General features: G+C 44.9%; 3 protein-coding genes across 4 annotated transcripts; 2 read left to right on the top strand and 1 right to left on the bottom strand.

The window, feature by feature from the left end:
* The first annotated feature begins 45,008 nt into the window (after window positions 1–45,008).
* LOC121594785 (ras-like GTP-binding protein RhoL) lies at window positions 45,009–49,326 on the top strand. Its single transcript, XM_041918428.1, has 4 exons — window positions 45,009–45,558; window positions 45,726–45,840; window positions 48,048–48,162; window positions 48,260–49,326. Exons 1-4 carry the CDS (start codon window positions 45,446–45,448, stop codon window positions 48,487–48,489), a joined length of 573 nt encoding a protein of 190 aa, XP_041774362.1. The 5' UTR covers window positions 45,009–45,445; the 3' UTR covers window positions 48,490–49,326.
* On the bottom strand, window positions 48,814–67,316 carry LOC121594781 (nuclear pore membrane glycoprotein 210). The gene is made up of 8 exons (XM_041918422.1): window positions 66,901–67,316; window positions 65,516–66,638; window positions 62,093–64,247; window positions 60,083–62,016; window positions 59,864–60,002; window positions 59,136–59,186; window positions 58,704–58,862; window positions 48,814–49,588 (listed from the first exon to the last, which is right to left on the bottom strand). The coding sequence occupies exons 1-8, from the start codon at window positions 67,071–67,073 to the stop codon at window positions 49,479–49,481; spliced, it is 5,844 nt and encodes a 1,947-aa protein (XP_041774356.1). The 5' UTR covers window positions 67,074–67,316; the 3' UTR covers window positions 48,814–49,478.
* Window positions 67,317–67,763: 447 nt separating this feature from the next.
* On the top strand, window positions 67,764–70,612 carry LOC121594783 (angiogenic factor with G patch and FHA domains 1). 2 transcript variants are annotated; one of them, XM_041918426.1, is made up of 6 exons: window positions 67,764–68,055; window positions 68,120–68,353; window positions 68,429–68,560; window positions 68,842–68,941; window positions 69,561–70,067; window positions 70,146–70,612. In XM_041918426.1, the coding sequence occupies exons 1-6, from the start codon at window positions 67,897–67,899 to the stop codon at window positions 70,565–70,567; spliced, it is 1,554 nt and encodes a 517-aa protein (XP_041774360.1). In that variant the 5' UTR covers window positions 67,764–67,896; the 3' UTR covers window positions 70,568–70,612. The 2 variants fall into 2 exon arrangements, with proteins under 2 accessions (XP_041774360.1, XP_041774359.1); XM_041918425.1 differs by lacking the exon at window positions 68,842–68,941 and adding an exon at window positions 69,037–69,442 and having other exon boundaries at window positions 67,769–68,055.
* Window positions 70,613–72,089: the final 1,477 nt, after the last annotated feature.

The following is a 72,089-nucleotide window of genomic DNA, read 5'->3' as shown; positions in this document are numbered from 1 at the left end:
ACGCTTTTGAGTGTTCGAATTCTGCACAATTCCACTTGACACTGCACAATACATAATAAATAACAATGGCAGAAAATAAAATAAAATAAATAAAAAGTTTTTTTCAGTTTAAATTGAATACAGTTATAGAAAATAGTTAAAGTCGATTAACACTTCCATTCATTTTATTCGCTTGTTTTGAAATAGACTAGTTAATTTGGCCCGGTTGCAGAGTTTCGCAACAGAACCTAAGACGTGTATACTGACTGCACGGCTCGTTTAAATGTTTTCATCCAAACATGTAGATAAGCAATTCTGCTCTCTTTTGATGTCTTTTTATTGATACTTTTTATGACCGTGTTGCTACCTTGGCACAGGTTTCCATCAAATTCTTATCCCTGTATATAGCCCTTCCATATTTTTGTCTTATTTACAAATGTTAGTGTTTCCATTACATTAGCAATCGTGGTCCACTTTCTTTTTCAGTATGTTTGACTATCGGCTGGACTCGTGGTACAGTCGTCAACTCGTACGACTTAACATGCCAATCGTGGGTTCAGTTTCTAGTATGACTGACTATTATCCTGCTATGGGTTATCAAAAAATCACTAAAAGAACCGGTGTGGCGCAGGCAGGCCTTGGCCGACAACGGTTTTTATGGCAAAGAAGAAGATGTTCGACTATTCCGCTATCATTGCTCATTTTTACAACCATATAGGACATACGAAATTTTAATTTAGTCATTCTGAACTTATGGAATAGCTACTATTACATGTCATGACATGTGCCCTATCTTCTGGAAGACTATTTGTGTACCAAGCAGCCATGGATATCCAGGGGTGCTAAATGCAAATAAAATCTATTACACTAACTTCATTTAACTTTGTTGCTTCATCATGTGCTCATATAAAAAAACCCATAGCCCAGGAATGTCCTTATTCCGTGTATATTACTATTGTATATTATTCCGTGGGAAATATAAACCCGATATATGCATGTTTTAAAGTTATTCACTTAGTCCTAGTTATGCAGCTCCGATGGTTCCACTATTTTGCATGGTACCCAGCATTTTTGGGTTAATGTGCAATGAAAAATTGCAATTGTTAAACGTTCATAGCGTACGATTTGGCAATCCTTTCAAGCAAGCATTTGACTGCATTTGGATGATGGTACAGGAAGCAAGTACATGATAGTTCGATGCAAGTTTTTTTATTTAAACTTTTTGAACTACACAAAAAACACTACTACGCATGATAAAACGGATGGAGCGAGGTAGAATCTCTACCACAGAATTATTTAGAATCACTGGGAATATTTTGATAATTATTGATACAGCGTTTGTATGTAAAACCGGTTTTTGAAAAATTCACAAAAATCTCATGGCCTGCCGAGAAAAATTTCAGATTTTTTTGTATGGAAAAACGTGCCAACTAAAAGCACATATTCAATAGTTGGCAGGGAATCGAAGTTCAACCAGTGAGTTCTGACTGTACACTTTTAACACGTGTGCAGAAAAAAAACAATGATGTCTTTTGCTTTGAAAGCCTCAATGATTCAATCACTCTACCATTGCTTGATGCCTCGGAGAATGGAAACACCGCAAAGAAATAAAAATCATCCAAGCACCCATAGTTGGTTAGCAAAACCGTTCTATAGTGAGTAACTTTTTCGTTCAGGAAGATCCTATAGTGAGCAAGCGTCACCTATGAGCGTGACGTGAGCGTAACGTGAGCGTCACCTCTTACTTCGTTTTGTATAGGGAGATGACACAGTTTCTGTATAGCTCTCTATTTCTAGATTTGCATTAAGGCCGGGCTACATTGATCGTACTCCGTAGTGTAATTTTTATATTCACTAGCGCATCTGGCGACGACCAGCGCAAGCTGGATGTCGGTATAATTTAAGTGCCAAAATTATTCATGCTTGGCGTCTCATCAAGTTTTGAACAGCCTACCTGTTTGCCGTAGGAAATGTTGATAAACGTCCATAAATTGCAACAAAGTAGGCCGTTAATTGTTGTTGTTGCACAAATCGTCATTCATACAAAGCGTTGGGCAACATTTTTCCCCATCTTCCAATCTCTATCCATCATTGGGTAAAATTATAGCCTCCTCGACCCAAAACGTTTTTTGACAGATAAATTATGCCAGCATCTAGCTTCAACCCGCCGCCGCTAGATGGCGTACGCGTTCACAAAAATTACACTACGGAGTACGATCGATGTAGCCCGGCCTTTAGGTGCATAACACCCTGGATACATTAAAATCATCTCATTCAATTCGTTGATCGTGCATGATCTAAGAAAATTTAATAAGATTTTCAACAATTATTTCACATTTAATAAAAGGATAACTATTATTTATTAATAAGTTTCTGTAGTCTAGAATAATCTATATCACTATTTTCAATTCAACTATTTCAAAGCACTGCCGAAGATTGGACCTAACTGAAATTGAATTTATCATAAAAAATGTAGTGAGAACGAATAACAAACAGCTATTTGTGCCCAAAAATAAATAAATTAATAAAAATTCACCAAAAACAAATGAAAGATAAAAAATAAATAAATAAATAAATAAATAAATAAATAAATATAGAAATAAATAAATAAATAAATAAACAAATAAATAAATTAGTAAATAAATAAATAAATAAATAAATAAATAAATAAATAAATAAATAAATACATAAATATATACATAAATAAATAAATAAATAAATAAATAAGCAAAAACATGAACAAATAAATAAATAAATACATAAAAAATATTTATTTCTGTTAACAAATAAAAAATAAATTGATAAATAAATAATGTAAAGCTCGTCTTTATGTGTTGTAGAATCATGTTAAAATTTTCGACATTAACGTTGTGATCGAGAATGTTTTTTAGAGAGCTATATGGAGTTATAACGTGATATTAAATGTAAAAGAAAGGTAAATGCGAAATAAAATCATTTACAATATACACATTGGTGTCTCACATCATTGTCTCAAAAATAGAGAGCAAAATATTTTTGAAAACGCATTTGTAATCAATTCATAGGATACGTTAGACAATGGATGACGTCACAAGTGCATGAGTTATATGATTAGCAAACATTTGCCGATGAGCTAACACCAAAACTATATAGAATAAATATATCAATCAATCGTACTCACATTAGTAATATAGAGCAGGAAAAATGCGCACTTACTCGTAAAATTCTTGCTAAATTAGGTCTAATGAGTAATATTGAATGTTCCTTTATCCAAATATTTCCAACATTCCTGCGTTCATTTTCTATTATTCACAACAATCGGTCAGACCTTATGGCAAGCTCCTACGATCATTTATATGAACCAAACTAGCGTTACTATGCTTAAAAAAACTCCACATGAATGCTTTATGACTACATTTTCCTAATCAAACTGTTTTCCATAATTTCTTCCCATCGGAAATGATTTACAAATTCCTAAGTGGCTTCACCATTCACACAAGCCAACCAGGCATGCACTTTGCGCACAAACTTTGCGTGCGATGAAAATTAAACAATTAGCACGTGTAAGGCTTGCCGAGACGCGGCACGAAGGGGCATGCGGGCTGCTCCATTAGCAATCGCATCAATGCAGGAAAAGTAGCCCGTAAGGTTGATGCAACACCATTACGCGCGTTGGAAAGCAGACGGCATGTTGACATCGTTCCTGGAGCTTCCATCCATACTCCAGGCGCGAACGGCGGAGGGTTTGAGGGTGGCACGATTTTACATGGCAGCAGACAGCGCTTTTCGCTTTTGAGCGCACACCGCAGCACACCGAACGGTGCGGGTGGATGGGATGTTGAATAAATGAAATGAAAATGGCATCATTGGGGCGGGAAAAGAAGCTTACCTCCTGTGGCGAGGAGGCTTACCCATATCAGCAGGAGCAGGAGTGCGAAAAAAGAAGCACAAGTTTGGGCCGCAAGTTTCCGCAAACTTTACCTTCCACACACTACACGGAATGCTATTTATTTGCTGGGAAGGGCCTCAGCCGGTTCGAAGAAACCGGAATGAAAGTAACGACCAGCGCTTTAGTCACTCTGGGGAGAAGGAGTTTTTCCAAGATGACACCGCGGTGGAGTGAAACTGTACCAAAGCAGCGTACAGCAGTGTATGGTTCCGATGTGGTGTAACCGAAAAGGGACGCTACAAACAAGATAAGCAAGTATGTTACCGCAGCTTTTGCTTCCATTTTGGAGCATCGCATTTTTTCAACAATCACAACCACCACCACCAAAGCGAACGCTATTGGATCAGCGAGATTGAGAGCAAAACAGACAACAAAAGCTCTCCCCACGGGGAGAACGCAACACCGCACCAAAGGGAAAGTCTTTGTCTCCCGCGGGAAACGCTTGTTTGCGAAAGAATGTCCTGTAAAGGATGCTAACCACAGAAAATAGTGAAGCACCAACAACAAGACGAAGTCTTGCGTCTTTTCGAACGGTGGTTACGCTTCAACCCGCTATGGTACCGGATGTGGCGCGGACCGTTCGGGAGTACTTCATGCTAGTTCACCACGGTCACCACCAGACATCACGTCTGCAGCAGCATCCCCGGGCGAGTATTATTGGATCTTGACGCTTGCCTACGCTCGGAGCCAGGACGCAGGACTAACGCAAAAATCTCGGTGCAATGCAGTTGTGCCCGAAAGTCGCTACTGGCAAGGTCGGTGTGCATCGCACAGTTCGCTTACTTTCGCACCAATGTCAATGTCGTTCTTTGATGCTGCAGCAATGCTGAACAAAACAGTGTGTGTAAGTGTAAGCAACACGATGGGGCACGGTGAAGCAGATTCAATTTGGTAAGAATTTTGAGCGACTACCAGTGCAAACATGATATCGTTGGATGGACGAAAAAGGAATCGTGAACGAATGGACTGGGAGTTGTTTACTCCTCCTTTTCTTTTTTTTTTTGCTGTTGTAAGGATAATAAAATGCAGTAACCACCACCGATAGAGGTGGTTTCTTGTTTGTAGGGAGAGCAGAACCACTGTTTGCTGTCCTAGCAGACACGTAGCTTAATGGTATTACAATTGTCGTGCAGTGTGTTGGCGTCGAATCAAGGGGCTTTTCTTTGAAGATGGAGCTTCAAAAATGGTATAAAATATTCATTCTCAATCACACACGGATTGTTATTCGGAGAAGCAAAGTGTGTTCTAGTGTACCGGATTTAATTTCACTTGATTCTATTGCGGTCGGCTGAATGTTTGTGCAGCTGAACCAAACGCTTCACTGTATAAAATGATTCTACGAATTCCATGGATCCCGTTTGCATCAGGCACATCTGATATGTGCAAAATTGGACATAAACAACAATGATTGCTCTTGCACAATGTACAAGAGCATGAGAGCACTCGTTCAGATGTTACCTTAGTGATGAAAAACAAGGTAACACATTGTAATGCCATTTCACAACCGTCTTCTATAGCAACTATGTGAACTAACTACGAACTCGAATCCCAAACGAATGTTGATGGTCAGCATGCTGGATATTTGAGTAACAAATTGTCATCTTCAAGAACTCAAGACTGTCCTAAAACAAGGGTAAAATATTATTCCCGACCGAATAATTACATCGATGTGATTTTCAAACTGCAAGTAGGATTTCAACTTAACCAGATGACTGTTTGTAAAGGTTAAACGTTGAAGCGTTTTTTTTTCTGAAAAAGAAATTCAACAAACATGCTCCATTTGTCAACGTGGGCTAAAGGTTTCAGCTGTTACTTTCCCCAGCTAGTGCTCTAACCTTTCTAAGGCAAGGCAAATATTGACTTTCCAATTACGTGGGAATACAACAAAGTATTAAGCAAAAGTTATAAGTAGGCAGGTTGGTAAAGCCAGATATTATGAATTACCCATAAATCCCATAAATAGTCCCAGGAGAGATTTTGATTACTGGTGAACTATTTTTGAATTGCCAATGTAAGCCTTCTAAGAATGTTACTGAAATTTCTGTACGAAAAATAAAAAGCTTTGACACAAAAAATAAATAGGAAAGTGTATTGTTCATTTGTAGGTTTCAGAAAATAATGCTTTTTTCAAAAGCATTAATCAACCAGTTTCTTCTTCTAAAACTCAAAATTGTTAACTAGACCTAAGAATTACCAGAAACTGTAACTCTAAACTATTATTTAATGTAAATAATGTAACTCCAATGTCAGAATGGCTGGATGCTCTTAAAAACATAACTCAGTTGTCAAATATGATGTAACAGATAAAAAAGAGTTAAAAAGTCAAACAGATAAGAAAAAACAATAACAAATAACCTAAGTTGTTTACTACAATTACGAAAATTCAGTCACTACATAGGATCGAAACCACTATTTTACCTTCAATGAATCGAACATTCCATGTGCAGGACTAATTATAAACCTATGAGTAACTCGGAAGAGTTATATATAGTCAAGTTCATTAGTAGCTTTTGGAACTCCTAGATGAACTACGATAGTTGCTTTATATATCATTATATATCAGTATTATTGGTAAAGAATATTTAAATATTAAACAGTATATTAAAGCTAGTGTATAGAGTTATGTAAAATTTATATATTCTACCACAAAAAGAAATGCTCTAAACATAAAAATATAACAGCAACATTCAGTGACTTTCAGTACACTGAACTTCGAAGCTCTTTGGATAAACATATTGTGAAGCCATGCACCCTAAGGCAAACCCATCAGCCCCAAACTAAAACCAGTAATCGAGTTGCAGAGAACCAATAAATTAAAATCAAATTTCATGCTTGTATGCGCACCATCCCCGTACAAACACACAAGCAGCACCATTGGATGCTTTCGTTCCATCTCTGTGGCTGCTAAAATAACAATCAGTTTGAAAAGATACACTTATCTCTTCCCTGTTTTGTTTTTTTTTATTCCTTTCCTGCGCTATCCTATCCCACTCCTGATTAGACCACGGCCAAGTAACTGCTCGGCAAACTACGGGAGCAACACCCGCTTCGCTCGACCCACCGAGCAGCGAGCGAGGGATTGCTGGAGTAAAAGGGTAATGTTTTTCTTTGATTTACCCTCAAGGCTGTGAATGGATTGGAGAAGCATCGTTGACCATCGGACACCCTTAACGCTAGCCACTTTCCCTTCCGGGCAGGAGGACAGGCAAAGCAATCGAGAACCCGCACAGTAGAAAGGGACTTCCAATCATATCGCATGCTGCCCGTTCTTTTTGTTTTCCTTTCACCGTTTTCCTGTCCCCCATGTGCCGCGACCGAACAGCTTGATCCGCTGGATAAATACATCCAGCATCGGTCGGGTGCATCGGCGTACACGTGGCAGTGTTGCAGCCAGGCACTAGCGTTTCGGAACACTTGAAGCATTTCCAATTCACCTCGGGCACATTTTCTCGCTTCTACTCAATCGTACGGCTGTGATCGGTAGTGTCCGGCTAGAAAGAGAGGGGAAAAAACTGTCCATTGCGGTAGGAAATACCCCAATACTCCAGGCTGCCTTTTTTCCTTCTCGTTCATGGACACACACACACACTATTGCAGGAGAAGTGGTAAGGGAGAACGAATTCAGTATTTTCTTGGAACATCCAGATTCTTGCTGCCAGCTCTCGGAAAAGAAGGGAAACGGCAAGTCTCCAAACAAGTCCAGTCGTCTCGGCAGACGATATTATTGCATTGGATCCGCATCCGGAATTGAATCGTGTCCATGGAAGGACGATGAACGAACGCCGGGTAAACCGGGGGAAGAAATGAAGCAAAAGTTGTCTTTCAATGGTACATGTTGCTCATAATGTAAGTGTATAATAGAAAAATAAGCACTCCCAGGACAGTGTTGCCAGCGATCGCGCGCGCGCGAGCCCCAAGCACTCTGCTGCACTCGGATAAGCCCCTGCTAGTGTGCCGGCACATTGGCGCTTCCACCGTGTCCACACCAATGTCACTCGGCACCAAGAGGAAGGACAAAACCCCCACACACTCATACACAGAAAACGTGCAGCCCAATGATGCTTGTCGTTCCGACGTTTCGCAACGCGCTGTCTCTACTGTCTGCTCTGTCGGTGGAGAAGTAAGATAAGCATTCATTTCTCAATGGGTCTGCGCCGCACCAATGGGCGCTGGGGTGCGATGGTACGGATAATGTGACCCCGAGGCGGCGACTTCGACTCCAACCAGGCCAGCTGGAGCAGAGAGCGGGAAATGTACCGTAGTAGTGTTTATCTACTGCACCACCGGAACTCCGCCGGCCCCCGGGTAGGACCACACTTGAGTCAACCGCAGCACATCATTGCGCTGCCTGTGTGTTGCTGTGTGTGTACGTATGTTTTTGAAGCTCGATAGCAGACCCAAGGACGATGGCAAGGAAGCTTATTAACGAGCTCCAGACGAGGGATGGGTCCATTCATTCTTTCAAATCCCACACCCACACGCGTACGGAACGTGTGCGAGAGTCAACTTTTCTTGCACGGCTAGAAGCTTCACCACCCCACCAGCTAATGTCACCTAAAGCACCCGTGTGCCGGTGGGTGTTGTAGGAAGATGTTGGGGATAAGTTTTTTTCTTCTGTTGCCTGCCCGATAGAAAACACGGAACAAAATCACTGCTTATTGTCAGCTTGAACGAGGCCCGTTTTTCCTCCCCTGCAAAGCGACACATCTAGAACGCAACCACCAGCTCTACTCAACCTTTTGGTGCTGGTGTTCTTTCCTTTTTGTTGTTTAGGAGTCAATTTTTTCTTCTTCTTATTTTTTTCCATGTTGTTGTTGCTGCTTATAGATATTCACAAAAACCCTCCCCAAAACAGATACGACTGACAACGGAGATGACACGACGTGGGGTCGTGCCGTTCCTTCGACGTTCTTTGGTGAGACGAATGGTGAGTCGATGTGGTTTTGTGCTGAAGTCAAGATCACTTTTCTCACAGGTTCTCTGGGGGCATTGTTTGCGATCCCTCCCAAAGGGGCAGGCCGTTCGAGAACACGATAGAGGGCTGCCGTTGAGTCAAACGCAAGCACTAGCGAGGGAAAACATTCCATTTTTTTTGTCTGCTAGTTCTGCTTGCTCTACTACATCAGTTGTGTGTCAGCAGTCACAAACAAAGCGAGTGAAGCATTGAAAGGGCGGCCACATTAGTATTTATAATGGTGGTGCAAAGATAAGCTCGCTTTGAGACAAATGATATGTTCTGTCAGAAGTGAAATTCTGAACAAACAGCATCGAGAGAAAAAAAAATCATTAATAGAGAGAGTATGTGCGAAACAGGATAAAGACTGTCCCGCAATCTCGAACACACAGCAACATGGTATATCAACTATCATCAAACTGCATACAAAACCACTTCTGCTGCTGTTGGTGCTACTATTACCACACCATACTAAAACTGTTCCGCTCTGTGTTCCCTTCTAGTGCTCACAAGGTTCATCACGCCTACGCCACACTAAACCCAACGCATCGCTAACCGATAGGCCGTCGCTAGTCAGGCTTTTAATTAACGATATATTCCGACACTGACTCGATAAAATCTCGGTCAGGTCAGTGCGAGCCCACTGGCTCGTAAAATCCGACAGGCCCCGGCCGAGCACGTCAATCTATCCGGGGCCCGATCGGCTAGTGGGATGTAGTGCCCATTTGCCCACTCTTAACTGGCTCGTAAACCGCAACCCACAGGCGCGTTCCGGGCAACGCAACAGCTAGGTGCCTGAGATGGCTGGGCACTGTCGAGTACCTTCGCCCACAAGCTGGAATCCGCCCGTGGGTGCTAGCTAGCTGATGGCAGGGACGAACAAGTCGAATTATTCCAACCGATCTGATTCACACGAAGTGGAGGCTAGGCGAAAATGGAGGAAACATTTTACTCCCACGGTTTTTCCCTTCCCATTTTCTTTATCCCGCGCCGGCGAATCACTTTTACGCCGAGTGTCCTAAACCAACATCATTCCGGTGGTATTGATGAGCCAATAATGAGTGTAGTGTTTGAATAGTCTTGTCCATCGGGTGGTACTGTGTGTGGAGCCGCTGCACTTGTGTTGTGTTTCGCGCAAGGGCACCACGCAAGAGCTGTTTGATTGAAATCAAGTACACCGATAAGACGGGCAAATATTGGATGATTATTTTTTTGTGTGCGAATGGACGCAAATGAAGTGTGCATAAAAGTGCAGTATTATAGGTAGATGTAATATGTTTTAATGAAGTTATTCTTTCAGTTACGCCGGCACATCAAGCATATTTGTTATGTAGTTGGCGTAAAATAGCGAGAAAAATGTTTGATTTATTTCGGTACTTTGGTTAAACTCTCTTATGGCATTTAATTTCACAATATATAGAACAAATTCTTGCTAGTTCCATTGATTTCGTTAAATAAACTATTGCTGTATATAAAACAAGCAGCTAAGCAGAAGCAATCCAGAATGAGACATAATTAAATCAAAATTTCAACATTTCTTCAAAACGCACTACATGTCAAGAACTAACCATTCAATATTATTACATTCCAAATAGTTTAGGCACTAGAGCGCTTAAACTTCCTAGGATAGACAGCGCAGGAATTTACTTCATTTACCTTAATTGGAAAAGTCTGTTTGTCTAAAAATATTTCTAACCTAAATCTATCTATCTACCCAAAGCTACCTACCTTCTAAAACCCAACAGCAAATCGAAAGCTCCCTTCTATGCAAAGCTGCAAGCTGGTTTCGCAGACCAGTCCAGGAAGGAAACTAATAGTTTTACTAATGTGTTATATCCTTTTTCGATTGGTTTTCGAAGATGATGCAGTCGTTGTGCAGTCGTAACCGATTCCATCCTTAATGGAGCTCATAAAATTCAATCAAACATCATTCCACCCATTCCCATGATGGTCCCGAGATGGGCACATTTTATTCTGAAATCTAATCAATCGTTCTACAGCCAACCGGTTTCTGTTGGCTGAATCAGTTTCCGATACCATTTGCTCCTGTGCCGGCCCGTTATGTTGTAAAAAGCAGCCCTGTTTTCCGAGCAGTCAGGTTAAGCAAATCGTTTTTGCTTCCTTGGTTCATAGTGCTCACAGTGTGCACTGCAACCTGACCTTATAAGCTTTACCTTATAAGTTGTAAAATGAACTGCACAGCACAGGTTCAAAAGGCTGTACGCTGACCAACCAGTGATAGGATACTTGGCTATTTGTTTAAAGTTTTATCATATTAGATAAGTCGAAACTCTCCACAAGCGGTCTCGTTATGTCTTTCTCTCTCTCTCTCTCTCTCTCTCTCTATCTCTTTTTCCCTCTCGGCCAGGCAAATTCGATTACATCGATGTACTTGGATTCATACGTTCTTATTAAGCGCACCCTTGGGCAGGCCAACCAATTGAACACGAACAGCAACCGTTTCCAAACGGGCCCCTCCACCCAAAAGGGACACGTGTCGGCATCGAGGAGGTAGAAATGGGGTTTAAATTATGATCTTCACTTCGTTGAATTATTCATTAACTGGAAAAGTTCGTCCCTGCAGTGCAGTAGTACCAGTAGCCTGTGTACCATCTGGCGATGCCTCATTTCATTTCCTCCCGCTCGCCCATGGGCGAGTGATGCCAACGAGCACCAGCGATGCCGAATGGGTTCTTTTGTGCATTTGTGCAAGCTCCCACACCCTTTGCTTGACTGGGCAAACAAACACACCATAACCAGACAGCACCCAAGAAGTGAAGGCAGCGGGACCGCAACGTACAAAGGTATGACAGACTTCTTAATTGCCTTTTCTTGCTAGATGCTGCTGCTGCTGCTACTGCTATTTGCCAAGGAAACACACCGTGTGCTCGAGAGAGATGACGAGCGGCGTCACAAAGAAGACAAAACCTTGAACCGCGCAGTTCTCAGGAGGTAGATTAAACTCGATGTTTATACGTGCGGTAGATATGCAATTGTACATACACGTACAATGTACGCGCTGGTTTGACCAAGCGGGGCCCTTGGAAGATTGGCCGTAGATTTTCCGACCCCTCCAACGACGTGTGCTAGTTATGTTGTTACACTCCCGACGTTCTCTACATACTTTCCGAGAGCATTTATGTCCCAGAACGGCCGCTCGGGTGAAGACTTGGGCCTTTAGTTCATTAATGCTTCACTACCCTCAGCCAGCCAGCATAATCGATCCGTTAATACCTACAGCAGCAGCGCCGAGAGACTGATACATTCCCCTCTTCACTTACTAGAAAATAAAATACCTTTTGCTAGAATTCATATCCTTCGGGTAATGTCTCTCCCTCAGCTTGCTCAAGTCCAAGAATTCTCACACAATGGACACCAGCTCACCAACACACTGTTGTTCCCACAATTCCAAGAGGAGCAAGGGAAATTCCATCGCCTTACGAGTGGCAACTATTTTTTGCATGCTCTTGTTATAGGTAGAGCGTCCTCTGTCCATGCAAAAGGCCAGGGATCCACCTTTGCCTCGCCCACGTCTGGGGAGCGGTTTTTGAATCGTTGTACAGTAAAGATTGCGGTATGCAAAGATTTGACACCTTCGAGTCGAACGGAGGTGGCGTCGGGATTTTCCACAGTGAGGACGATTGTGGTTTTGCAGAAATGTTAACAAGAACACCGGCGGTAAATGATGCCGTGCTACGAGCGGGAGCAATAGCCGATGTAGCTCAGGTGTGAAACGTTTGCAAGAATTTGTACTTTGCGTGGATTTGTTTGTATGGCGTCGAAGCGAGAGAGCAATTATTGATAGGATCGTATTTTGTATTTTTTTTCCTCCGAAAGTACAGTTGATAAAATACCTTGTGACATTTCTCACGCCTTATTTTTTCCAAAAATAACCGCATCATCAACACAACAAATTTTCAATAAAACTACGCAACTAAGTGTTAAGATTTGTTTTATACGAAAAACAAAGATTGCAAGTATCCGTATGATTTGTTTCAAAATATGTATGTTTGTACATGTTTTATACATTAAAAATATTGAACGATGATTTGAGCCTCAGTCATCAATATTTTTACATTTGTATAATAAAACTTTCTTGGTAAACACTATTACGTGTTTAAAGTGTTTCAAACAAACAAACAACATATCAAGTAATATTAAACATATTAGTAGTAATTGGTTTAATTGGCTTTATGATACTGATTACCATAGGAACAATTCAACTCCAGGAACATTGAACATTCTTAATTTGGTAGTCATTTATAACACCAACAAAAACATGTCATTTTACTAAATATTGAAACTAGCACTACCACAAGTTGAACAGCCTAATTCGTCGCCGATAACACCCCAACTCGTCGGAAATGGTGATTCTCTACCATTAGGCAAGGAGAATTTGGCATAAAATCGTTAAACTTATACTAACACAAAACACACAATTAGCAAAGAATGAAGAACCTTGTAAAAAGAAATTCTAGTCTCGATTAAGATGGTGTGCACGATATTAATTTCAAAATCAATATATTAACCAACAAGCTATTAAAGTAAAACATTACTGTCAGTTATCCCAACAGGAATTTTCATCTCCGTATCCCAATATTCCTGCTCAACCATTCGTTATTGGAAACATCACGTTCATTGCACCCATTTCGGCATCGGCAAGTTGTAATGAAAATCTAGCCCAACTTAATGCTCACCGGTGCTGGCTTATAATTTGTACCATTTGCTTTCACAGCCCTTCCTTCTTCATGCTGGGCGGATGCTGGGTGATTCCTGTGTGCACATAAAACATTATCGCACCGGAGATTTGGTCCGTGCTGGAGCCTCAGCCCTTTGTAGGCGGTCTTTCTTCGGCCCGATGCCCTGCGGACATCATCAATAGTAACGAGCACTTACATCCCGCACCAGTACGTATGCACGCTGCCTCATTGTCTTAGGCCTCGCCCAGTGCCACGACACAATCGCCCACTCCCTGTCGTACGAAAGCGTACGCGTTCCCCCTTATGTTGCCTCCTTCCTCCGCAATCCGCAGTAAAGTAATTGAACATTAATGCTGCTTGAATATTTACGATTACAAAATCTGACGCGTTTATTTTACTCCACGGTGCGATTACTCGGATTTATATTCATTTGCAGCAGGAAGTCGCTCTGGTTGGTTTGCGCTAGTCGACGCGCTAGTGTGTCGGCAAGGGTACGGTGGTACGGTGTATTACCGGTATATCTCCAGAAGCCAGAAGAAAACGATGATGTTACGATGTTTCGCTACTCAACGATTGTATCCGCACAGCTTCCCCTGCAAGCACAGACCGACCGAAAGGTAACCAGAAATCAGTTTTCCAAGAAATTCCGTGCCACACTCGTGTGCCAGAGTGCTGCGGAGAGGAATAAATTCTCCGTCCGAAATCGTTCGACTAGCGTACCGCTGCTCAGCTTCGCATCCCGTAGCGCTACCCACCGCGACCTTTTGCAGGTCCTGCGAAATGTTAACTCAATTGAAGCAGCAGCAGATCCACGCCGCGCTCGCTAGATAAAACATATTTGCCCTGCTACCCGCAGTACGCGACTGGCACTGCCGGCTGACGTCCGTTTGCGTATGCAGACGTTATGCCGTTGTCCCGTGCGCCCGTGTGCGCCCGTAAGAACAATCGAGATTGCCGCTCGTATAAATTCCGTTCACAATCTCGCAGCAAATCTGATTTCTTATCGAAACGCAGCGGTACGCTATGCACAGTTAACGGGGGCGAGAGAGCATTGCAGTGGCAAAAAAACCCCGAGCCGGGCAAAAACCGGGTAATTCCGGTGAAGAAACTCTGCAACTCGAATGCGGATTTGACGTGGATGTGCGCTCCGCTCAGCTCAGTAAGGAAGGCTATTGAGTGCGCTTCCGTCGCGGATAGAGATTTGCTCCTGCGCGCACTTTCTTTCTTTCGCTGCTCCCGTCGCTGGATTTGATGTCATTTGGGGTGTCGTTTTTTTTCGTTTTTCGTTGTTATTCTTTCCGTAGTTTTGCGTAAATCGGCTAGTGCATGGTACGTATGCTATTTATGCTACTACCGTCACTACTACTTTCTGAAGATGATCATGTTGCAGTACTTTAGGTCATCCAGGCGCTGTGGTGGTTCCTTGAAGTCGGGGGTTGGGAATAACATCAGGTAGCGAGTCAGTATTGGAGGTTTACTGTTTGATAGTACTTTATTTTGCCTAATCGATTTCAAATTTATTGGAGTTTAATTTAGTTTATTTTTTTTTTTAGATTAACACACATAAAACACACAAAATTCAAACTACTTCATCAAATAAATGAAGATCATTATTGAAATCTTAGTGTAAAAAGATGAAGCTGTAATACTTTTTTTTTCTTTTGAAAATACAGCCATGGAAAAACCAATAACCCATTATATTACTTACTTGCCTTGCCTTAATTAATTATTTCATTCCCAAGCGGTTTAGTAATACTCTAAGGCCTCAAACTAATTTTGCACGCACAGCATCTCAATTGATCTAACTCATTTCTATATTTATACATCAGAACTTTACATTGTACATTTAACTAGAGTACACAAATACTGTTAAGAATTGGATAATTGTCCTCGATTAAAACAGGATGATATTCTAGTTTCAGTAAACCTGCATTATCGACAAATGCTTGCTTACTTCTTACTACCCTTCGACGCTGTCTTTGTTTAGATTGAGCAGCAGTTTATGCAAATGCCAAAACCGCACTATAGCACCGCTCATTGTGAAAGCATAGATTAATTTATAATGCATGTATACCGTCTTTTACCTACCTACTGTATGTGTGCATTTGCACTGTGCAGCCCTTATCCTTTCGTATACCGTGCGATAACACCGTGCTGCTTGGACTGGCCGTACGAGTACATAATATTAATTCCAGCTCCTTCATTGACTGTGTACCGATTAGCCAAACTTCCGGGTACGGTAATGAACGCTTCTCCCCCCCCCCTCCCTCTACCACCCTACTTTGGTTGGAGAAATTTAATACTGACAGTAATGTTCACCGTTACCGGCTGAACCAAAATGATCTTGCACCCGAGAACGAGGTCCGATGGAAACGAGCCAGTAGTGTGTGTGTGGTACATGCCGCAATCTGGGCACCCAGCTACCAGCAGCAATGAAATACAAACAAACGAACGAACTTTTGCAAATGTTACAAATTAGTTAAATAGATTTGCTACGCCTCAGATAAGATAGAAAGAAGCAGCACAAAACCTAGAGCAGCAAGCTAAAGCGGTCCGGGGCATTCAGGCTCTCCGGTCGTTCCATTGCAGAAGATAGCCCCACCGAAACGGTCAAGAGCGGTAGCTTTGCCTTTGGGAAGTTAATGCCGAAAGAAAACTTTCTGACCACTTCCCTCCACCGACGGTACGAAATTTGGCCCGATCGTTCGTACCGGAGCAGCTCATTCGCAAAGGGCGTGAACGGTTGGGTTTCGGTGAAACTTCTCACTGAGCCTCAAATCACATCGCCGTTGACTTTAGGTGGACGAATTTTGATCGAACTTCTGGCACCGTTGGCTGGTAGCAATGGCCAAACCCACCACAAAGTGGTCACATTTGCCGCATCAAGGCAACATACATAATTTAGGGCTGAAGCTTGGGACGATCCATTCGTTTGTGCTCGGTTGGTCAGCCTGGGACGGGGTTCGAAAGCTTGTTAGATTACAGTTTAATTGGATGGGTTTGACCGTTCGAATGCGATAATCGAATTGAGTCGATACTGTTCGAGTGTGCGGCAGGAAAGGATGAAGCAGAGCGGGGGGAGTGAGCAAATTATGCATCTTGTATGGTAGACACGAGAAGAGTATAAACGTTCACTTTCTCAATCCTCTTGCAAAATGTTTAATCGAAGTAGCATAGCAGCAGAATGATAAGATTGCTGGCAAGAGTTTTGTTCTATCCACATACTTCATTAAAATCATGCAGCTAACTATGTTTGGAGCACCTTTAACTTGGACGGATTGTTTCTATTTGTGTTGTTCGAAAACTTTACCAAAAAAACAATTGTATCTTTGAATGTGCGTAAACAATCAGTTGATTGCTTCAAAACCACATCGTTAATTGCCCTTAAATATCTCGCGAGAAATGATGCGATCGCTTTTATAATAACGAAAACATAAGCCGTAACAAAACCTGTGGAACAAATGAATTCCTCAACAGGTCCAGATGATCCATAGTAACATAAACTTTGCTTCATTGGCCCATGACTTCATTTCAAATTTGGCCAATAATGATACTGCGCTGTTCCAATTGGCAAAATAAAACCATTCTAATGTTACTCCGTTAAAGGTTAAAGCAGCGTGTTGCTATCAAGGACACCAAAGGTCACAGATCACGGTGTCCCTGGACAATGGTATATCATCGCATCATTTCATGTATTGGCTGACCTCTTTCCACCTCAGCTGAAATTCGATAGTTTCGGCGAGAGGCTACGCCGCGGTCTGCTCGATCCCTTTTTCCCGAACCCCTTTGCCGCTTATTACTCCCATTGTATTTCTCTCATGTATGGGGTCATCGTGCATCGAACGGAACCCATGTTTGGGTTTTATTACGAGCGTCTCGCCGTTCCTGTTTCCCCATTCCTGCACAACGGCACGCTATCTCATCTTTCAACCTCAATGTTTTGCGTGAAAAAAGCTGCAAAGTATCAATTCGCAAAATTGGAGCAACAAAAAGAGGAAAAAAACAGCAGACAAACACACATACACACAGCGAAAAGTGACCGGCAGTGGCTTCAATTTTCATATTTCTTTTTCCACCGCTAGAGTGGTTCGTTGCCAGCGAGACGAGCGCGCCAACATGGCCAATGGGTTCGATCTCACCAGCCGCGCACAATGATAAATATTTTCCTGGCAAACTTTTCGATTATGTATCCTACCGTGTGCGCCATGTTTCTCAAGCATACAGACAAACGAACGATGTGCACACATACACGTGTGTGTGTGTGTTTGTGTGGAAGAGCCGGGCATGTTGTGCATGTTGTGTGTTTGTTTAAGCTCAACAACGAAACATCCACCAACCAACCACCGCGTCTGGACGCTGCACCACATTTACTGTGCAATTTTGCAGCCAGGTCCTCCTGTACGATCCGCGCCGTGCGGTGCGTTACGGATAATATTACTACTGTTTGAGCGTTACGTAGTATCCGGTACGAGTACTGCCGAAGCAACAGCATTAAGCAAGAACAAAAAGGAAACAAGCACACACACACATGGCAGATAAACTCGTGAAGCGGGAGGGGAGAGGAAGAAAACAGAACCACTCGCCGAGTTTGATTAAAAGCAAACACATATCAGCAATAAATAATGCCTACATGGTCGCCCCCGGCCGTCACCCAAAATGCGCACAAGTAAAGGCAAAAGGTAACACATTTTGACGCTAAATGGTGTTCTTCGGCGACGCCCCGGCACCGGAACACCACACGCCGGCACGGGAGGCGTTAAATTGTTTTCCTTTTTTTTATCGTACGGTTTGCATGAACATGTGCTTTTTTTGAAGCTTGAAAATATTGGATAAGCTAAATTCAAACTGATATTTGATACTTGCTGATTGCGATAAGTTAACACACAGGGCAAATAGCAGTGAAAGTTCGAGTTATAATTAATAGTTTTGGGCTGGTTCTGTGATATAGTCGATCACTCGCACGTCTTGTCCGTCGGAAGTTCAAGCCTGATATAGAGCATCGCCCTGTTACAAGGACTTATTATCCTGCTGCGTGGTATTCAATCAATCTCGAAAGCCTGTGTAGGCCGGCATGAAGAGTTAATAGTTGATATCAGAATAACAGCTGTGATTATCGCAGAATCTTGCAATTACTGAGCAATGAAACTCTAAAATATGTTTCCATAGAACACGTAACGTTCAAACATGTTCAGAACTGATGCGATGTGCTGATGTGCTCTCTGAAGCGCACCTGCGACTCCGATCCGACTACGGTTGTGGTTCAGCACCACTAGTAACGCTCTGAGTCGTCCGGAGTAGGAGCCGTCTTGAGTTGGGGTTGGCCGAAATTGGGGTAATCCTTAGTCGAAGTTGCCTGGAATCGGAGTTGGCTGGAATCGAAGTCCTCGACTACGGTCGTCTCCGGAGCATGCTGGTCGGACCTACCTTCTGGGACTTATTAAATCTTATGAAATTCGTTCCAAAAACAAATAATTTTAGATTCAAATCAAAAATACTATTTTTCAATCTCTTATCAAAGACCGATACGATGTTAATAAAATGCGGTTTCTTCCTGCATTTCATCTTGGAGGCGAAAGAATAAAAAAGGCTCATTTTTTGCGTTACGTAATTTATGGATGACCCTAAATATTATTAAATGAAGTAAAAAATCTTTACCAAAATGTATTGATCGCAACTCGTAGATTATGTATTGATGTAGATCATATTTTTCAAATCATTTTCATTCATATTCCTTAGATAAATTGCATACTTCTTCGCTGCTTCCAGCACTCCCCACTGATCGAAAGCACCCAACATTTCTCGACCATTGCTACATCGGTGCTGAAGTCAGCAAACGTACCATGCTTGCCTGCATCCGGAAACACTGACTAGCACTATTCAGCGTGTGAATTGCCATTAGTAATCAGCTGCATCGACTCATACGCGAATGCGGCTACCACCTTCGACACCACCACACCACCGGCCTTGCGGTAGGACAGACATGCTGCCGTTAGAGTACCGGACGACGAATCGTGACAATTCGAATGCAATTGCCCACAAAACGGAACCGAACCGGAAACGATACGGTACGGATGTCACATCTGACGTTCGGATCTTGCGATAGACCGAGACGGTCCGAGAAGAGACAGGGGCCCGGGTCCGGTATTTACGTACGATTTGCCAGTGCAAAGATTCCCCATTTTACCGGAGGTACCATTGTGCTTAGCTGATACACTTTAGCAGCGCGGATGCTACAGACTGCCGACTGAATGCACTTTCCGACTCGTACAAGACGTAAAGCAGCAAAAGACTAGGAGCTTTCCGTGGATGTTAGATTTCCCTTGCACAATTGGAAGAGCAAGTTCACGGGTGCTGAGCTTAACTAAGGTAATCGATAATCATGAAATTGACACATTTACCATAGATAAAAGCAGTTCCGGTGGCTTGCGATAAATGTTGGCTACGTGCAGTTGAAAAGGTGAAAGTGCATAGGGTGCATTAGAATGAAATTGCCATCATGGCACCATGCTTTACAGTCAATGTGTGTAACGAAGCTATGAAAATCCGTTTTTTTCTTCCCGTGTTAGCATTTTGATGGACATAAATGGATATAGATTGTGGATAAAACTAATGGTTTATCTACAATCCAGTATAATTTTAAAAAAATACATGAGTAATTTTGATGAACAAATGAGAAAGTTTTGAGCCTGGTTCAGATTTAAGCTTTACATTTCGCACTCAAACCTGTTACTGCCGAGCCGAATGCTGCATACAGAGCAAAACAGTAACAATCCAAACACTGAGCAAAACAAAACAACAAAAAAGCAGCATTCATTATTTGCTCAAACCATTGTTGTTTGGCCCCGCCAGTCACGTTATGATCAATATTTACCCTCTATCATATCAATTGCGCAAATATTGAGGTAATCATTGCACCGCAACATGGCGCCAATCGTACCGCAGGGGAATCAGCACCGTTAGAGCGCCGGTGCCGGTGAGCGATACGTTTCCGCTATGCATGCATTGGGAAGAAAATTCCTTCAACAACAACAACAAAAAACCAACCCATTTTCCTCCAGCAGCCTGGTCAGCAACGGTCGGGCAACATCTGGGCACAGCTGGAACCGAACAACCCGGCCACGGCAGCATAATATTGAACTATTTCGCTTAATTAGAGGCAATATCTATTACCATTAGAATTGATATGACCAGCATTGCGCTGCTCTATGGAGAATGTGATACGCTAAATGAGCCACTGTCGCAGGGAAATGGCGGTACACGTACAGTTCGAGTGTTATTTTTTCTCCAATATGCAAACGGAACCGTTCACGTCCATTGGCTGGCACGAAGCTAATGAAGGAAAACAATTAAATCGTTGGTTAAACAATCACTTAGCGGTATGTTTCATAATCTAACTACACACTCAGTTCGGCCGTGTTTATTTGTATTACCACGTGTTAAAACGAAGATATTTATGTATTCATTTATCTAGAGAAAGTTTAAATAATCTTTTCTTAAAATAAATAAGTAAATGGAATAAAAATCGAGCCAATTCTTAAAAAGTATAAAAGGAATACTGTCCAAAACCAACCAGTTTTAATACAATTTTAAATTATTTCTCTTTATTTTCGTGAATTTTTCTTTCAAAATTCGAAAAATAAAACATCCGTTTCCTTTAGTGTTCCAATCAATTACTCGCCAGAAAACGAATTTTCCACCGTCTTGGTTTGAGAAATAAGGTGTAAATGTCACACAACTGACTGGTTACAGACCAATGATTTGGCAATGTTCAACAAATGGGAATCGTTTTTATCTTCCAACGATTCAAGCGAGCCGTTATTACGATGCAATAATCTGTCACCGAAGGAAAAAAACCCAAAAATGAACACACAAAAAATATCATAGAGAAAGCGGAAGAGGGAAGTGATCATGATCGTGTCCAGCAAACCATCGCCGGCTATCTATCGCCGTCCGGTTGGGTCGTTCGGGGATTTCCTGGCCAGGGCCCTGAAGTAGCCTACTAATGGACTGCCATGTACATGAACCGGTGGCGCAAGTCCGGCGCGCTATCGTAGAATGATAAATATTTCCCATTTTTTATCAAAGGTAAGGATGGGAGGGGAGAAGATATCTTTTCTCCCTCTGTAGTATACGCTGGGAAACTTACGTTTTCCCACACCCCGTACCTTCAACCATCTGCTGCGTGCGCGTGTGTGTGTGAGTGACCTTTTCCCAAACCCGAACCATCCCGAGTTTTGATGTCCTGCTGTCATTATCTTTTTTTGTGCGCTTTTCCCTCACATTGCTTATCCCTTTTTTTGTGTTACCCGCAAGAAGCAAATCCTGCTTCACCGCACGTACTACGATTGTCGCGGTTCATCAAAATTAGTCATTTGTATGCAGCGCAGCCAGCAGAACAGCACTTGCAAGTAAGGGATGAAAGTCTCTGCTTTATCGCAGTCTAATGACCGCCCGGGACTGCCGTTTCGGGACCCCACACCGGGCGCCACAGTCAAGCTCATTGAAGGGAAACAGCGACAGAGAAGGATGAAATAAAAAAAAAAACACACACACAGGACGAACGCAAAAAAGGACACACCGGACCATGCTGAGGGCAATCGTACAAACACACACACACACACACGCTCACACAAAAAAGGGATCAACTCGAAACGGGCAGCACGTGCCCAAGACATTATGGGAAACGATCAGGAACGTCGGCAATCTGGACCGACCAAGCGCCGTCAGCTTGCAGTTAAAATGGGATTCACCAGCTTGGCCGCTATCGTGCGCCCTGGGCCTAATGAATGGTTTTCGCTTGATGGATGGTTTGAAAAGTTTAATAAATAACACCAAAAGGGGCATAGGCGAACGCTTCCGGTCGGGGACGCTCTGTCGGTGGGTGCGATTGGACCGGCAATGTGTTGCGATGAAATGATTCGCCTTATTTAAAGGCAAAGCTCCTCCCACGGTCCGTTCATGCATTTATTGCTTATTGTGGAATGATAAACTGTGTACTGTACGTTTGAATTGTGATTCGACCTTGCTACACTAGCTGCTATTTGCACATGCAGACTTCAAATGTAGCTACAATATTTGTTTAATCTTTCAATCATTAAATTGTAGCTCCACTGATCCAGCAAAAAAAAAATCACCCAATAACGCACAAAGAACGAATAAGCTTATCATAGGGCCAAATTGCATTACAATTTGCATTGATAGGTATATGTGTGATTGATACAGCGATGTAGCAACCTACATTGCCTAATGAACTGCACCGTGACATGATAATTCTGCTCGATTAGATGTATGATATTTGCTAACGTGATTTAGTGTGTGATGCGATCATACTTTGTCATTTATAGGCCTATAATGATTGCGCAGAGTAGACGTGTATTTCACAGGCAGAAAAACACTCTTTGTTTAGTAATTGACATGAATTAATGGCAGGATGAAAGTAAAACAACATGATGGTTGTGTTTTTCGGTTTGTACCTAATATGCCATTTAATTGATTGTAATGTTGCCGTTTAATATAAGCAAAACAGTACAGTAAAGTAACAGAATACGAGCAGGAAAGATAGTGTGATAAATATAGTAAAAAATAATCAATATTTTTTTTATTTATTTAAGGTTAAGAAATCAAAGTGTTATAGACCGATACATTATTTGATAGTAAATAAGTTTGAAGGTTAGACAAATAAATAACATGAACATTGGTGTGATTTTTTATTTGTTGAAAGGAAATATGTCATGAGAAATTACAAAAATTAACTGATTGAAATGTAAAAAGAAATATACTATCTCAATACCTTTTTACGATGAATGTAAAAACCTTAAACAAAAAAAGAAAAGGAACAGAACCTACATCGCTTTGTTCGATTTATCCATCTAACAACGTTACCACGGCACTTGCTCTGACGACCACCGGCAAATTAGTACTCACGACTCGCTTGCAATAAACATGTAACCACAGCTGCACACACGTGTACTTCACGTTAACTTTCCGTGGTTCCGTACCGTAGCCCATACCGCACGATTGGACACTCTGTGCTCGCCCTGCAACCAAGAAAATGCAATCAAACATTCAAACGCTACCTGTAGTACGACCCAGGGGAACGATTTGCTAACCGTGTTACGAAAATCCGTCCATCGATATATGCGTGCATGCTTTCAAACACTTTCGCCGAAAAAAATCTTCGAAAGAAACGACCCGATGCGGGTGTGGGGACGAGTGAACCATGGATTTGCCCAAACTCCAAAGCCCTATCGCACAAACAACACACATCCTCTCCAAAACGGTTGGCGGTTTTGGGTGCCACCGTGTTGCAGCCGGCTAGCTTTGAAGCAACTGTTTGAGCACGGAAAAGTTTGCTCGGATGGGGTTGATGGGTTTTAGAAATAGAGTTTAGCAGCAGTAGTAGACAGCAATAGTAGGAGGGCGCAAAAAAAAGGGGGGAAATTCCATGGAATTGGACGGTGGATGCCGTACAGGATCGTCTCGCAATGTCGGCGAGCGTGCCTTGATCGGCTTGATTGAAAGCTGCTTATCGATTCCAAAGCCATCCGGATACCGGGCGAACTTCGTCCTTCCATCCTGCGCAAAAATGGTGTGTGTGTGTGTGTGTGTGTGTGTGTGTGTGTGTGTGTGTGGTGTGTGTGTGTGTGTGTGTGTGTGTGTGTGTGTGTGTGTGTGTGTGTGTGTGTGTGTGTGTGTGTGTGTGTGTGTGTGTGTGTGTGTGTGTGTGGTGTGTGTGGTGTGTGTGTGTGTGTGTGTGTGTGTGTGTGTGTGTGTGTGTGTGTGTGTGTTGGTGTGTGTGTGTGTGTGTGTGTGTGTGTGTGTGTGTGTGTGTGTGTGTGTGTGTGTGTGTGGTGTGTGTGTGTGTGTGTGTGTGTGTGTGTGTGTGTGTGTGTGTGTGTGTGTGCTTCAAAAGCAACACCATGTCGAAGGCTGTATGCTGAGGGTGGTGGGATCACGAGTCAACGCTTTTCGCCCACAACACGTATGCAGATTGTATGCAGAGCAGCAAAGCACGGCGAACGGGGGGAAATCAATTGAGAAAGAATGAAATTCTGTCTGTTTTCGAGAATTTAATCGAAACAAGTAAACACGGAATGGACTGGGCAAGGATATCGGGGGGTTAAAACTGTATAAGAATAAACACTTCAAACACTTAACATTGGTTCATATTCTGAATGAGAATTAATGACTATTTCAGGCCAAAAAATATAGGCAAAATACATAGTATTTGAAGTATAATTGTTTATCCAAAGTGCTAATAGTTTTTTTTTTTTTTGTCAATTTTGTTCATAAATATTTTTACACTTATTTCATTCATATGACTTCCAAAAATCCTTAATGTATTGACCAGAGAATTCCATTTAAAATTCCATTTTTTTGTTGTTATTTATTGTTTTTTTTGCTATTCATACTTGCGATTATTTTTTTCTTTATGACATTTACATGTCTATTTGCTCACTCACATACTCATTAACTTACTCATCAATACCTACATCAAAACACTAAAAGATTTTTAGCAAAATCTTCCAAAAAAATATCATTGGACGTATTGAAAAAAATGGCTGAAACACAAACCTGTTTTCCTATTAAAAAGTACAATCTACTCGTTACAGCTGTCACCCCAACCACCCCCGTAACGACAGTAAACCCTCTTGCGAATACATGTGACTTGCTGCTGACAGGCTCATCGCCCACGTACGAACTTAGCACTAACGTCCCTCCACGGCACGCCCGGAACTCGACCGAACACAACGTGCACACGGGCGGAATTCACTGCAGGGAGGGAAGGTTGATCGCAGGTGCGTTATATATTCAGCCATCGTTACAGCTCTTTTCATTTTTACTGTCATCATACATCAATCTCGGGTCCATCAGTCCATCCCGCACGGAACGCTGCGCGCAAACGGGCGTGTCGGTGTGCGCCAGTAAATACGCCTGTCGTAAATACGCATAACACTCTGTTGCTCTGTTCGTCCCGTGTTGCTCAAGATAAACGAGCCGCAGCCGTGCTTGCATTGGGCACGCTGATCCCAGCCCTTTGGTGCTTTATTTTAAAATGGATTGGCAACAGTTTACTGAGCGGTTGAAGTGTGCCTGCAACGACGGATTGCCTCCTGATTTGGCTAGCGACTAGCAACATGGTGGAGATGGGGGGGGGATGTTCCCTAACCGAAAGGGAGAAAAGGAGGGGGGAACTTGATGCGTTTGGATAGTGCAATATTTTGACACCGAACAACGGCCTGATTGACTAATGACCGACAGCGCTGAGGGGATCGAATTATGACAGGAGCTGCCATTATTTGCTTTTCGAACGAAATCGTTCCAGATCGGTACAATAAATGGCTGCGACACACACACACACACACACAAACAGTAGCACGGTAAATCAAGGCGTTATGCATTGCTTTCGCAAACACGACGCGAGTGGAGAGTTAATTTTGTGTTGATTTGCTTGTTAATTTCCGCCAATAATTTACATACACACACAAACACACTTGAGAAGAACATGACATCGAGTGGGAGTCGAGTGGTAAGCCAGATTGGTCTTTTGTTTGTTCATCTTGCGGGAGGACTTCCTTGTAGTTGTATGGCACATCAACAACCCCTTGGAGAGGTTAATTAATGGCACCGGCAAGGTAGTTGATGATTGTCATTTTCGTGTGGGAATGTTTCAATCTCCCAGCCCCTGGAGATGAATTAAGGAGTGTGGGAGAGCTATCTGTCAAGTGCATTTGGACGCATTTCTTGAAAGAAAACGATATCTTTGAGAATTTGCTAAGTACAAGTAAAAACCAAAAGCTCTCTAATGACTCTTTTGGCAAATATGCCCCCGAAAGCCAGGTCCATTTTCAATGACGATTAATAATTTTTAATTACAATCAATGCTCAAAAACCAACACATTGTAGAAGTTAACAAAAGGCAGCATTGTGGCAAAACTTTGAAATAAAGTGGCACATAAAAATCACAATAATCAACAAGTTTTTCCCATCAGAAAGCGAAACCTTCTGTTGTTTATGTACGTATTTTTTCCCCGCCTCTCATCCTCACAAAACGATGCCAGCACATGCACTACAATAATCTAGATAGAACTTTCTCTTTCCCTCTTTCTCTCGCTCTCTCTTTGGCAACACTTTTTCGCAGGGCAACACAATTCCGAAAACCAATCTCACCAAACTGATGACACGGTCTTCAGTCTTAATGTACGCATTAGCCCAACCAGCGTGCCCGCTATAACTCAGCAGCTGTACGGAACAGTGGCTTTAAATAAAACATGCCCGCCTCCCCCGTTGGGAGCACCTAGCCAGGAGGCCGGTGCTGTGCACCATTGATGGCCACTTGTCCCACGGCAACGAGGAGCTAGTTAGAAAGAGCGAGTTATCGTCCTGGACCCAAGAGTAGCCCGCCTTCATTCACGATTCCATTTCAGTACATTCTAATTAGTGCCCGAGCAGTGCAACGACTTAAACACTCGAAACGCAAATGTTACGATAACCGGGAGCGATCGTTTCAGCAAGAAAAAAAAAGAAAATAAAACCACAACCCCTGAAGCTTGTCGTCCGTTCATGAACAGTCGCAACTGCATCTCAGTGCATCGCCAGGGAAGAGATGCATGTGCGCACCTCACAGGCGGAAGCTATTTCGAAAGCCACAAAAGCTTGTATGTGGACGACGACAAAAGTAAATAATTACTGCATAATTATGTACGAGTAGTAACGGCAGAACAAACGACAATCCTGCCAACACTTCCCTCCCCCGACACGATGGGTGCACGTGTGAGCTTTTGATTCCTTGCCGTGCCGACCGAGCACAGGAGCTTGGCAGCGATTGCAGTACTACGGTGCTGCGGTTGCGGGAAATTAAGCAATCATCGTAATAATCAACAGGCGAAAAAATTGGCCATTTACGGAACCTTTGGAAATTTAATAATCTTTACGAACCGGAAACAACAGAACGTGAGTGTGCTTGGTTAATGTTTTAAAATTACTTCAGCACGGCACACACGTGTGCGGCAGCAGTCGCAAGCGCACGAACCACCATGCACAGGAGGGTTGTTTTTTGGTGGTAAAACTCATTACATTATGACGATGTGATGAGGTGGACGTGGTTCGGAAATGGAATGAAATACAAGCTACTTGTGTGCTCCAAACGCGCTCGCTTCGCGGAAGTGGCTTTTCACTAGCGCATCAGCGACACCGAGCTTCTTACAGAAAAAGCTAACAATATGAACAATTAATTACAAGACGAGGCTGGAGTGGTTTCAGTACAGATATGAAGCTCTTTTGCTACGGGAAGTATTTTTGCTCTTAATTGTAGCATTTCCAGGAAACAAAAGTCCCAACGGCGTTGGTAAGGCGGTAAACGATGCCCGTATGATGTATGGTGGTTTCCTGGAAAATTAAAATGAAATCATATGCACACAATAAAAGAGCTCCATCGGACCATGATCATTATTAAACACATGGAAAAATTTCATTTTACCCTGAAATGATTCTAACGCTCACTGGGTCGAACGAAACGAAAGACTTGATCATTCCATATTCGTGGAAGCACATTGCTGCACCCAAAAATCCATGATTTTCTAGTACAAGCTTTCTCTCAAATAAATTCGTCATCTCTTTGCGCGTCAATATGTAATGGCGGTAAAAAGAATGTATAGATAGTTTTAAAATGACACGAATAAGCATCTTGTCCGCTGCATACAGGCTTTTTATAACTTTTCAAATCGCTTTGAATTTTCCTAGAATGAAGAATCCTAGAATCTTTTGCTTTCCAATTAATTTCTCGGCCCTATTTGATTCACGTATTGTATGAAGCTTCTGCTTAATTTGGTTCCTTATATAAGCCTAGGATAGTCATTCAGAAAATCATTTTGTTAAACCTACTGGGTTAAATAACAGTAGTGTTTAATAATAACAAAGCACTACTTGTAGCATAAAACTATTGTTTGAACACAATTTACCAATAAAATTCAGGCACATTAATGAAACAAAGTAGCGCCCGCAAACATAATGTTCTTCCTTGACATCATTGCAATGTTTTTGATTATTTGCTTCTACAGCCAACTGTCGACGTGGATAAAGAAAAAACTAAAATAGAACTCACATCACCGTTAACTGCTTGCATTCACTACAAATCCAAGTCCACTCTTACTGTCAGCGAAATCAGAAGGCACAGGTGCAAAGTGCAGGTTACGAGCGATTTGCCAAAAACAACTTTGCTCTTCACAGCTCTCTCGCGTCACACGTTGCACTCGTCAGCATCGTTTCAGCCAGCAGCTCCTTGGCTCATGCATACATCTTCAATCCAATGAGCTTCTGGCACACCACCTCACCTCACCAAGCAAGCAAGTCCGCATTTCAATTCTTATGCATCGCTGTTTGCATTTACAGCTGCACAGCTGCAAAACATTGTCCCGAAAACGGCACCCGAAAGTGATGCTTGTCAAACAACCCGACCATGAAACGAGTCTTCCCTCCCAGATGATATTTTTGGCGGCGCTAGTCCAGCGTTACAATGGGAACCGCATCCGTGCCGGAAGCAACACCAGTCACACGCTGCTATCGCTTGCTATATTCTTTCAACTTCCAACTCGTTACGAGGATCGTTTTCGGCCGTCCGTGCTCCATGCTCCGTCGATTGTCTTTTCTGTAAGGTTTGGCCACGGTAAGACGAGACTGTACTAAAACCCGAGCCTGAGTGCACTGCTGCACACGGCTGAAGCTAGCGAAAGCAGGCAAGCTTAGTTGATCCTATCTGTTCTTACAAAATCCTGCTCTGGCGAAAATGGCGGTCGACATTATGGTTGGCTTCCGGCAGGGATTTGCAACGGGACAATAGAATACAATTCGGATGTACGGCAGCAGCGCATTACGCTGTAAATATGATCCGATAAGAGTTTCGATAGACGCGAGCAGCATAGAGCATCATAGTGCATCAATAAAGATGATTTGAAATGAAAACTATCATGTCCATGCTTTACTGCTGGCTCATGTTCATCTCGGAGGCTTAAATAAGCAACGAAACACAAATAAAGGCAAACCTTACGAAACCAAATCACAAAATTAGAAATTAAGGTAATTCTATTACTTTAACGTCGCTTTTAAACCAACCAACAGGCGACAGGATGTTGTCTCTCAACTTTCTTGTTCGTCAGAAAATGTCTTCTCGCATCCAACTTCTCCCGGCGGCCCAACACGACTGGCGACACACAAAGGCGTCACCGTCCGGTCGCTCGTATTTCCATCTCTGCCAACGAGAAACTTTGTCGTCCAGCAGCAGCACCGCACGGATTAAGCTCACGGATGTGCGGCTCCAGCTCCAACCAACGGTTCCCTCAAAACTGGTGCCACGTGTGCGGACCTACAGCGATAGTTTGTGCTTCGTTAAATTAAAACAGCGACCCCGGAAAGGGGAATGGAATCTGTTTTGCTCTCCCCCTCCACACAAAATCCTTCGATACCTAACGAATCACGTGGCACAACCGTTTGTTTTCCTGCTCCTCCTCATCCTGCTCCTGTGCTATAATGTGTAAATGAACACTTTCACTTGTAAACCGACCGGTGGTGCCGCCGGGGATGGCAAACTTGCACATTTGATGCCCCTCCCTTAGGATCGGGCGCGTGTCGATGAGACTGCCACGAACAACTTCTTCATACGTTCGAAACAAGCCGTTTGTTTTTTTTTTTTTGTACCGGCACCAGAAAGACGGCGGAGCAAAATGTTTTCAATTACCGTTTTGCACAGACATTACAACGGATACGTTTACAATGTTCCGCGTTCCGGTTTACACCGTCATGGGTTGCTACATGGTTTAGGTGGAGAATCAGTGGAACATTTTGTTGCACAGACATGGATAGAACAGCCAGACGATCATGAGATGAATTTTAGAAGAAAACTTGTACAAATTATGATAAGAATGAGGTTTTAGTTTGCTTTTGACAGTGCAATAATCTCCAAAATGAAATCTAATTTAATATTGGGGTCCTTCACGATTCTAGTCAGCTTTTTAATATGAAGTTTGACAGTTGAAGGCTGAAATCATGTCAACACTTTATACAAAACTACACACAAAACTAGCCTGAGATTTTCAGCCTAGATTATTTTAGCGCCAAAGCTAGGAATAGATTCGAGTACCTGCTCGAAAAAAAGCAAAACAAGGTAGTTGTATCGTTTATCTCAAGGTGCATTCAATAGATCAGGTGATGGAATCTAGAATCAAAGTGTATGTAGACTAGATGGTCTCATATCATGTTTTTTATAACCAAACTTGAACGTCACTTTTTGACAGGATGGGTGAAAACTTTTGCTCGACCAGGCTTTCAGGTTACTTGACAAATACACAAAACACTCTTAAAATCTTCATCCAGAAGCAGAAGCGATAAAAATCAGCCTTTTAAATACATACACCTTGAGATAAACCCACCTGTGTATATTATACCAACTTTGATAGCTGCTCGAAAACTGGGTGGCGGACGAAGACATGCGAGTAGGCATGTTTTTAAGATTTACCTAGTTTTTCAACGATTGTTCCTCAGTTTTCGCAACAAAATTGTTAGAGTAGTGCTTTTACGAAATTTCGATGGGACGTACCTGGAGGATGTTAGACCGGTTCGCTTACTAGGGTGTCATTTCAAAATTCGGCCGCAATTTGCTTGAAACTATCAAATTGATTTTGGGTGTGGCTTGCTGCTGTCAAGCCAGTGGACGCGATTTATAATTCCTTATTAAACATTGTTCATGTTTTCCAAACATTTTGTATGTTACCCAGGTACTATTTCACTGTTTGGCCGATTGCAGTGACCTCCTGGCCGTGCGAATGCAGCTAAAATAATGACATTTCCCTCGATCTGCTTTTTCAGCATCCTTTGGAGCTTTTTGTCGCTCAGGGACGTTAGCCATTCAGAACTGGGCTTTTTTTTCAATGATTTGATTGATGTCTAATAGTGTCAAGATATTGTAGATGTCGGAACACGCCCATACGATGTCCACAAACTACCGCCCGAAGTCCGTTTAAGACACTAAGAGGTGCCGTTCTTTGATCACGCTCGCTTCTGAACGTATTTTATTCACTTTTTTGGACATCACAGTTAGAGTTCGACTGATGGAGGAGTCAAATTTTGTCTGCAGACTCACGGGATGTTAATATTGAAAGTGTAATTAACTTTTCGTTAATGTAGATGAAGACCAACTCATGAAAAATAGACAAGTTTGGTCAATTTATTCCAACGTTAGCCTTAATAAATGTTAAAAAAAGACTTGCAACAAGCTCCATAACACCGAATCAAAAGTGAAAATAACAATCAATGTTCAAATAACATAACCAAGAAGTGCAGCGGCGTTGTTAACCATCCATTAGAGGTTTATCTATTCTCGTAAAACCATCTGCTCGTGTAAAAGTGCTACACAAACTGCTAATGATACTCAGAAATGGTATGTTCCATGTTACACTCATGAGGTGAAATTGAATTGAATATGCACTGGAATGCATCAGTTGGTTTTCAATGCTTTGCCCTACCTGTTACTTAACAAACAGTTTCATTTGCCACGACCAATTCACCTCGTTACACATTTTCACAGTTCACGTCATCTTCCATTTGCCTGAACAACAAAATATCATTAACTTGCGCATCCTTTTCGCATCGGAAGATGCACCTCCGTTGAATCAGCTTAACGGTTCGTGGTTTGAAAGCTTCCAAGCAACAACAACAACAACAACAAAAACTCCCCCTTTCAACTCAACCACTCACTGGTGGGACGAGATTAAATACAAAAACAGGTACTTAATTTTCACATTGCCAATTTATTGCTTCCCTTCGATGACCATCCATTAATCAAGCGCACGTATCATACGAATGATGCAGGAAAATGTCCTCCAAACGGGGTGTGCACACACATGTGGGTAGGGATGGTACGGTAAGCGTGTTAAATGAAAATAAAACTCCCACCGAGCGCGGTCCGATGGATTTTCAAGCGGTCACTTAAGAGCACATAACATCCTCGTTAAAGCGAGAACACCCGCACCGGTGCGTGCGTTCGCGAAACGGATGCCACACATCGTTGAAACGTTTGCAGCCAACCCAGCAGCAGACGGGGCGGTGTGTGAGCTGATCATGGAATGGAGTGCGAGGCGTCGCTTTTCCAAGCACAACAACAACAGCAACAACAACTGTAAAACAATAACGCAGCCGAACCGCAATCGGAATCCCGTTTGAGCACACACACACACACATACACACACGCACAAAGACGGAAATGGAAACGAAAGCATTGGGATTCCTGAATTATCCTATTAATTACCGTTATTATCTGCATTAATCACGATGACAGTTTAAAATTGATTATTTTTCAAACAGCACACACCCGATGACGGTGACGGTACGCACTCCCGCCGTACGCAAGCCCCTTGGAGGAGACGGCTGTGGAGGGAACGGAGGAAATGTTCATCCCGCTCCGGCCCCGAGAACAAACTTTCCTTAAACGGTCCGACATCCGACGAAGCATCAAGTGTACATGGATTTTGTGATATAATGAATTGATTGCGTGTACCATAGCCGCTTTCCGGGCGGATAGTGCGAAACTCGATATCGCCGTGGCGCCGAGAGCGGCGGAAGTTTTTCCCACCGGCTTTTACGAGGTCAGCTTTGCACCGGCCAGCACCACACAGTTGAAGAGGTTGCTCTCCCGCACACGTGCACCTGGGAAGGGGACGAGATTGACCCGCGCAGATAATAACGACCGGAGGTCGACGGCAGCACAGCGAGCGACCGAGTTTTGCACGCGTATTAAAAGCCCATTTTGAACTTGCCACCCCCCCCCCCCCCCCCCTTTGTCGGGTTGGGTTGGGCCGACTGAGGGAGTTGGGTTGAAAGAGATGTTGCTGCGTCAGCAGCAGCAGCAACAACAACAGCAGCACACACACACTGATACACACCTGTGCAGGGATGGTAGCACAACAGATAATGGTACAACTGTTGGTCTTCCATCCCATGGTGCAAACAGCGGCACTAGGCTGTGTGGTTGGGGGTGGTGCGTTTACAAGTGCGTGGGAGATAATTATGAAAATTAATTTGCACTTTAAACTGCAAGCGCTAGCCAAAATCAGCTTGTCTCGTGTAAGTCCTACGGAGTGAATTATTAAATATCGTTTAATCTCTGCGTATCAGAATTTTAGTCAACTTTAATACACTTGCGATATCATTTTTCTTGTTAGTTTAAGTGAGTGCAATTACTTAGCACTAAAACTGATGAAACATTTCCTTTAAACATAAAACAGTACACAATATGAGCGTAACGAAATAAATTATTATATTCAAGCGATCGTCAGCTTAGAGAGGTATTCATTTTGATGCAGCCAAATCGCATATGCACCTTTGAGAATATTCACATTAGGAAGACATTCATCTTGAATAGACACACAATGTATGGAATATGACGGGACCGCAAGACTGAGATACGTAAGACTGACTATCCTTTTTCGAACCTTACAACAGCAAATAGGATGATTCCAACGACCTGTCGACATATGCGTTAGGAATTGGTGAGAGAGTAAAAAAGATGGGAAAAAGAGAGAATAATTGTATGAAAATAGGATAAAAAGACTCGCAAGATAAGCTAGAGAGATTATTATAAACGAACTGGCGCAATAAAAATACTTTTTTTGGCAAGAGCTATAGTACAACCAAAATGCTTTAACGTGCTCGGCATTAAATCACTTTTCCGCTTCGTTTTCTAACAATCCTGTCAAGAGTAATCAATAAGTCACTGAAAGCTAAGGTCTAGAGGTCGACAACGGGTGTAATGCAAAAAAAGAAGAAATAAAAATCCACATCTTCATAACAAAACTAAACATCTCGAAGAGCGGGCAATTGATGTTATAAGCCAAGCCCCATATACAACTTTTTAAGACATCTCGACGAATACGAGTTCGAGTTCGAGTTCTCTCATTCATATTCTTTTCACCTTATTTATAGTTCTTGTTAGTTTGTTTGTTCTTTTATATTCTCTTTTGTTAAATATTTATATATCTTTGTTCTTTATTCTTTTTCCACTTCATTTCATGGATGAATTTTAGTTTTCGTCCAATCCATAATCATGAATATTCTTATTTCCGACGTAACCTACGTCATTTATAATTTGAATCTAACAATTTTGTTTGCTTTTTCTTATTCTTATTCTTCTGACTTATAGGATTTCTTACCCTTATTTCTATTAATGTGTTCATCTTTCATGTTAATTTGTGTTATTTCCTTGTTTTCCATTACATTTGCCTCTTCTTTGTTATTAACACAAGTAGTAGTAGTAATAATAGTAACATTTTTCCAATCTCTCTTAGTTTTGTTATTCACATTTCTGCAGCATTGTGCTAGCTAATAATCATTACTCTTTTCTATTGTTATACAAAATTTCCACAATGCTAAACCAAATTAGCCAACTATTTCCTATTACAACAATCGGTTCGTTCATTATCCTGTGCGGTCAGATTCACAAAACAGGTGCATGTGCTCATTCAGCACATTACGTTAACAAAAATCACGTTTTTTATCTATTACCGTTCACGACTTCCAGCTGTGCCGTGCAATTTTGTACTCTTCTGATTTGCTTAAAATCTGATACCAGCACACTCGAAATCTAACGTTTCATGCTAAAACAGTGGGTTTAGCATACTGACCTCAGTCCGTTAGGCATCATCACGGGCTGTTGTTTTAGTGCCGCTGCTGCTGCTGCCATTAGCTCATCAGCATATTCGCTCACCTGAGCGCTTCCGTGGCCATCGTTTCGATCAATTTCATATTCGAATAATTTCTCCATCCGAACGAGCACTGGTCACACTGGGACCTCCGGTCAGATGACCGGGCCCGGGGACACTATCGCACTCCCAGCGCTCACCCAGTGGCAACTAGAGCGTAAAACAGTTTGCCAACCGTAATTACGTTGATAATGTTAATGATATTTAAAACCCAACCCTGGACGCAAGCCTGGATGTACCGCTCAACCACAGTGGTAGGCACCCTGGGTCTCACCAGCAAGCCTCGTCCGCGTAGTGACCGATTGTCCGAAATCCCGGTGACATAAGCCAGCCGAGGATTGGCATCATATTCCGGTGCGCGATCGCTAAAACCCACAAGTGCCCCACTTGTGCAACCGGACTTGGGCGTACAAAAACATACGGGCGCACACATATTCCCCGAACTGGACGACCCGCATTGACGGGTCCACTGAGCGGGGCAGCGGCGAAAAATATGGCAGAAACACTATCATAATCATGCTCGTGGCGGCCATCATCCGCTTCATTCGGCACACGTAACACAAACGATGCAAATGGAGCTCCTGGTGCCTGCTGCATCCAAACACCGGAGCCAGAAGTTTGAGGACGATGGTACACATTATGCAGTGCACTTACCGTCCGGTGCCCAGTGCCCGGAGTCAGCTGCAACGTCTCGAAAAGGAGCGGCGGTGAAAGGTGTAATTGATCGGACGTGAGGGAGCGAACTCAGAGCGGAAAAAAATATCAATTAGGCTTGCGCTCTAACCGCAACCATATACGGCCGTGTGTGGTACACCGACAAACATCCAATCGAACCAGTGGCCGGTGGAGTAGGCAATCGGTACCGGAAGGACCATTGCAGTGCAGCGGGCGTATTGTTGACGTACCCGTTGCGGGCCGTTTTACCAGTTCCGTGTTGGAGCATAAAATGGACACCCAGGCACACAGGCCGTTGGTGCAGGAAACACAAATTGAATTGCACTTGCTGGCGAGCGAGTTGATTTAAATATTTCTATCGGCACTTTATTCAATGAGCAGGTATAATCGTGGATAATTATGTTTGCATGTTTAGCACAACGGATTTTATTAGGTGATATAGCATGGTGTATAGTGGAGTGTCTGTCTTGCGCTAGAAAAGTATTTGCATAGAGCCATAATTAAAGAAGTATGTAACCACTAACGTTAAGAGACATGTAATACACTTAGAGCATGATGGTTCATTTTTAAAATTATCATCATTGTTCGTGCTTAAGGTGTTACACAAATAATTTGCTATACATGAACGGTACATCGAATTCTTCCTGTATCAAACTAGTATAACAAAATTTACGATACTGTAGTGTGAATTCTACAAACCTGTTATAGCAATGCCATGATCAAGCATCAATAAGGAATAAAAGCAAATATTTAAGGTAAACCTAGAACTTGGATTAAAGGCAAGTGAGCTTTCATGAACTTGTAAATATTAGCGACAAACCGCCGTTTCCTCTGCTCCATTTGTTGCATCGAAGTTTCCTCAATATACCAAATTTCAGCCAAAACAATAGTGTAGTGTGTACTTGATTCAGATTCATCAGATTCAATCTTTGATATTATTCAATCGATCTGAATTTCAGTTGAAATGATTCATGAATCTCTAAAGGTACATGAATCTGGAATCGCGAGTTGTTGTCACAGGGTTTTCTGAAACAATTTCAAATGTCAAAAACAGTCTTCATGTTGTGGTTGTGAGCTTTTTTTCATTTCTTTTACAGGTTTTTCGAAGTCAGCTTTGAATGTAAACATTGTTATTCGCCGCGTGCAAATTTTCAATTTCTTCAGCATGATTTTCAACACTTCAACTGCTGCTTACATCGTTTTTTCATCGGGATTTGAAGCCTACCCGGCTTTACCCAAGTGTTGAAAATCATGCTGAAGAAATTAAAAATTATTATAATAAAAATGAAACATCAATGTTTACATTCGAAGGTGACTGAACCCTACAAAGATTTTCAGCCTAATGGATTCATTCAATTCTGCCTTGATTGCGAGATATGTTTCATTATCTGCCAAATGTGGTATTTGCATCACAATAATATTTCAGATCTTCCACATAATTTTCAACTCGCATCAAGCTGGATTGAGTTTGACAGTTCTTTGTGATCTGTTGAAAATATTGTATAAGAATTTGAATTTTGTTGCACAACACAACACAACATTTGACAGCTGTTGAAAAACATCTTGAAGGTGGTGAATAATGATGTGCACGTTCGAAAGTGAGTAGGAAAATCCTGTAATGCTGTTCACATTACATTAGAAAGAGATTATGAAAACCAAAATGCAAATCGTGATAGTAAACCACTGTACCACGGTGATCGCACAAATTCAATATCGCAAACATCATAAATATTTAAAGATGCATGCTCATATGAACGTATCTCAACGATAGATTCATAAAACCAAAAATATTTACCATTATTTTCGGATTAAATTAACTACCAAGAAGCGCTTCAATTAATGAGGAACAAATGATCGATTGTTCATTAATTATCCTATGAAACTATGTGCATGCTCTTCACTTTTTAGTGAAAAAGTCAGAAAAATGAAACCATAATTAAGAATATTAGGCGTAAAATAATTACCATTTTCGGGTAGCAATTACAATTTCCACAGAAGTAACCCATAACACAATTATATCGATGCAATCAAACTAGTTTTACAGAGAACAAATAAAACTCTACACAATGTTGTGCTCATTTGCCATAAAGTTTTCTTCAGAAATACTCCTAAAATGTCAACATAAGTACTACCATCACACATTACAAACCTCCTCCAAACAAACACTCTTTTACAATTTACAATATAAATCTGAGTGTACAAAATAATTTCAACCGTTAATCAAACGGAACGACCTGCCTACACCACCAACACTTTCCCATTATTTGTCGCATTTCCCATTTGCAATATTATTATCTGACATTGAGCACCGGGGTCAGATAATCAATTATGCAAAGCACACTGAAAAAAGGTGCACACTAGCTAAAACCACAGTTTGCGCCAAAGGTGTAAATGTGCCGCGGCATAGCATTCACTGCCCCTTCCCCGGCCGAACCAGATCACAAATCGCTAATACTAATAAATAGGGATTAATCAAGCTTACACACCACTGTAGCTGCGTGCAGGTCGGGCGGGGTGCCACAAATCGTTGACTGTGGCTTGTACGGACCCTCCTTTGTTGCCTTTTCTATAGAGCCGTTTTGTTTTGTGCCACTCCAAACCACAAAGCTAGCCGGTTTGCGCTATTTTATAGAGCAAATTAGCGAATATTTATTATCAATTGCGTAACATAAACCGAGAACCATTTAAAATGCGACAAATGGTTGGAATTTATTGGTGTTTTTTTTTTTTTCAACACAAACAATCGTTTTCACCATTCACTAAACTGACCGATACGAGCGGGTGTGAGTGTTTTTTTTGTGTCGTATTCAGTTTTGCTGTGCGTCTATTTACACCGCTGCCCAATTAGCCATGCTATCGATTCGATCGATCACAGGAAACGGACCGGAAGCAGTGCAGCACGAAATTGCTGGCGGGTGCGATAGAATGCGCGCTCGATGTTTGCGCCCCATTTTGCAGCGTCTACCGTGCGGTCAACCATTTGTTAGCACGTTAATTCATGTCACCCACGCACGGTGACGCACCACCGTGCGTTGGGAGTGTGCGGTCGCCGACTACTACTATAGTTGGTGGGAGTTTTGCTGCTGGCGCTTTGGCCACAAGCTAACAAAACACCACCACCTTCGGCGTTGGAGGGGATGGTCTTTCATTTTCCCACCGTAAAGGGGTTTCCCCAGGCTTCAGCACGATCGGTGGAGCCCACACCGCCACAGCAACCGAAACGCAAAACCGGAATCGGATATACCGGTGCACCAAAAATTCACCAACCAAAGGCTCTGAGCGGACGGGGCAGTGGAAAGCATTCGACGACGATGCCGTTCGGGTGTACGAGTGTGGTTTTCGCGGTTCCCCGGGCCAAACTTTGCCCGGAATGTACACGTTTGCGCCGGAGGTTTTCCACATGTCTGCCGCACCTGTAAGTCTGCCCTGCGAAACGAGCCTTCTCTTCGTTCTGCTCTCCTTCCTGCTGCCATTTTGCTCACATTCTCGTATGGCTTTGTGTTTGCTTTTAATCAAACTGTTTCCCCATCGGTACGCGCCATGCTTTGACATGCCACACACACACACACACAGGGGCTCGTTTGAGGAGCGATCGTTGCCCTGTCAACCCTTGGAGGTGATGGTGGTGAGCAAACATTGTGCAACACCAATTATCGTATTTATACTTCTGCTCAAATTAAGTATACAATTGCTTTTTGGACAGCAAAAAAAAACTTTTTAAATGATAGTTCAATAACAAAACACTCATGAAGGAAGCTATCGAGCATTCTGCAAATGTAGTAATCAAACCAATAACTCTACGTGAAAACCCCCCATTCATCTATCCATTCATTTATATTTTCATCATCCAAAAATGAAAAATATAAATTTAAATTGAAAGGATTTTTGGAACACTGAACAAGCCAAATGTACAGGGCTCCCACGATTTATTGGTTGGTTTCCATATTTTTTGGGCTAGTCTCACGATGTTTCCCACAAATGTTTGGGTCATTCCTACGATTTATTGGTATCGTCCCATTGGATATCTATACAATTGAACCAAACAAATGTGGGAAACGGCCAAAAAATCGCGAGAACAAACAAAAATTAAGCGTGCGAGGCAACCAACAACTCTATGAGTCTTTTGAGATTTATGAATCTTTTCAACTGTGATTCAGATTCAATGAATCCGTTCAAAGATTCATTTCAATCCATGAATCAGAATCAGATACACCCAATCGAAAGTTGTCAATTGGACGGCTTATAATTACGAATAATATACACAAATATTATAACGATCGAGGCCTCATACGACTGACTGTTCTGCTGTAATGGTATTATGCTATGCGTCACGGAAAAACGAGCCTCAAAAAGCCATATGGTTAGTCTTCCAAGGTTCCCAGGAGAGAAATGCGAAGCCAACTAGGCAGAAAAGAGCCGCATGCTGCAGTTTGTATAAAAAAAACGTCAAAATAACGAAATTATGTAAATTTTTTAACACAAAACAATTTTGATGTTGAGGAGATAGCCAATCAACATTTATTGAACAATTTTTATGATTTTTTTCCTCACACCATTTAACACAACTAACAACTCCACTCTCTCAAGGGTTTACCGTACACGTTCGACCAAATTACCCAAAATCCAGCGCAAGCTTGATCTTGAGGTTTGCCGGGCCAAAACCCTAAAACAAAACCTTTATCCCAGCAATTTGGCGAATCCATTGCCAAACCACTCGGTGAAGCGCTTGCAGTGCGTCGTTTTTATTTTGTATTTTTATTTTTGTATTGTATTTTTCATACTTTAATCAAGCGTCCACGCGTCCACAGAAATAGAACCGCGCTCAGCAAACGATAGTTCAAAAACGCAACGCACTGAAGCATATTACGCTTCGCTCATCCACTGCTAAGCTCGGCAGCGCAATAGACACACCACCCGAACGGTCTTCTTTCAACTTTTCAACCGCAAGGATGCTGCGTATACGCGAAACCCGCGTACGGTTCTCGCAACAACCCACCCAGGAAGTGATATTTACTCGCTTCCCGATCGGGGATGGTCCCGGACGGTCCCATCACTCAATGTTTCGCCCGCTTGAGCTTGATTGTTATTTGCGAGCTTTTCAATCCATCCACTCCAACGCAGCAGCAGCAGGAGAAAAGACTCGACTTCTAGTCTGCTGCCACCATGGCATTGACGAGCGCGACATCGACGACATCACAAACCGAGCCGAAAAATCTCAACCCTGGCCCAAGGTAAATCTCATCACGCTCACTCGTTTCCGCGATGCGGTATTGCACAGCCGTTGCACTGCCCTATACCAGCACACGCAACAGGACGCCGTGGCACAGGAGCACTAAAGGGATGCGACATATCCTTAAGCCCATTTCCGGCACCGATCGCAATAGCAGTTGAACAGCACCACGCGCATCCGGGCATCTGGCAACGTGGCATCAATCGCCCGCAATATACCCGCAGAATGGATGGACGCAATCCTTTAAGGTACCCCATCATTTGCACTCATCAAACGCGAACACGCCTCTCATCGCTCGGCACCGATTGGTTGGTTCACACAGCGGCACATGTAAAACCGTCCCTGTCCACCCAAGAGTGGGTGTATGTGTGTGTGTGTGTGTGGATGTGGGTGAATGCTTTCCCAAAAACCCTGCATGCAACCGAAACCGGCCGAAACGAAACAACGCAACGCATCAACCCGGCGGGTCAGCGTAATGGATGGCCATTCTAATGCGATTAGCTGCTGAGCCGCATCCCGAGCGGCTCGACGAGCGGCTTTCCCTAGCAACACTGCAGCACTGTGCACAGGAAAACCCTTTTAACCCACCGATCCCAGCCGTCTTGCTTCACCCCCGTCTTGCCCGCCCGATTGCACGGGCCAGGATCTGGGGTCTGGCGAACGCGATAAGGCACACTCATTACCAATTGCACCTTGCCGTAATTCTTCGCACAAACCATCTCGAGCCTGCTTTGCATCCTACTATGCTGTGCGCTCCGCTATCGCTCTATCGTTAATGCTAATCCTGACCAACAACCAGCCAGTTCCATTGAAACGCACGCACACAGACGTGCATTATAACCACACACACACACACACCGCATGTCATCTAATTGCATGGCAAGATTCGTAGATAACCCCGGCGGGGTCACTGGTTAATGTTTCGGGATCACGGAGTTCACGGTGAGCCAAAAGGGAATTATTCCGAGTGTGCGTGAGTACGATCGGTTGCAGCGGCTCCGTTATTGAAAGAATAGTAAATTGGTTCATCCCGATAGCGAATGATTGGATCGAATTAAACAGTGGTCGGTTGGCATTCAGTATCCGCTTCCCGTAGTGTACCTGTTGTTTGGTAAAGTTTGTTTAAACGACCAGGCGTCTCCATTCTAGAAGGAGTTCTGAGTTGTGTGTTGTGAGTTGGAATTGCTGTATGTTTGAAATTTTAAATAATTGATGTATTTATATTCATTTCATTTTGAATAGAACATTTTTTGTTACATTTCTTAAGTGAAAGGTATAAAAAACGGAATGTTTTTTTTTATATAATGCCAAACGAAGAGCTTAATCTTTTGTTTCTCCGACGTCCGTGCGTGATAACTCATTTTGTGATGAATTGTGTTTGATTAAACATGAATTGGATCAAGTTCGATTGATCATAGGGTTTATCAATTCATATCAATCAAGGTTTTCAATATTTTTACTAATTTTCATAGCATCTTGAATAGGTTCGCTTTACCACGACTGTTTCCTCCCCAATAATTCGTAAAATTGATTACAAAATGATTCAGATACAGCAATATGCAAGTTGTTGCTAATAACCGACAACAAAGTAAGGACTATAAAAAACAGTTTCACCATAATGAAACATTAATTTTAACAATTCGGATTATATTGGATTTGTTTATCCTTTGAATATGATAAATTGATAAATAGCACACTGTTTAGCGAGCATTGGTATGGCTAAATAATGTAATAACATTTCGCATTTAATACGTAAATCTTAATTTCTTAGGATCACTACTAATTGACTTCCTGCGTCTAATTAATCATCCAGTAGCTTATCCGCGCGAAAAATTAGCAAGCATAATTCGCACCAATTATGCGCTGGAAATAATCTACGGAAATATCGACTGGATCTGTAATTGTTGAGCCTATTTACTCAGTAGTACAAATTAATCTGCAGCTTCAAAGAACTACTTACCTTATCACATCACATCAGCCTGATCAGATGATAGAATGTTGAAAGGTTAACGATGTTTTTTTTCTATAGAAATTATTAGGGTAAGTAAAATTAAATTTCATTCGAACAGGATATTAGACTAATTTCATCGGAAATCCCGGCCTATAGAATCGTTCAAATCGCTTCATGTCAAACCTTTTATCGATAATCTCGTCGCTCAATGTCTGACCTCAAGGCACAATTTAGCACACCCGTCGATTGGATAGATCCTATGCATTGCATGGTTCAAATGGATGCACAGCAAATTCAATTTAAGCCTCCGGTGAAATTCACACGCCACACACTGCCAAACTTTACGTCCAACAGCTCGCCATCGAAAACCGTTAATAAGGGCCATCGAACGAGTTGATCCGCGTGTGAAACGATGACCGCACAGGACGGCGTTTTGGCCGCTTGAGGCCGGTTAAATTCACCTCGATGGGTGAACCCCGAGTAACATACTAAGCTCCACGAGGAGCCTTGCGTTCGAATTTGCTTCCATACTTGAGCCGTTTGATCAAATGCACGCAACTCATTGCCCGTTTGAATGGCGCTCTTCGGTGGGTTAAAGAAGCAACTTACACGTTTTCGCCAATGTACCAGTGTGCGGAGGTAATACTGTGTGGGACTAAAGTTTGTTAGTGTCCCCCAAGATATGAAATCTATGTTTAATGAATAATTATTTAAAAAAAATCATTTCATTCATGGTAAACAGTTAAGTGGTTTTGAGTATTAACCTGTGTAAACATACATAAAATAATTAATAAAATACAAGCTGACAAAATGATTGCTGCCATCCAGTTACTGTGTAACAGACTTTTCTAAAAGATGTGAAGAAATATTAACAATTTGACCGCCGACCTGACGTCACAGTTGACGAGCTCGAGCGAGCTCTTTCCTACCTCATTCGTTCTAAAGAGAATTACTGAGCGTCAGATACAACGCTTAGCGGTGAGCAAAATCGTCATGCGATTTCATATGACGCGGTGCTTAAAGTGTTAATTTAATCTCATAATCAACAATTGCACAAAAATACAAAAGCCAATAGTTAACAACAGTTTGAAAGTACCAAAAACAGTTCCATTCAAATGGAAATAACAAGCAATTGAAACTAATGCCAACATTTCCTAATCATCGTTTAAGTTAAAATAAAAACTCACATAATTATTAGACCTGTTACCATTCCCCCAAAAAAAAAAACCCAAAAAATTACGCAATATCGGATTGAATTCACACTCTCCAATCGGCAAAACTCGCGCACAGCACTGTGCATAACTTTGTCGATACTTCCCTCCATCACCGGCTCACCGTCTCTTATCGCTTATCACAAAATGTAACCAACACCGACATCAAACGTAGCCCCGCTCCCGGACCGGCGTGTGCACAAATACACTCCCCGTGTTGGGTCGGTCACTCACCGGCCGTGGTGCAGTTTCACCCGCTTTCCTCCCCTCTGGGCTACTCGGCATGATCGTCTCGATGCATAACGATATTTATAGGACCGGCGTGCCTTGCGAGTGAGACACAGGAAGGTGCGATGTAGTTTGTTGTCACTGTTTCCTTCGCCCGCTTATCACGGAACCACTCGATTAGCTCCCAGGTAAAGGGTTGCCACCCACCCTCCATTGCTGACCCTTTTCCACGCGCAGCGTTCCACATTAGTCACCGTCAGCTGCAACGAGCCGCGTATGAATGTTGGTGAGCTCGTGAAGATACCTTCACCCGCACCGTGCAGTACCCGCAGCTCCGAATTCCTCCCCTTCGCATACATCATGAGCACGCAAAGATAAGCGAGAAGGTTGTCTTTGCCCCTGGCAGGAAGTGAGCCGGTCAGTACCGTTTGGGTCAGTGTTTAGCAGCCGTCGATAACGGAAAGATGGGCAAATTTCCGTACATTACCGTCTAAAGCCGAGTGCGAGTTTCAATGTTGTGTGGTCGTCGTCGGTGCTTCTGGTGCTAGTTTGCTAGATGCACTTTGCAAACCGGCTACTAACAGGTAGCAATAGTGTGTCCATTCCCACCCAACTTCTCTCCAGCCTTCCCGAATCCGATCGACCGGAAAGACCGCTTAGCTGAGCGCGATAGTACACGGTTTGCGTTGGGAGCAGCCACACCGTGCGTAGTTTTAGCAAATAAATAAGCGCTGTGAATTCACGTGAAGTGAGATCTTACCCCCTGCGGTGGTTTGTAATTTGTGAGCAGGAAAGCGAAGATAGTAAGACGAAGCCACGTGTTAGTGGGCCTACGACGGAACGATGACCACACGGATATTCAACATCGTCGTCGTCGGGGATGGTGCGGTCGGTAAGACCTGCCTGCTGCACGCCTACACGGATAAGTCATTCAAAAACTTCTACGAACCGACGATGTAAGTATGGCAACAAACCGCTTTGCCCCTTCCTTCCCTTTGCCCGTCGGTTTTAACCGCATCGTTCGATTGCGCATTTGCCTCGCTCTCTCTCTCTCTCTCTCCCTCCTCGTAACGTGACAATCGACGTTTAACGCTGGACGAACAACAACAAACAAAAAGAACAGATACGATAAGGAATCAATTGAAATGATACTCGATGGGCAGAAGTACACCATACAGCTGCACGATACGGCCGGCCAGGAGGAGTACGACAAAATCAGGCAGCAGTTTTACAAACGGGTGAGTTGGTTTGGGGCATTTTACAAGATTGCTGGACGCAATCAACAGCAAAATTGGGCAGTGCGTTTGAATGCGAGAGAGATGATTGGGATCCGTTTTCGGATTCGGAATGATTAGAGACATTTCTAATCAATCCAAGCAATGTGCACCGTGCGGCAGCTCTTCGGTGAAGTTATCTTGGTGTTTTTAAAATCATATTAGCCCAAAATCATATAAGATTAGCATATGTACGATTATAGTACACCAATCTAAAATAATAAGAGCAGAAAGAAGAGTTCCGAACTTCAATCCAATAGATATCAAATGTCCATGTGCTGGGAACTGAGGCATTATCGATTACGTTACGATTACAGACCCTAGCAATGGCAAGTGTCTATGCTATGAAAGATTAAATGAGGAATCAAAGATGTTCAAAGCTATCGTGGTATACAGACATTTAGCATTTTTGGGATTCATTTTACTGTATTATCAGCTTAACAACCTTTGGTCCAAAAAAATCCAATAATTAGCATTTTAGCAAATTAGTTTTCATTTTTGATTATTATTACATATTTGAATCAATAATCACTATTTATCAACAGAGTAGAACGTCGATTATCCGGGCAGCTCGGGACCGGGCGGTTGCCAATTAATCGAATTGGCCGGATAATGGTCCAATAAATGTCAAATTCATATAAACATTATAAAATGCACTAGTTTTATGATTAAATCACTTGGAATCCATCGATTGACCGTTAGTAGAATATTATTTTGATCAATAACTATAGGTTTCACAACCGTTCATGAACAAATGAATTTCGAAAATACCAATAGAAACTACAGAGTAGTGATGGGCGCTTCGGAGCGGACCAACGGCTTCGGAGCCGGCTCCGAACCAACCCCAATTGACATTTTCGAGCACGAATAATCGGAAATTCGAGCAAATTCCCTTAAACTTGTTGAGTTTAACAGCATCAGTTTAAGGGAATTTAGAAAAAGTCCTTTAAAATCAACTGTGATGCCGAATTTTCGTGGCTTTCTTCTAGATTAGCTCGAAAATTATGTTTCCTATCGTTATCGTTTGTAATCTAGCCATTTTATACTTAAATAATACCGATTTTTTATAAAATACAAACACAAAAAAATTGCTTTCGTTTTTCATCAAAAACCAAAGCTATGAATGTAAAATGAGCTCGACGGCATCGTCCATCGATGGATGAAAGTCTAATTTACGAACACACCAAATCTTGGCGCTGTCAACACACTTGATCACACACAAATCCACAATTTCAGGCGTATCGAGTACTAATCGAGCAGATATGGAAAAACAATTTCGAGCAAATGTCACATAGGACGGCTCCGCTTTTATGGCTATGACTCTTCTAAGCTGTATCTTTTATGCGCACGGTTAAGCCGCCCGCCGGTTAATCAGCCCCCGAACACTCGACGTTCTACTGTATTACTATTTATCAAATCAGCATTTGCTGTCACGCAACCATCTAACATTTGTGGTTGTTATTTTAGTATGCGAGATGCAACAGAGACAGCTTAAGTAAACATAATCCACTTATAATCCAGAACTGTTTTCACTAGTGCTCTGTACTAAAGAGCATTTTGTTCTGCAGGCAAACGTACTTGGACGATTGCAATACCGAGAATCTCATATTACAAAGCAAAAGTTGCACTGATATCTCCGAGTGCTGTTGCCGTATAGTCGCTACCATCCTGCCGCCTACCGTCCGCCGTCATTTTATCCAGCATACCAATGCACGAAACGCAACAATACCGGTGAAAAATAACTTTTACGCAAATAACACAAAAGCACACCTGTGTGCAGGTAACTTGTGCTCGACAAGTGCCTGGTGCTCACTCATGTGTTTAAACATCGCTTCAGGTGCAATACACCGCCACCCGTCTGCTGCTTGCACAGTTCACGGCAGTTTCCCAGTTTGAGTGTTCTCATAACGCGCTCTACCGTCCCTTTGATCTGGGTGCTGTTTGCTACACCAGTGTAGCATGATGATGCACTCCCACACATGGTAGCACCCAATTTTCGACGACTTGAGAAACACCATTTTCAAGGTGGTTAACATTTGCTTTCTTTTTTATGTAGAAAAAAGCTCTGTATGATTGTTTTATTGCTGTGTTTCTTTCAGCATGTCAAACGACATTATGGCGCGCGAGCAATAAAATTTATCCTCTCTGTACATAAACTATATCCCCCGCAGGCCGATTGTTTCCTCCTGTGCTACAGCATCGACAACAGGGTGTCGTTCGAGAACGCGTCCACAAAATGGATCCCGGAGATCAAAACTAACCCGCCCGTCCCAATCGTACTGCTCGGTAAGATGCAACCACTCACACTCATTACCCCCCCCCCCCCCCCCCAACCCACATAAATATGCTGATTTCTGCTTACTTCCATTCCCATTCGCTAAAGGCACCAAGCTGGACAACCGCAAAGGGAAAAACAACGAAGTGTCGACGGGGGAGGGCGACCGGTTGAAGCGCGCAATAAACGCCAACTCGTTCGTGGAGTGCTCGGCGAAGGATTACCGCAACGTGGAGCTGGCGATAGAGGAAGGTGTGCGCGCCTGCCTGATGGGTGTACCGGAACCGGAGCCGGAAGATAGTTGGGCCTGCTGCAAGGACGCTCTACGATGGTTTTAAAATGCATTTGTGCCACAAACGCCACAATCAAAACCAAGCCAGTCGCGCTACTGCTCTATTTATCTATTGCTAGTTCTCTCACGTAACCCTTCATTGCCGGTGTGCCCGGTAACGGAAGGCACAATTGTAAAAGGCCGCGTACACGAGATAGTTTTACACATTTCGAGTTGTTTCACTGAATTTATTATTAGTTTCTTTCCTTTTTTTCTCTTTCCCTAACCTAAACAAGAGTCCGTAGTATGTACACATAGAGCCGTGTTCGGTATATGTTCAGTCCGTTGTAATGTAATCGACAACTGCGCCTAATTCATTCGTCTAGTTTTCTTCCTCTCTGACGGGGCGATATTGATTCCCCGCGGGAACAGGATTGTAAGGGAATTTAATTCAAACTCAAAACTTAACTTAAGTCACACGCGCACACACACATTATCAAGCTGCTCTAATTCACAGCACAGCAACCACCGAATAATAGAAAGCGGGATAAGGATTCCGCCGAAAGAAATGCATCCAACCAAAATGGTTGGAAAACTAATAAAGTTAACAGTATCAAACGTCTTCTATATAGAACTGAATCATGTACTAATATTCGTGAGGTAAAACGTATCCTGATTTAGCAACATGTAATGGCATTGGAAAGTTTTAGAAAGTAAATCAGTAAATGAAAGTTCAATTTTTCTAATCTAAGATGAAATTATAGTTCAAATGGCAAAAAAAAAACACAAAAGCAAACATCGGGAATTAATTAAAAGATAATCAAACGCCTTTCTAAAACATTTAAACCGCAACATAAAAAGAAAGCTTATCAACAGTAACTAACTTCAGCTGTTGGAAAAGTCAGTTTGGTCGTTCTGCGCACTGTGGCCAAATGCCCCGCGCTTCCTTACTACCATCACCCTCGGGGGGGGCGCATACTCATATACCCAAAAGTTGGTTTTGTTGGAACATTCCGCTTGTCTTCTCCGCGCTTCATTCTGCATCCTACATTCTATTTACAGGTAACGTCGGTTGACTCGCTTCTGGGGCGAAATTATGGTCGCATCACCGTAGATCGGTGAGCCGTGCGAGGTACCGCTGGTATTGAAATCGTGACTTAGATTGCCTACAGAGGATTAACAGAACAAAAAAAAAATCATTACGTTTCGTATTAAAATTGTTTGTTTGATGGATTGTCAGCAATGCGTGCTTCATGAACTACCTAAAATTATATGACACAAGCGTTTTAAGCAAATCCAAAATTTAAAGCGATACATGATGCCGTGTAGTATATACAATGTTACAAGTGGCAAGCAAATAGCGGGATAATTAATTAATTACAAGCTACACTTATTAATTTAATAATACAATTAGACTACAGTTAGCCTAGTCCAAGCTAGTTTGTGAGCAATTACATCGTGCAGGTTTGTGTTAGTTGTCGGTTGATCTCTCAGATGCAAAATCTAGCGTCCATAAGTTACGTCACAGAAAATTTACATCAACCCTACGTCTACTGTAACACATACACATAACAGAGGAATTATGTGCTCTAAATAATTTACAGTTTGAAAACCTCCTCGACCCTCACCACTACACTAGCGATGGGAGAAATGAAGTTTCTGTCATAACCGATTCCGGCTTGCTAAAAGTTTTCTGAAATCGATTCCGGATAGTAGGTCTGTAATCGGTTCCAGAATGGATTGCGGAATCGGTTACGGAATTGGTTCCGGAATCGGTTTAGGAATCGGAATCGGCTCCGGAATTAAAATCGGCTTCGGAATAGCCTCCGGAATCAGAATCGGTTCTGGAATCGAAATCGACTCCGGAATCAGAACTAGTTCCGAAATCAAAATCGGCTTCGAAACGGAGTGGGACTCCGCAATCGGCTCCAGAGTCGACCCCGGAACTGGCTGTAGATTAAACTCCGAATTGCAGCATCAGAATCAGCTCCGGAATTGATTCCGAGGTTGGGTCTGATTCCGAGCTCCCGCCACTACACTAAGCATATAAGAGCATTACGTAATTTAAGGATGACCTCTAAGGCCTTTATCAAGCAACGAGCCAACGCAACGAGCAAAGCTGCACGATCGTACCGACCTTTGCTTAACTATGACGATCAGTCTGTGTTTAAGGGCATGGAGGCATGGGATTCTCAATGATTCTGAATTGCATTCTGATGTAACAACCGCTTCAACATGCTTCAATTCAGCTGGTACACTCGAATTTTAAGCGAATCTTGCTTCTTGCGAAACCTTTCCACCATTTTGTAAATCCAATAGCCGGCCCCAAGAGGAACAGCATCGCTGTGTGCGGGGGGGGGGGTTGACTTTTTCGTCAAAAAATCAATTACTCGAAATTTGAGCACCCTCACATATGCAAGGATATCGTACAAGCTCCCCCTTGCCGTAACACACGAGCATTGGCTGGCAGGGAAACCAAAGTGTTTGACAAACACAACCGCGGTGTACTGATTTTCTCCACCACCACCTCCTGCCACACAACAGTTCCACTAAAGAATTGAGCTCTCTCGGATTTTAAGGATACTGTCCCCCCTCACTTCCGCTTTCCCATTCACAGTACCTCAGAGCAAAGCGCCGTGTGTAAGAGCCGGCCGATAAGTTCTGTAGCCCGAAAAGATGTATCTCCACCAACGCGCGCGCCGCGAGCCGCATGGAAGCCACGTGAGTGTGTTTGTATGTTTGTTGTTTGGTTTAGAAAATAAATTGAAGCGAGTAAATATTTTCTGCTGCACAGCTTCACCCGTCTCGTTGCCAGCCGGTGTTTGATGCTTGCCGAATGCTACGGCACGCACACGGCACACGCTCGATACGTAGGTGTGCTTGTACGTCGACAAAGCTCTCCTTACATGGCGAGGCAAAGAGCCACCATACGCCCCGCGAGACTATCGTGGCTTAGGCTAGCGGAAAACACATCCACACAACAGCCAGACAATCCTAACGTGGCCTTGGATTAACGTGAACACACCTTAGCCGTGCTCGCGCGTTGCTCGAGTTTGCTTCGGAAGCGCCTGGAGATGAATGTTGAATGTGAAGAAGCAGTACTACTGCAACATCTAATCTCAGCATGCCCAAGTTCCACGAATGTCGTGTTGAATGTCGAGCGCCAGCGAAACAGCGAAACAGCAGACTTTAAGCATTCAGGGCGTGTGTGTCCGCTGTTTAAATCTTGTTTCACTGTACTCCCAAGCTTCTCTGTAAGGAACGACAACCGCATTTGCCATTAGTCGCCTATACGGAGCGTTCTCTGGGGCTCTGGGACCCTGCTTCATCGTTACAGGCCCGCCTAATGCGCACTTATTATGGCACTTGGAGTGAAATTATGGCACCAATCACGCTGCAGACATTTTACGACGCTCGCACAACACACGACGTGACTTTAATTCGAATATGTGACCGTACCGCTCACATGAAAACGGCCAAACGGTCGCCAATGGACGTTCCTTCCAATCTCATAAATCTTTGCGCGATCGTAAAAAGCTAAAAATACCAAGCACACAAAAAACAAAATGTTTTCCTTAAAATTTCCTTTAAACACAGTTACAAAAGGGGGCGTTTTTGGCCTTTAAATATTTTTGCTCTCCTCGAAACAGTAGAATAACAATTAATTTTCATTAGCTTTTCCTTTGTGCTTCACACCGAGGTCAACTGTACGGTTAAATCAAATTTAAATGAAGCCCTCTCTTGCGACTCTAAACGTTACCGGAAGAGAGGAAGAAAAGGAACCTGTTTTTTGTTTGCCTTCAAGGTTCCAAAAGAACCGCCACTGCACCCATCGTCAAGGGGCAGAGACCGGCAGAGACCCAACAAAGCGATTGAATAAAACGCCACATACACACACACACACACCCATATCCTGTTGGCATAAATCTCAGTTTCCCGTTTTCGCACGCAATCACACGGGCGCGCACTGTGTAAAGTGGCACGTGTGTGTGTGTGTGTCTCTGCGTGTGTATATACAAATAGGGCCGTAGTAAAGGGGGAGGTTCGGTTGTGACCGAGCAAACCGCACAACAATAGCAAAACGCTTTCACGCTTTCCCGGAAGGTGTAACCGTGTGTCATCAAAATCCAATCAATCAAACTTTACCGCAAACTATGGCAAAGCAGCAAGGGCTGTGTGCCGTAAATCAGCCCTGGCAGCTCTCCCACCGCCTCGCTGGAATGTCAGAAGAACACTGCGGAAGTACACATCGGGACCAGGTCCCCTAAAAACCGAATCGTACGCGCATTCGACGGCACAATGCTAGAACTTGACGCCAGCCACCCTCTTTTCTCCCATTATAGTGTACACTTTGGTGCACACTTGGAACGCACAACCGCACGATCGACTACTTAATCATCTACAATGTACGCGCGCACACAGACATTGAAACGACCCGTTAACCGAATACGATGTACTTGAAAGGACCTTTCACAACAATCAACCTTGCTTGCGCGTTTTGTTGCTGACATTCCGTTTTAGGCCGCCCTCCGATAAGGGCGCTTGCCGCTCCAATGAAAAGCCAAAGCTTTCAAGCTTTCCCGCTCATCCCTAGAATCCAAACAGGGGAGTCCTCCTCCTCCACAGACGCGCAACGAAAACTTCCGCGATTTCCGCGACCACATATCAGCGAAACGTCAACAAACGAAATGAAATATGTAGATTTCCCAAAAGGCAAGGTGGTGCCGAATCGAACGAAGGGGACACGATACGAAAAGATGGTCACAGCAAAAAAAATACATGGCCAGTGCCAACTTTTAACTACGGCGAAAGGAAATCACCTTCCCATCGCGAAGCACTTTGCTTTGGCTTTTACGAGAGCAAGAAAAGCCGCCGCACCGCCACCAACCGACTCGGTGTGAGAGGGTGTTGCGGAATCGTTTCCCTTTTTATTTTGTTGAAACGCGAGGAAATGTCTCTGAATGCTAAATATATCAACGATGTGTCACGTAACAGGAAGGACAAAATACACTTCCTGTGCCTTTGTCACTTTTGCCTGCCCGGTTGGTGCTGTGCTGGTGGCCTGGTACTGCTGCCGGCAGGGCTGCTGCCATGACTTTTCCCACCTTTTTCTTCTCAATTCATGAGGCCCCCGACCCCACCACCGGTGGGGTGCGCAATTGTGTACCGAGCTTAAAGAGGATGTTTGGGGTGGGGCTCGCGCAGAGTGTGTGTGTGTGTGTAGGGAACGAAGGGGCCGGTTGGTTACTATTATGAGCGAAGGACACAGTTGTTGCAAGTCCACTGTCAACTGTCTGGTCGAAGTTTTCCAAAAATAGACCAAAATGCAACGTTTCTATTCATAGTCGTTGACGTCACAACGAACTATTGGCTGAAATTCCTTCCATATTATGGCAAGTAAAATATGGACATGAACGGTGCGATAAGGACAAGGAGGTAAATTGTTCAATCTTGTATTCTACCAGTGTCATTCCAAAGCGCTTGCATCTCGTCACGAACGTTTCACATCAATAACTCTACACAGGTTGGCCCTAATCAGCAAAAGCTGAGATGTGGCTGGTTTGTGGTAGGCACGTGCATCAAATCGTTCTGTCCCCAAAATTTATGGTCGCTTTATAAGTTCCATTAGATGTTGAACGGTTTGAAAAATCAACCAACTGTGCTTTCATAATTGTCTGGACTCAATGTCAATCAATTGATCAGCACAGAAGTGTGTACTAAATGTTGTCTAACAGACCGGATGGAGAATCGTGTCAGATTACATGTCGGAAATGGAACCAACTGATTTGAGAGCCACTAGCCCATGTTGCCGTAACACGCTGGATTATTTAATGAGGATGTATTTTCTGAGGACAAAGACCCAGTTTTCAGTCTACCGTAAACGTAGACATGGCAGTCAATGCCGGAGAAATAAGTTCTAAAGGTATGTTACAACTTCTAAGCTTGTCTAGCAGTGGTGGGAGCTTGGAATTCCGATGCTGGAATCGATTCCGATCCGAGTTGACTTCGGTGCCGATTCCAGAGTTGACCCGGGGCCGACCCCGGAATTGACACCGAAGTCGATCCCGGAGTTAGCTCCGAAATCAGAATCAACTTGAAATTCGAAATTTCCTAATCGATTCCGATTCTGATTCCGGAATCAATCCGGAGCCAATTACGGAGCCGATTTCGATTCTGAAGCTAATTCCGGGACCAATTTCGGAGCCAATTCCGATTCCGGAGCCGATTCTGGAACCAATACCTGACCCGATTCCGGAATCGATTCCCGAAACTTATTCCGGACCTACTATCAAGAATCGATTCCAGAAAACTTCGTAGCTAACTGGAATCGAATCCAATGAAAACTTCATTTTTCTAATCGCTATTGTCTTCTTCTTCTTCTTTGGCACAACAACCGCTGTCGGTCAAGGCCTGCCAGTACCCACTAGTGAAGTGAGCTTGGCTTTCAGTGACTTATTGTTACCATAGCCGGATAGTCAGTCCTACGTATGGGGGCACGGTCTATTCGGGAATTGAACCTATGATGGGCATGTTTTGACGTCGTACGAGTTGACGCCTGTACCACCAGACCGGCCCATCGCTATTGTCTAGACAAGTTTAATTCTAATTCTAATTACAAAGTATGTTCTTCGAGCAGTAGATGATTTATTGATTGAATGGTTGATAAATTGGAAGGCCACAACAAATATCTCTAATAAATATATCAAAACACAACCAACCAACAACTACTAGCAACCCAACTAGAAATAGAATTTACTCTTGGAAGAGTCATTGGGATTTGGAGAAGTCTTTCTACAGTTCCTTTAGAAATATCGCAAATATCAAAGTACTTATCATAACGGTCAAACCAAGTTGTTGGAGTAGTCCGAGAGGAAGATGCTCAGAGAGATGTTACACTACCTTCAGCACACTTTTACAACCCACTACTTGTCTAGCTACTAGGAGATGTCATCCGAATAGCACCAAGAAGAATTGTATGGTTAAAAATCATCATATGACAATCAAAAAACCTATCCCTATTATGTCCGCCTTGCCCCATCTTCCTTCTTGTTACGTTTTACAAGAAAAGGTAAGGTAAACGACAAAAAATAACAAACAAATGCACACACACGCGCTTCTCGCTCCTTCCATAACAACTAACCAAAACCAAAGGTAACGCACGCAGGCACGCACGCACTCGTGTACGCACCACCATTTCCTTCCCTTTAGCCGCAGGCAAAAGGCAACACACACACACGCTACATATATGCGCATTTGAAATTCAAATGTAAACGAAACATAACTGACAAAAAAATCACTGCCCATACAAACTAACGGAAGCCTTTGCTAACACGTGCCATCATCGGGAAGTGGGATGGATGATGTCGCAAACGCTTTGAAACAATTTTCACACACGCAATACGTATGCACCAAACATAACACACACACACACACTGTGTAGTGCAAACAAATACACCCATAAATAACGAAACAGAAAACAGGCACCGAGGCAGGCAGCAAAAACAATTGCCCAGTCGACTGGGCAGGGCATGGTAAGTTGGTGGTTCTACAGCAACTCACGCGTACTCATGCTAACGGTCGATAGCAGAACAGTGATTAAATGAATCTTCATTTTTGTTTTTGTATGCTACAAGTTCCTTAAAACACGTTCTTAAACAACACACCGCCGCCGCACCGTTGTCGTGTGCGCTGCCGAAAAGCTTTGATCATCCAACGCCGGACGCCTCAGGCGACCATCAACGGAGCGCAGCAGCAGACTGTTTGCCACATAGTGCTGTTGCAAAATAACAACAGTACAGTGAAGTAAAAAATAAAGTGTTTTCATCATATTAACCATCCCGCTGCACCCCTAAGGCGATACAGGATGTGTTTACTTTCTCGGCCAATTTCCCGCAACCTCATCTCATTGGCATGTTTGCTTCCCCTGCGCTTGTTGATTGATGTGCATGATAGTAAACAAATTATCTCTCCTGCTATTTGCAAAACATAAGAAAGCTTCCAGGAAGGGCAACAACACATCCAATAAAACAAAGAGCAGCAAGAGAGAGAGAGAGAGAGAGAGAGAGAGAGAGAGAGAGAGAGAGAGAGAGAGAGAGAGAGAGAGAGAGAGAGAGAGAGAGAGATAGGGAATTGTGCCTCTCAGGCTCTTTAGTTAAATTTCAAATCACCCTTATTAAATTTTAGGTGCTAAATGGGACACTGAAACACACACAAAAAAAAAAACGAACAAACGATCAAATGCCACATCCTGACCAATTGACCTGCCTCACCAGCTCCCCCACCCATCAGGAGGAGTAGTTAAACAACACCCTTTTCCGTAATCAAATAAATGCTCGTTTATGAATTTGTCAAGCATGCAATCAACTCGTTCGGTTGTAATTTGGTGCGCCTGTAAGGACAGCATCAAACACACTCGCGCGCGCACTCCAGGCTACCATTGCAGGCTACCGACACCCCCTATTGTACGGCAAATCAAATTCCAGCTGGGGTGGAAGAGCTGTAAAAGGATTAATAATAAAAAAAGAATAACGACGGTTTAGTCTGGTTGGCAGTGGGAAGAGACATCGGTACACCGTATGTTAACGCCTCCGCAGGGCAAACGCCGACTGTACTGAGCTGAGCTGACCACAATTATTACCAGACCATCACCACCATCACGATCAAGCGCGACAGTGTGTGTGTGTGTGTGTGTGTGAAAGGACTGGGGGAAACATTTTAATTTATGCTACGTTTTATTTTACAACCCCGCACAAACCCCGTAAAGTACCAGCGACAATGGACCTGTCTGGAGCGGGAGATAGGAGTTGGAGTGAACGGAAAATATAGCATTCATTTTTCATGCCCCATCATCCACCCTCCCGGGGACATCCACAATCCATGTCCGTAATACTGAACAGAGAGAAGAAAAAAAAGGTGGTCGAAAGCTCGTTTCTGAAAGCTCCTTTTTAGCACTCTCTAGAATGGGGTTCCTCTTATCGCCCCTGTCGGCGGGAATAATTTCGCGATCGTGCGCTGAAGCCCCGTGAAAAGGACGATAAAGTGCATAGCAATGGAGTGCAGGGAGGTGGGAACAAATTATGACCCAAAAAAAAACCGCCCCCAAAATCCGTACCGAGCGAGCGCGAGCGTCTGGTGCAACAAAACGGGAATGGTGGTGGCTAGTGTGCGAAATATGGGTTGGCCCCCACCTTCCTTAAATGCTCGTTTTCGGGCCGGACATATTTTCTCGTTTCCGCCCCCTTTTGTTCGTCCGGTATTACTTCGCACACACACACACACACACACACTTCCGCCCCTGCTGATCCGCGGGCGAATTCGGGTGAAAATGGACCGTTGAAGACCATTCCCTCTGATTACCTGTGGGCAGGGGCCGGCTTGTTGTTTTGCCCTTTTGTTTTGTTGCCGGTGCAATAATTTTCTGTATTCAATTTTCAACACACCCTTCGGGGCATGTACAAGACAAGCCGGCACGACGAGACAGAGAGAGAGAGAGAGAGCGTGCGCGAACCTTATCGTGAATATAATTTAATGAACACCCAACAACAAAGCTCGTGCAAAACAAACAACCTAACTGAAAAGCAAAAACAATCCAGCTCCAACAACAAAAGAGGTTTAAAAACAACAGAACAAAACATAATTCTTCATCGCACGGGAGCGGCCCGTGCAAAATGGGAGGAGAGGAAGGAGTTTTAAAGAAAAAAGCTTAAAGGACGAAATAACAATTAGCACCACACACCTAATGGAATGGGTGGGATAGTGAAAGGATTTGCGCCAAAATCGTGAATATTTTTGGCCAGATTGGGTGTAATTCGCTTTTTTTGCTGCTACGACATGCCCCATAGCGCACCCACTAACGATCCATGCTTTGACTAATTTATTCCCACACCGGCGGCCCTGCGATCTCTAAAAAAGAAAAGGTAATCGGATTAAATGCATCCTCAGACATCCTCTTTTACGTAAAAAGGGTGGTTGGAAAGGTGTTAGAATTGTTGTAGAAGTGGGTTTCTGGTTGATGCAAATGCAAAGAAAAGCTAAAGCAAAACAGCAATAAATCTACACAGGGTTCTTAAACCTAATATTATCCATACACAGCAATGCAAAAAAAACCAGCAAAATATTCCCCTCAAATGATAAGAATGTAAAAAAGGGCGTTCATGCAGGTATAAAGCTCCCCAGCAAGGAGAGGAAGCAGCATAAAATGGGAATGAAAAGACGTTGGTAAAACGACCACCACCACCACCAAACCAAGCACACCTTGAAGCACGAGGAATTGCGGCTTACCTTGCGAACTGCCGAAGCTCTGGCCGGGGCTACCGCCGGCGAACGGTGACGATGACTGTAGATTACTGCCGCGCTTCTCTAATGGACTAGCAAATGGACTGCCGCTTATCCTATTATCGTAGGATGATAAATTGTGCTCATTTTTAAATGGCGAGTGCACTGTAGACGAAAAAGAATCCGCCCAAGCGAGCGAGAAGGGTTGGGGAAGAGAAGAAGAAACGGTTAGGTTAACGGTTGTGTAAAATTGGAAAACGCTTCCAAAGAAGAAGAAAGAGAATATATACGGTCGCGCCGAACAAAACGAAAGCTGCGGAAGCTTTCGAGCAGCAGCTTTCGGTTCGTTTTTGTTTCGCTTCCGGTGCCCCCGCCCCGGCGGCGGCGACCTCCGGAAGTCCAGAGGAAGCGCGAATGATTTGTTTTTGCAACACGTACCATTTCCGTTCGCGGCCGGCTTCTGGCGCTGAGGGAAGCAGAACACAACGACTGTGAAAGAAAGAAAATGGGGAAGGGTTTGGTTAAGAAATTAGCCGCTGGTTCCCCTCCGTTTCCAAGTAATTAATGGTGCCGCCGTTCGGTTGTTGGGATGGGATGTAGTGGTGGGAGCTCGGAATCGAACCTACCCGATTCCGATTCCATGTTCGGAATCAATTCCAGAGCCGATTACGATGCTGGAACCGATTCTCATGCCGGAGTCGATTTCGGAACCGATTCCGAAGTCGATTCCGGAGTCGATTGCGGAGTTGACTTCGGAGTCGATTCCGGAGTCGATTCCGGAGCCGATCCCGATTCCGGAACCAATTCCGGATACGATTCCAATTCCGGAGCCAACTCCGATTCTGGAGCCGATTCCGATTCCGGAACCAATTCCGATTCTGGAGCCGATTCCGATTCTGGAGCCGATTCCGAAATCGATTCCACAAACTGGTTGCGGACCTACTATCCGCAATCGAATTCCAGAAAACTTTGGAGCTAGCCGGAATCGATTACGACAAAAACTTCATTTTTCCCATCACTAGTGGAATGGGAAGTTGGACAACCACCGTTTCTCCACCAGCCCTGAACCGTTCATCCACGCTCTTATTAGATGACTTAGCACACGATACATAATTTAACTGTCCAAAGAAGACGGCAGGCGGTTGCCTACACGCCCAACACCTTACCCCAGACTGTCGCAGCGAGCACCGTCACAGCGGAAATTAGCAGCCCGAAGTTGCTCACGTAGTTTACCAACAAATCGGGCGCACTGGTGAACGGTTGGGTGCCACACTTTCTCGGTGCCATCGGTGAATTGATTGGAACCTAAACGAAAACGAAAAAAAACGAAAGCCATTAATTAGTAGTTCCTTTTTCCTTCTCCATTAAGCACCGCCGACACTTACCCTCACACTCTGCTGCGTTAGCGGTGAGTTAACCAACACTGCCAAACTATCAGCCCACTCCTCCTTGTAGTTGTCCAGCAGCTCCAAACGATACTCGAGCAGGCCGGGCTGCTTCTGCTGCGGCCGGATCGCAAGTACGGCCGGATCCGTCGACGTTACCTCCACCTTTTGCAGCACCCGATCGAGCCCAGCAATCATCAGGCTTTGCTTGTTGATCTGCTCCACCGCGATCGCTTCTGGTTCGATCCGTACCGCCGGCACCATCTTGAGCGTGGACGTGTCGGTCAGGCCGGACGCTAGCAGCCGCACCTCCAGCTCCAGCGTGTACTCGTTCGCCTTGATCAGATTCGCCACATCGTCCAGCGTGGTCAGCAGCTCAATGTTGCAACTGTACGCCCCGATCGTAGCATCGTACCCCGGTGCCACCTTGAAGTGCTTCAACAGCTCCGGCATTCCCTGGCGCACAACGAGCTTGCAAGCGAACAACCCGCCGTATGATCGCTCCACCTGCTCCCGGCAGGTGGACACGTTCATCGCAATCACGTTCACCAGCTTCTCCATCTGCAGGTGGTTCTTAATCACCAGATGCCCGCGGTACGACTGCCCATTGAAGATGTCGTAGCTTTTGAAAAACTCTATCCGATCCGCTTCCAGCACGTCCACGCTGAACGAAATCCCACCGTGCCGGCGATCGCCGTGACGAATCGTTACCGTCCCGTCGGAACCCGTCCCACCGGTGCTGGCCGAGCTGGCAAGCACCTGTGCGACGCCCGTCTTAGCGTCGATCTTCACCAACGCTTCATCGGAGCTACTCCACCGCGCTTCCGAGCTGAGCAACGGCGAGCTGAAGCACACCACATCGCCAACGGCAAACACACCCCTGCCGGGGAAGGCCAATCCGCTCGTCTCATCGCCCACTACCAGCTTGAGGAAATCCTCCCCGAATCGAACACCCGTCTGGTCGCGCAACGCAACCACCATCATGTCGGAGGTTTCGCGTATCAGCTCAACCGCCACGCTGTAGTTGCTGCCGGTGCTGATCAGCACATTGCCCCGCTTGGACAGCTTGTGCTTCAGCACGGACACGTCCTCCAGCCCGTGCGAAAACTCATTGCCAAGGCTGTCGTGCAGCGACACCTTCAGCGAGAGGCTTAACCCCTGCGGGATGCTGCTTTCGATGCGCTTCAGCTTCGCCATGCCCGGCTGCAGCGAGGCCATGATGTAGTGCACCTGCTTCACCTCGAGCGGGATCGTCAGCGATTGGTCCTGGGACGAGGCAACGACCTGCACCCGGCCCGGTGTATCGCCCGCCCTAACCAGTCCGTCGCGCGATACCTGCAGCACACCGCTGGCAGTACCGTCCTCACCGTCCAGCTGGTACACGGCATCGTCCAGGTTTGCCTTCAGCTGTATTGAGCCGCGCGGCGGCAGCAGTATCGAATCGTACCGGATCGCTTTCGGTGCGACCAGCTCCAGTGTGCGGAACACGGTCACGTCCGTTTTGGCGGTTAGCTTCAGACCGCCCGGCGTTACGAGCGTTACGTGCAGCGTGGCCCGACCCGGGGCGAGCGCCTTCACGCGCATTGCAATCGCATCGCGGTCCAGATACTCGACGCCCACGTCCTGGAACACGCCGCGCACATCGAGAATGTCCGCGTGGTCAGTTGACCAGCGGATCTGCACGCCCGGCACGGTGCCGAGCACGAGCGGCGAGATGTTCGGTACGGCCCACACGCACGCGGGCATCGTCGCACCGGCCTGGATGCGTTTCAGCGGCGTGCGCAGCTCGATCGCGTCCAGCGGAATGACCTGTATCGTGATGGTGTCCTCGGAGAAAACGAATTGGGCACCGGTGGTGGGATTGACGCCCACGCAGCGGCCCGTAACCTTCGAGCGGCCGACCTTAAGCCCACTGGCGATGTTGGATTCAACGTCTGCAAATAAATTGAACAAAATTCCAGTTAGATTTTAGTAGGATATTGGAATTACAAGTGGAATTTCAATTCTTACCAATCACATCCATGTTCTGCACGCTGTAAACTATGTTCGTGTCCGGCGATGGTCCTCCCTTGGAGTAGATTTGCAGCGTACTTCCCACCAGGATGGTCGCATTGCGTGGCAGCAGCATCAGCGGCGGGAACACCTGCACCGGGGCCGGTGCGCTCGTAACCATTTCCTTGCCACTTCCCGCGCTAACGCTAAACTTGGTCTCGCCCAGCTCCATGCCCGTCACGATGTAGCGCACCTCGCCAACGCCCAGCTGCGACTGGCTGCCCAGGGCCAGATTCAGCACCGCCGGATTGTACACCTCCGTCCGCAGCTCGTACATTTCGAGCCGGTCGCGCTTCAGCTCGAGCAACCGATCGTTGCTATCGTACAGCCGTGCGATCGCTTCAATCTTTTTCGTCTTCTCGACCCGATCCGGCGCCAGCAGCGTCACGCGCCCGACCGTCACCACCGACACGTGCAGGAAGCTCGCTTCCGTCGCGAGACACTGGTCCGTTATTTCCAGCTTCACCTCGCCGATCTTGCGCGGGCTGATCACGATCTGGCGCGTGGTGCCATCGAACTGGGCCGACACGATGCCCGCCTCGGACGCTTTAATGTCGTAAAACCCGCTGCCCTGGGCCACCTTGATGCGCTCGACCGCATCGGGCGTGAGGAACAGCGTCAACCGATCGTACGGCAGCAGCGTACGGTTCACCGACACAAAGTTAAGCTCGTTCTCGATGGTGGGCTTCACGAGCGGCGCTCCTGCCTTTTTCTGCACCCCAAACGGAGGACTTTCGGGCTTGATTGCGTACCGTTTCAGCACTTCCGCGCGGTAATCCGTGACGATGGTTTTCACCTTCAAGCTTGCCTCGAGATCGTGCGGCAAATTCAGCACAAGATAATCGCGTCCAGGAATCTCCGCGCCCTCCAACCGTTCCACCTCCGTCTTGTGGTCGTAGCTCAGCGCTAGCGCCGTTTCCCCTGCTCCAACCGTCGCCCCGGAAGCGGACTGCGTATCCACCGACGCAAACTTCCACTCCAGCAACAAGGAAGAAATGTTCGCCAGCTTACGGTTCTGCACATCCAGCACCTCGATATCGATCATCATCTGCTCCGCATTGTCCGCCGTCTTGACGTGCATCATGGAGTTGCGGCGCTCGAGCGGACAGCCCGTCTTCACCTTGTCCGTCGTGATTAGATTCACAAAGCGCGGCTTCACACAGTACACCTTCGTCACGTACTGCGTCACGTACGGAACCACATTCGGCGCGTTGAGCGTATTAAACACCTGCAGCTTAAGCTCATAATCACCCAGCTTCCTGCACAGCGCACGCAGGATGTGCTTGTCCTTCGAGAACCCACTGCCAACCTCCGTCACTTCCAGCGCCTTCTCGTCGTACAGCAGTTGGCGCTGCAGTTCCGCCTCCGAGTTGAACAGCCGCTCCGGCCCGTTATAGTAGAAAAGGTTGCGCGAAGCGCCAATCGGCAGCACGACCTCGTTCTCGATCGGATTCTCAATCGACAGCGGTTCGAACACATTCAAGCTAACGTGATCGCTTAGCAGCTTGTCAAAGTACCGGTACGTTATCTTCAAACTCGTCTGTCCCACCATCGTCGAGCGGAGGTACAGTATCCGACAAGCACCGTCCGCTAGCGGTTCCTCATCTTCGCTCGACGATTGTGCCTCCGTCATGAAGATTGGATTGCTAAACTCCAGCTCAAAGTGTAGGTTCTCGCACGAGGTGAACGGTTTCAGCGTTCCGTTGTAGCGTGCCCACAGGCCGACGTGCAGGCGGACGTAATCTTTCAGCACCGTTTCGAAGTTGTACCGCACGACTTCGAGCTTTATCGGGGGCAGGAACATTACCTGCGCTGTGACGTAGATGCGCACGTTCCTGGACATGGCCACCTTTACCTGCGTTACTTTGGCGAGCTCCGTATCGCTCACCAAATCGGTGACGCCTTTGATTTGATCGAGTCTTGCCTCAGCCAGCCCGGTTTGGGAAATGGCCACAACGTTCGAGTCCTGCGACGACCAACTGTACGAACCATCGCCACCCGTTGCAGTGAATTGGAGCTTCTGGCGGCGCAGGTTCGGATCGAAGGGGAGAATCACCTCCGGTGGGTTGATCGCCAACCGCTTGTAGACGACCAGTTCCGCCTTTGCCGAAAGCTGTGGAGAATATAGAAGAGAAAACCGAATGTTAGTGTGAAGTTATGGCACTGATTTTGGTCGCCATGATGGTTGGAGGTTTCTATGGAAATTTACTGCAGGTGAGAAATGGTTGCTTAGGATTTTGTATGAAATGTATGTATGTTAGTGGTGTGCTCTTTGGAGCGGACCCACAATCCGAAAAAATTTGAACAACTAGTTCCGCCCGTAGTCGCAGTTGTCCTGAGTCGGAGTCGTCTGGAGTCGTCAGGAGTCGGTCCGAGTTCTTTCTAAGAATAGCAGATTGAGTAAACTGGGGTCAGCAAAAGTTGGAGTCGGATAACAAATGCCTGACCACAAACGCATTACAACACCCGTCTCTATCCGACTCCGATTTACTCCGACCGACTCCGAATCACTGCGATCAACTCCGGATGATTCCAGCTGACTCCGGATGACTCCTGATGACTTCGGAAAACTCCGGATGCCTACGGACGACTCCGGATCACTCCGAATACGGAGAACTCTGAACAACCCCGGTGGACTCCTGATGACTTCAAATGACTCCGGATGACCACGGATAACTCCGGCGGACTCTACGGATGATTTCGGACAACTCCGGATGACTTCGACTACAGACGACTCTGGACAACCCCGGCGGACTCCTGATGACTTCGAACGACACCGGATGACTCCGACTCCGATTATGGACGACTCTGGACAACCTCGGTGGACTCCTGATGACTTCGGCCGGAACTCCGGACGAATACTGATAACTCCTGATGCCTTTAGATAACTCCGGCGAACTTTCCGGATGACTTCCGAGAACTCCGCATGACTTCGACTTCGGACGACTTATGGAGAACTTCGGCGAAATCCTGATGACTTCGAACAACTCTGGATGAATCCGGACGACTCTGGATGAATCCGGACGATTCCGGATGGCGCCGGATGACTCCGGATGACTCCGGATAACTCCGATTGCGGACAACTCCGGACAACCCCAATTGACTCCATACGATTGCAAACGGCTCCGGATAATAATGGGCGATTCTACATTCCGGAGTCGGTTCCAAAATTTACGAATTCGCATCGGAGTCAGCTCCGGATTTTTCCAACTTTAACCATCACTAATGTATATGGTTAATTCCTCAATTCTTTTAACTCGTATGTAGTCCAAGCAACCTTTGATAGAACATTCTAGGGACTACTGAAATTCCCAAAATGGCTATATCCCAACCAATTACCAATTACCTTTATATTCTAAACCGACCCAGGCCGTAACTCACCTTTTCAAACTTGCCCGCCACTGGGCTGCTACCCGTTGCGATCGTTTCGCCAAAGATGCTGCTCCCGTTGGCAGTAACTCGAATTGGATAGAACAGCGACTCGTCGAACGTCGACTGGATCTTGTACTTAGCCCCCAGCGTTATCTGGTGATCATCGTGCGTGAACAGGTTCAGTGCAATCTCGTGACTTTCGCCCTCAACCGTCACCCAGTTGTAGTGCGGCAGCAGGTTAATGGTCAGCTTCATCGGATCCACCACGGTAAGCGATGCCTTCGGCAGTGTCGCTTTCGAGTTTGCCTCATCATTCCCGGCCAGCGCATCGTGCGGCACGTTACGATCGCGCAGCAGCACAAAGGTACGGCCCACCTTCAGCCCCTTGGCCGCATTGCCGCTCATGCTGGCGTACGTTTCGTCCTCAATCTCCAGATAGTACTGACTGTTGAGGGCAATTTCGTGCAGCTTGCCCTGCTTCAACTGCAACACCTTGAACTCGATCGTATCGCCCGGCAGGATGTACACATCGCTCGGGTTAAGGATCAGGTTGGCCAGCACCATGATGTTCACGTCCACCGGCGGGACGTGCGAGTACTCGCCATGCGGCAGTCGGGCGGTAACCCGTGCCGAACCGGTATTGATCCCCTCCAGCAGCACCATGTACCCTTGCACACCGGCCGCCTCCAGTCGTTCAATTGCACGCGGTACCACGTGGAACTTGCTCTCGGAAAAGGTAAGAAACCGTAACACCTGGCTCCAGCTGCTGTCACCTGCCCCGCCGTGGCGCGATTCGTGCGACCGGTGGGAAGCAATCTGCCAGTGAAACTCAATGCCCTCGAGCGTGGTAAACGCGTTGCCCTGCGCATCCTGCGCCCACAGTTCGAACGTTTCCGGTGCCTCCTCTAGGTAGAGCTCGCGGGTCGTCGTCAGCACGCCCAGCTGATCGATCACGTCCAGTATGACATCGCAGCGCAGCACCTCCCCGGTAACTAGATCTTCCGCCAGCACGATGGCAGTGTTGCGTCGCTTTTCCTTGTTGATCACCGTCACCACCACGCGGTACGAGCAATCCTCATCGACGTCATCGTACGAGGGTGTGATTTGGATTAGATCAAGCCGTGACGAAGTCCTAAAAATAGATGCCACCACGAAAGAAGGAGAGAAGAAGAAGAGGAGCATGAGTCGCTGGTGCGGTAATATGCTAATTTCACCTCCGCTGACATCATAGCCAGACGGCGTACTCTTCCCCACACCAACGAGGGTACTTTGGTTTGTTTACCCGGCCGTGAGGTCACTGCCGGTCCGCTGTCCACCGCCGCAGCCAACCGGTTACCCTTGGCGGGGGAAGGTAGCACTTTCAAGGTTAGGAGTTATGATGACGCGCCACTTACCACTTGAAGCATCCCTTCTCGACCACCTCAAGCGTGAAGTTGACGGAAATGTGATCGAAAATCGGCAGTAAAACACGCGGATAGTTCAGCTTGGTGCCGGATGCCGAGCGCGTGGTGGCCGTCAACAGCACCACCAGGGCGAGCGTCAGCCCCAGCCAGGATGGTGGTTTCATTTTTCGCTACGCTCAGCACTACACACGCGGCCGGAAAAAGCGGGTCCCCCAAATCGCGTACGTTCTTGATGGCACCGGTTTTAGTAACTTTTCCACACGAAACTACACACACCCGAAAGCAGCGTGACTCTGCGGTTGGTAAGAAAATGGAAGCTTCTTCTTGCTTTTCGCATCTACCCCTTTTTGCTACGGGAATCCGTTGTAAACAACGACCGAATGCCGGTGCCCGCGCTTCAACGATGCGAGCTGTCATCGAGCGAGCTACCCGTCGAACAAAATTGACAGAACGGGTTTCTGTCATCGACTGTCATAGTTGACAGTTGTATGATTTGAATTTTATTCTTCATTTTGAAAACAGAAAAAGAAACACTTAGAAACACACGGGAAAATTTAGTTTATGCTGTCAATTCGTAAGTTAAAGAAATGTTTATTTCAAACTAATACAAAATAACAACAACGAAATATCCGGCAAAAAGTCCTTGCAAATCGAATTTAAAAATCAAATATAGAATATTCTCAAAATATTATAATAAACTGTCAAATTAACCTGAAGTTTTGCCCTTTTTAGTGCAAGAATTCTCAACAGTGGCTGTGAGCTGTCCAAGTCGAAAATCACATCAACTTTGGCTTTCATCGATTTCTCGCTGCTTGCCGGGTCGGCTCCATTTTCAACGATTTTGTTTCATCGTCTGTCAACGGCTTCCCCCACTCTATCTCAGCTGTCAGTGGTGCGAAGCCGCCAAATAAACATTTGCCAACATTTGTTGTGTCCCTGAAAAAAGACCGCAAAATTTCAGCTAAAAGCAAATGAAACCACTTACCGATGGCGAAAAAACCGAACCACAAGCTTAAGCTGTTTCGCATCACAAACCTGTACGATGTGACGGCCCACCAGCTGTCCCTGTACGTGCAGGGCTTACATCGCCACATCCGACGGCAAAGCACCCGCATACAGAGGCTCAAAAAGAAGATTCACGCACTGGTAATTTATTCAATTCAGTTTTTACATGCAATTTCACCAAAACTAGTAATTGTTTCGGTTACAGCGATTGCAACGCAAGTTCCTACGGCAAAATGGTACAAAGGAGAAGCAGCAACCGGCAGAGGAAGGCGAATGTCCTGCCCAGGAAGAGGATGTTCCCGAGGAGCCGCTCGATATAAAAGCATTTGTGGACGACATCAAGAAGACGGCTCAGGATGTGGACATTCAGAATAGATACATCTACGAGCCCACGTCCGGCATGTATTACGATCCGGCGACGGGTTATTACTACAATTCGGTACGACACGGTATTACCGCCCACGGTTGATGGGAAGTTCAGTTGCTAACACACTAAAAAACACTCTCGTTACAGATATACGGCCTCCATTACGATGGCCACCGCGGCTGCTACCTGAAGTATAACGAAGAAACGAAGGATTACGATTTCTACTCGCAAGTCATTCCCGAAACAATGGTTGAGGCCGAACCGAATGCCAAACAAAAGGTACAACATCTCTCAGTGCGCAGACAGGGTTTGCCAGGAGTTCTCATAGCTGTGGGACCTTTTATTGACCCTTTCATACGTGATAAGAACTTAATCTATTACGATTTGGACACTATAGCACGCTTATTGGACATATCCAATAGCAATTTCCATCATATGAACTTCACCTCTAATAACAAAGAGTCAAGGAAGTGTCCGACAACTATAACAACCCCTTGGTTGGTAAACCCTGTAACCCACCCCCAACCTAACTCCACATTCTGAACCTGGCTTTCTTGTAGGTTCCTACCACTACTACTTCACCTTCTCTCTCATTAGACGACAGTTTTGTAGCCCGATTTTCCTCGCTGGAGATCGACCGCATGCGTGAAAGCGCGCTAGGTAGGTGATCGAGTGCGGCGTTGTTAACAGCGGCCCCCCCGTTTTCTTTCTCTCTCTCTTTTTCTATATTCCATTACCACCACTGAACCGCACAGAAATCGAAACGCTCCGATGCGGCGCGTGAAAAGAAAGCTCGACCGGGCGATAGCGATGACAGCGAGCGTAGTAGTGGTAGGCGACGGAGCCGAAAGCGTAATCGGAAGCAGAAGAAATCACGGTCCCATCGGAAGCACCGGCGCCGTCGATCGCACTCCAGCTCGGAGTCGGACTCGAGCGACAGTAGCGATGCGGTGCGCTCGAAGCGTTCGAAAAAGAAACGGAAATCGAAACGGCGCCATCGCGCGTCTTCCTCGGATGGGGAGGCGGTGGTTAAGGAGGAGGGCGAGCTGGAGAGTAGCGAAAGCGGCGATTCCAAGTCGGTCGGTTCGGTGATAGAGGTAAAATCGAGCCCGGAGGATAGTGCCGACTCGCAGACCGAACAGTTTCAAACGGGCTACAAAGGTACATACAAGGAAAGCAGTAATAGGGGCCGTTTGCTACGTTTTTTTACAATCTTTTTACTTTTTCGAAAGAAACGGAATTCACACTTGTATCATTCACACTTTTCTTCCCTCTCCAGATGTAGCGAAACGGTATCCGCCGTCCTTACGCATGATAGTGCAGGAGACGAACGTGAAAGAGCTTAAAATCGGCTCCCTCTTCATCGTCACCTGCAAGGGTGGAACGTTGGGCCGGGAGGGCAACCATGACGTGATCATACCGGACATAAACGTTTCCAAAAAGCATCTGCAGTTTATGTACAACGAGCGCAAGGCCACGTACCAGTTTGTGGATCTTGGTTCGCGCAACGGCACCCTGTACAACGGTGTGCGGGTAAAGCGGGACGAGCAGCAGGCGCAGAGCGAACCGCAAAACCTGTCGCACGGTAGCATTCTGCAGCTCAATCAAACAAAGCTGCTGTGCCACGTGCACGAAGGCAACTCGACGTGCGGCAAGTGCGAGCCGGGACTGCTGGTAAGCGTGGAGCCGGTCGTTGTGCCGGAAACGGTTTCGAAGATCACCAAACCCGTCTCGCACAAGGAAGGCTTAAAGCTGATACAGAAGCGTTTCGGGCTGGAGAATGAGAGTGAGTGTTGTGCAGTGGTTGTCTTTTGTATGAGCAAATTTTCACTAATTCCATTGCCATTTTGTCACCAACTTCCAGAGTACGTCGGTTCCGGTGAACCGGGTGGCAACAGTGTCGAGTACAAGGACCGGGCCGCCGTCCGGCGCAAGGTGAAGGGAAGCTCGAACGAGCACGAAAAAACGCAGGTCGCCTCGCTCGATCAATCGATCAGCAGCAGCAACAAGGGCTTCCAGATGCTGTCCAAGCTCGGCTGGAATGAGGGCAAACCGCTCGGCAAGAACGATACCGGTCTGACCGAACCGATCGCACTGACCACGAACGTGGGCACGTCCGGGCTGGGCAGCCACGGTCAGATGGCGATCGGTGGTGGTGGTGGTGGTGGTTGTCCGCACAACGCGAAACCGATCGATCCCCGGCGGCACAGCATTTGGCGCAAAACTCAGGAACGCTTCGAACGGTCCACCGTGTTCGAGGCGGCAAGCAGCGAAGATACCGAGTGAGAGCACCGTTGATGTGAGAATAAATCGGTGTTAATGGATGTAAAACGCGTGTGAAGAATTGTATGGCACGGTGAGTTTTTTTTTTTTTTTTGAGAAATTAGCAATACATCATTTCATTGAAATTTATTTAACCGAAAACGACCGATATTTGGGCTAAAAATAACTTTTACATTCACCCTAATGAGCTCCTTTCCATCCATCCTAATCGACATTAAGCTTAAAGTTTGCCTATTAATAGCACGGCGGGCAGCAATCGATTATAATTATCCTTCGCACCGCATCCATCGTGCTTTCGGCAAGAACCGTACGCGATGCCGTAACGTCGCCCTGTGTGCCAACACCGTGATGACGGTGATTTTCGGCCCAGATTTTGCCCCGCCATCAACGAGACCCGTCCTAACCGACCTACCCGGTGAATGAGCTGGGCGGGCGAATAAAACACATTCGCCCAGCGCTAAAGGATAATAGAATTACCGCGTAACGATACCGCCCTGCTCTGCTGACGTTGCCTTCCGCGAGCCTCTCGAGCCAACCCAGACGATCCGTCTCTCGCGAAGCACACATACAACACACGAAAAAACGTGGGAAAACAGCGGACCGTGGGAGAGACGTTGCCGGATAGAAAGGCCGGAGAAACGGAGAGAGGAAAAGTTTATTAAATAACTACACAACATGCCAGAAATATGATGGAAATTGAACTTGAACTCCAGACCCGCAAAAGGACGACCCGACGACGGCGACGACGACCACGGTAACCGCGACGACGACGACGACGACGACGACGTCGCTGTGTCTTCAAAAACTTAAAATCCCGTCATGGACGTTTTACATTTTTTTTTCTTCCCCCGTTTCGTTTCGCGAGTTGGCAAGTTTTTGGCATTTCTCCCCGGCGTATGACCGGTTACAAAGCTGTCGGGTGGTGGTTGAGCGACGGTTGCTTACTTTTTGTTTCCATTCCGTCCGTCTTTTGGCCACTTTTGGCTGCCCTTCGGGGTGGTGGTGTAATTTTTGGTTTTGGGTTTTGTGGATGTCTGTTTCGCTACATAGAGAGATGTATGATGTGGAGATGTGGATGTCTGTTTCGCTCTCTCTCGCTCTCGGGAGTTTTGCCTTAACGGTCGTGTGTCTTGAGCGAGGCGTGCTTCACCCACGGTACGCGGTTTGCCGGCAGGATTCGTCATGTCCCGCGCAAGGTGTGGGTGCGGTTGATGGAAGGAATGTTTTGTCTGTTAAAGTTTCGTCCTGTTCGCCCTGTAGAGAGCGGCGGCAAAGCCACTGCCTGGGCGGGGCGGCGAAGATGCCACCAAGCTGGGGCGACGAGTTGGTTTTGGAGAATTGAACGTTTTTGCTGCTGTTGTTTTGTCTTAACAAGTCGCAAGTTGTCGTAAAAACTAATCACATTGTACGCCAAAATATGAAGCTTTGTCGGGCAACTAATATGAATCATTTGAATTATAAATGGTAGGAATTTTGCACCGCTATGGATAGGTTGGAATCGGTTTCCTGCAATATAATAAACTCA

Source organism: Anopheles merus, chromosome 2L (assembly GCF_017562075.2).
Source record: "Anopheles merus strain MAF chromosome 2L, AmerM5.1, whole genome shotgun sequence".
NCBI classification, from domain to species: Eukaryota; Metazoa; Arthropoda; class Insecta; order Diptera; family Culicidae; genus Anopheles; species Anopheles merus.
The sequence above is the reverse complement of the archived record's forward strand: the minus strand, read 5'-3'. Positions and strand labels throughout refer to the sequence as shown.

Coding starts and splice junctions, on each gene's coding strand:
- LOC121594783 (XM_041918425.1), top strand. CDS start 67,897: ATGGCGAAAAAACCGAACCACAAGCTTAAGCTGTTTCGCATCACAAAC. Junction 68,354..68,428: donor CGGGTTATTACTACAATTCG/GTACGACACGGT, acceptor CTCTCGTTACAG/ATATACGGCCTCCATTACGA. Junction 70,068..70,145: donor TTTCGGGCTGGAGAATGAGA/GTGAGTGTTGTG, acceptor ACCAACTTCCAG/AGTACGTCGGTTCCGGTGAA.
- LOC121594785 (XM_041918428.1), top strand. CDS start 45,446: ATGACCACACGGATATTCAACATCGTCGTCGTCGGGGATGGTGCGGTC. Junction 45,559..45,725: donor AACTTCTACGAACCGACGAT/GTAAGTATGGCA, acceptor CAAAAAGAACAG/ATACGATAAGGAATCAATTG. Junction 48,163..48,259: donor CGTCCCAATCGTACTGCTCG/GTAAGATGCAAC, acceptor CATTCGCTAAAG/GCACCAAGCTGGACAACCGC.
- LOC121594781 (XM_041918422.1), bottom strand. CDS start 67,073: ATGAAACCACCATCCTGGCTGGGGCTGACGCTCGCCCTGGTGGTGCTG. Junction 66,639..66,900: donor GAGAAGGGATGCTTCAAGTG/GTAAGTGGCGCG, acceptor ATCTATTTTTAG/GACTTCGTCACGGCTTGATC. Junction 49,589..58,703: donor GAGCTTCGGCAGTTCGCAAG/GTAAGCCGCAAT, acceptor AATCCTCTGTAG/GCAATCTAAGTCACGATTTC.